At 45.9% G+C, this 72,089-nt stretch overlaps 2 protein-coding genes across 2 annotated transcripts; both read right to left on the minus strand.

Moving 5' to 3' along the window:
• Positions 1–9,682: 9,682 nt before the first annotated feature.
• On the minus strand, positions 9,683–19,588 carry LOC144124094 (uncharacterized). The gene is made up of 2 exons (XM_077656760.1): positions 19,265–19,588; positions 9,683–10,421 (listed from the first exon to the last, which is right to left on the minus strand). The coding sequence occupies exons 1-2, from the start codon at positions 19,558–19,560 to the stop codon at positions 9,683–9,685; spliced, it is 1,035 nt and encodes a 344-aa protein (XP_077512886.1). The 5' UTR covers positions 19,561–19,588.
• A 9,051-nt stretch (positions 19,589–28,639) lies between these two features.
• On the minus strand, positions 28,640–37,952 carry LOC144123281 (uncharacterized). Its single transcript, XM_077656136.1, has 2 exons — positions 37,685–37,952; positions 28,640–29,104 (listed from the first exon to the last, which is right to left on the minus strand). Exons 1-2 carry the CDS (start codon positions 37,937–37,939, stop codon positions 28,667–28,669), a joined length of 693 nt encoding a protein of 230 aa, XP_077512262.1. The 5' UTR covers positions 37,940–37,952; the 3' UTR covers positions 28,640–28,666.
• Between the last annotated feature and the right edge of the window lie 34,137 nt (positions 37,953–72,089).

A 72,089-nucleotide genomic window follows, 5' to 3' on the forward strand; every position in this document is an offset into this window, starting at 1 on the left:
ATATGTCGCTGTAGAAGTGCCCACTTCTCTAAAATCTCTCTCCATATATATTAGAACATCCACAAAAACAACGTAGCAAGTGACATATAGATTAAATGCAATGAAAACAATGAGCATGTATGTTCAATAACTATAGTTTACAGACGCATGAAAACAAAGAGAAGACCCGAGAAAAATAAAGAGAAAAAAAAACACCAATAGGCATACATGGCACCGGCAGACAACAGAGGCACATAAAAGGCAACCTGGCTATATATTAACAAAATACATTTTTAACTCGCTTGGTTTAACACTAGCCAAAACTTTGTACTTATTAAAAGTGGTCGGTAAATTGTGTTCAAGCGTTTTTAGTTTATAATTAATACGAAAATATGGAATATACCAGAGATCGGTGTTTCAGGTGTAGAGTCGATTCGAAGCGGTCCTTAAATGTGTAGCACGTATTAAAAAATCTCTATAAGCAGGAGAAGAATGGTAAAAGAACCTAAAACTGCGAAAAACATATATATGTTCAAAACGAATTATGTAATAATTTCTAAAAGGTGTTTGCGTTGGAGAGACAGATAAGGAAGGTTTGCAATGTGGCGGATCATTTTCTCCTGCAGAACCTGTATTTTTATCACACTTGTTTTTGTGGTGGTTGCCCAAACAGAGTTACGGTACCGAAAAGAGCATGATAAATTTGAATTTTCACGTGAGTGGAAAGGAGCCATCGACATCGTGTTAGAACACCTGCTACTGAAGATAGCTTTTTGCAAATATATTCTACATGCCGATCCCACCTGATATGCGACGAGAAAGTAACTTCAAGGATTTTGTGGCTGTCTACAATTTGAATTTCCTAATTGCGTATTTAGGAGCGCATTGTAGTTCGACTGGCTTGTTCTTTGCACGGAAAATTATTACCTTAGACTTTGTAGGGTTTATTTGGAAGCAATTAGAAGAGGACCAGTTCTCTAGTTTCGTAAGGATTAGGTTGCACTCTTCAATTATCTTGTTTATGTCGTGACCAGAGATTAGTATACAGCTATCATCGGCGTATATAATAAATTTCGCTTTGTCATAAATATGCACAATGCCATTTATATAGATGTTAAAAAGCATCGGGCCCAGAATGCTGCCTTGAATAATAATTAATAATTGGTTTTTGGGGAAAGGAAATGGCGCAGTATCTGTCTCATATATCGTCGGACACCTGAACCGCGCCGTTAGGGAAGGGACAAGGGAGGGAGTGAAAGAAGAAAGGAAGAAGGAAGTGCCGTAGTGGAGGGCTCCGTAATAATTTTGACCACCTGGGGATCTTTAACGTGCATTGACATCGCACAGCACACGGGCGCCTTAGCGTTTTTCCTCCATAAAAACGCAGCCGCCGCGGTCGGATTCGAACCCGGGAACTCCGGATCAGTAGTCGAGCGCCCTAACCACTGAGCCACCTCGGCGGGTTATGCTGCCTTGAGGCACGCCATTTCGTACCGCCAGAAAAGAAGACTGATGGCTGTGGATATAGACAGATTGTTTTCGATTTTGCAGGTATAATTTCATGAGGTCTAAAGGTGTTCCACGAACTCCATTTTGAGAAAGTTTATGAGTTAATATTTGGTGGTTTAGGGAATCGAAAGCCTTACTAAAATCAATGAAGAGTCCGACAGTGAGAATACCTGCTTCAATGTTTTGCAGGATACATTCCTTAAGTGGTAACAAAGCCGTTTCCGTCGACTTGCCCCCTCTGAAGCCAAGTTGAGCATCAGACAGGATTTGTTTTGCATTAAAAAAGCTCACTACACGGGAAAAGATTACTTTTTCCAAGCCCTTTGAAAACATTGGAATCACAGATATTGGTCTATAATTGGACACTACATTTTTATCTCCCCATTTAAACACAACTGTCACTCTTGCTTTCTTCATTTCTTCCGGGTAAACTCCCGTTTCAATTAACAAATTGAAGATGTATGCAAGCAGTTCTAATAAAAGATAGTACATATTTGACTGGTTTTATCTGAATATTGCCAACATCTAAGGCTTTGCTATTACTTAAATTCATAAAGGTTGTACATACTTCGGTCTCACTGGTGGGCTCAAGGAAAAGGCTTTCGAAAGGGCTACAAGATGAAGGAACTTCAGGTGGATGCATCATAGATAAATGGATAGTTAAAAATTGCTGTTGAAAGGGTCAGCAAGAGCCTGATCGGATAATTCAGAGCCCTTATAGATTATTCGTTGAGTTGGCGCATTTTTTGTATTGCGACGTAACAAGTTATTTACAACTTTCCAGACAGCGTCTGAATATTTCATTCTAACATCAGAGAACAGTTTTTGATGATATACAATCTTAGCACGCCTAAGCTCAGCATTTAGTTAATTTCTTGTTTTTTTAAAATAAGATTAGAGATTCTAGAGAGGGATTATTCAAAAAGGCATGGTACAACTTGTTTTTGCACTTTATCATTCTTTTGAGCTCTGGCGTGATCCATGGTTTTCTTATTCGTTTAGACTGCTTAATCTCCTTGAAGGGATAGTGCTTAGAGTATATTTCTACAAAAACCTTGATAAACTCTTGAACATGCATTATTTGAGTCTTTTATATCGAATAACTAGGAGTCCTGTCCAAAACCATTTCAGCTTGTTAGCTGGGTACCCCCAAACTTCCTTTATTTGCGTGTAACTCCATCCCTGCTTCACCTTTGCCATTGTAGCCGCTATTGTTTCTCAAGTACCATCTTGATATTAGCAGTTCCTAATTCAAGCCTTCTGCAGGGTTTGAAGGACCTATTTAATTGGAAATGAGGAGAACGCGTGCACAGGGTGGAAAGCGTGTGATCTGCCAGGAAACACTGAGGCGGCCCCGAGAAGGGCCTTTATTAAGGTTGACAGCCGTTTTGTGCCTCTTCACTTGGCAGCGACGACACAGCGTGTGCGGTCCCCTTGGTTTTGCCCCAGCTGTCGAAGCAATCCTCGGACACGAAAATTACCTTCGACATCTGATGTTTTTATTCAAAAAACACATGTACCAAAGTCGTGCTGTATGCAGTGCGATTGCCATGTGGTTCCATTGACGGCGAACAATCATCCACCTAGCCCGGCTCTTTGGACGGATTCAGGAAACGACTGAAAAGAACAGAAGTAACGAGCAAACAAAGGTGTGCTGCATACAAGTTAGAACGCAAAGAAACGAAGGCGCGCTGCGCTGGGCTAATGCTCTAGCGATGTCTAATATGTAAACTTTCACGGCTGGCGCCAATTTCTACAAAGCGCGAGTAGTCGGTACGGAAATAAACAAAGGCGCACTGGAGCTGGGTAAGTCTCTAGCTACAAGCACGAGTTTTTTGTCTCTACCGCCGATTTCCATACCGCGCGATCGTCATAACTTTTCTTGGACTTGCTGTTGAAGCTGACAGCGATATAAAATTAAGGGCGCCAACTGTAGTGCCAGAGGCTTGCCATTGAAAGGAACAAAGCCATGCACTTTGTCAACCCGGCAACGAGGCCTAGCGCGAGTTTTAGAGCCGACTTGGACAAAGCGCGACACGGCGCGCGCTTCTAACGCTTGCCAACGCAAAGAAACAAAGGCGCGCTACGCTGGGATAATGCTGTAGCGAGGTCTAATATGTAAATTTTCACGGCTGCCGTCGATTTCGACAAAACGCGAGAAGTCTCTAAGGAATTAAACAAAGCTGCACTGCACTGGCAGACGGCGGTTCAGCTGGCGGCGCCGGCGGTCCTCAAACCGCGCCTTATGTGGGTCGTCGTAATGGCGTGGCAAAACTTTGAACACCAGCACGACACTACCCACCTGCTCCTGCAGCAGTAAAACGAGGTCCTGAAATGCGCAAGGCATGTAGGTAAACGGTACACCACTAATAATAATAATAATAATAATTGGTTTTTGGTGGAAAGGAAATGGCGCAGTATCTGCCTCATATATCGTTGGACACCTGAACCGCGCCGTAAGGGAAGGGATAAAGGAGGGAGTGAAAGAAGAGAGAAACAAATAGGTCCGTAGTGGAGGGCTCCGGAATAATTTCGACCACCTGGGGATCTTTAACGTGCACTGACATCGCACAGCACACGGGCGCCTCAGCGTTTTTCCTCCATACACCACTACCTGAAGCGAAATTCGAGATAAAATGCGTACCTTTATGCGGGTCGTCGTAATGTCGTGCAAGCGAGAACTGTACAGAAATTTCAGCTGGCTGTCGCCGACGAGCGCACCACGCAAAAAGCGATACCTGGACAGCTCCCAAAACGCGCGCGCCGCCGCCTACGCTCACGAAGGGAATGCCCGCGGACACGCACGCACGGCGGACGGCCGGACCTAGCGATTCCCTAGGCACTCTAGGGACAGGCCGAGAGAGGCGCGGAGACCCCACATCCGGTTGAGAACGAGGGTGAAGCGAAAAAAACGTCACGCAGACACGCATCCCACCGACCAATCGGCGTTTCCAGCCTACCGACCCGCAAAAGCTTCTATCATAAGAGGGCTCTCACAGTGTCCGCCCTCGCCGTTAGATAACGTTCCACGTCACACTCGCGGTAATACAGGACGTGCTACGTTCGCCGCTATGAACGAGGGTGGCGCTGGTGAACACTCTCAAGGTTCGCTTACACCCACTAAATAAACAAATACCAACGAGAGCAGCAGATTGGACAGCCGTCTCCGTAGCTCAGTTGGTAGAGCACCGGATGCGATATTCGGAGATCGTGGGTTCGGATCCCACCGGAGGCATTGTTGTTTCTTCTGCTGCTTTGTAAGTAGTTTTCGTTAAATCAAAGATTAAGCGAAGTATTTTTCTCCCATTAATCCGCACTATCAATTAAAAAAGACATTCCCCTGTGCACCTTGGTTTCGATGACTGTTGGCTTCCTTCACGTATAGATAAATAAAATAAAATTTGTGCTTATATATATATATATATATATATATATATATATATATATATATATATATATATATATATATATATATATATATATATATATATATATATATATATATATATATATATATATATATATATATATATATATATATATATATATATATATATAAGGTAAGTTCACAGCAACTACAATTTTCTACCAGTGCTGTCGTAAGCGGTTCTCTATCAGCCAATTCGAGGCAATGTCGCACGTGGTATGTAGATTAAAAATAGAGGCAATCAACTGCATCGATGCGGAGGAAACGCAATACCATTCCTCCTTCACTTGCCATTCTATTTTTTATTCTTATCCTAATCCAATTTTAATTATAATCAATTTTGCGTTTATTGATTCTAACTCCGCAGTTCATTCCTTGTTATAATTCTAATGACTACGCAACTTTCGCAGAATGTATCAATAATAGACTGCGTTGAGTCCCCGCACCACTGCCAAGGGTGAAACGATGCACCACAGTCACTGATGGGGCTTGAGTGACTAAAGTTGCTCTTCCATAATTTTTATTTTGGAAGAGGGTGTTCAGCGTTACCAACGCTCACCGATACCCAATTACGCACAAGTCTCCTACTGCATCGTAAATGTCTATAGCAATGACACAGATAATATGAATGAGCTTCAAGTGTACGTAGTATTTTGAAAACTTAACGCAAGTGGTTTGTACATCGCTGCCAGCTTAACGTCTGTCATAACTTTCTCCGGACGAAGAGGAACAAATCTATTTGCGCCAGCAATAAGGCCCCCTGAAAAAAGCGCTTGCTCCGAAAAGGCCCGCCGATGATCTCCCGAGCCCGCGCAACGTCGAGCACTCCACAAAAGAGGGGGCGGTTAAGGGAACTAAGGAGAGATAATGGCAATGTCACATGAGTAGAATATGTGTTCTGTGTTTGCCTTGATCTTTCGACAGTTGGGACAATGAGTTGTGTTACACCATCCTGAGTTGTATAGCATTAGTGGGGTAAGGAGAATATTAGTTTGAACTTTGCGAAGGACGTGTAATTGTTCCGTGTTCAGTGACGGGTGAGGTTGTGATAAAATTGTGCGATTTTTCCTGGCCTTCCACACGAAGGCTGCCAGGTCACCTGAGGACAAAAATTCAGCAACAATTGCAGAACTTTCAGAACTTTCTCATGTAGAATAATTTCATGAGAACTTGTTGAAAATTTTCTGGAGGCCGTGAAGATGGTCTGGAACCCATTATATCTGCGGAAAACTTAGCGCATAAGACACGCTACAAAGTTCGGAATAGTTATGAGTTACAAATTGAACTTTGATTTAATAATAAACAAAAAACTTTCAGAGAATTGCTATCCTGTCATTTGACCGCAGGTCTCTCGACCATACGAGCCAGGAGCGGCCAGCCGACGACGTGTTCTTCCATTTCTGGCTTCAGCGCTGGAAAAAGAAAAAGATATTATTGCTTTGTGCCAGAACCCATCTCTTTTTCTGCGCGCTAGCTGCCAATGTTCACACATACGAGTGCGAGTACTACCGAAGAGAATTGGTTTGTGGATCGTACTAACTTTATGGGCTCTAGCCATACAGATATGGGGTTAGCTAAACCTAGAGTGGCAACTTCCAAGGCAAACTCTTTAATTCAAAAGCGGGAAATGTTACTACCTTAAAATTCAGCGGTATTGGATGGTTTTTTCCCGCATTTTCTGTAGTTTGTAAGCTTTTCCTTTAAGTGCAATGACACGTACGACGTCGCACAACACACGGCAACCGCCTTGGTCAATGCTCCGTAAGGAGCTTAATTGTAAGGTGTTCTAAATAAATAAACGTGTAATCAGAGTACTATCACGATTAACCTGTTTTCTGACGTCTGCCGCCGCTAGTAATAACTACGCCAGAAAACCATCTTTTTACATCAAGACGCCTAATTTTAATATTACTGCCGGGCTTTGCTGAAAGCACGAAGCGATTATTTGATGAGCAGGGCATCTTCCTATTCAGTTTGCCCTTTCCTTTCCTTTTATGTCCTAAAACAACAGATAGCCGCTCTGAAATTCCTGAGCGCCCAGCTGCAGCACTGAAATTTATCTCGACCTGAAGGCACGTAGCTCAACTCCGTAGTTATCAAGTGGCGTTCTACGCGCTCAATGCAATCAGATGATGGTGCGCATGAAAAAAAAAATGAGACCCTGTGTACTATCGGGGCAAAAGTTTGCGGGACGTGAGTTCTCTAAAAAACGTTAATAGTAGCTCCACTCCGCTACCAAGTCACCCGATATTGTACGGAGGTAGTAAAGGCTTAAATCCTCCTCCCTCTGGCAACATTATCAGGCGACTGGGTAGAGTGGTGGGCTACAAAGGACGGTTTTCCAAGAACTCGCGTCCCGCAAGCTTTTGTCCCCGATAGCACGCGAAGCTGGTAGGGCCACAAAATTCCCATTGTCAGGTTTCAGGCTTTACAAACTCCATTGAATAGACTATCACTGCTTGTTTATGCTTAATATAAAATTTATTATGTGCATCATGCTCATGAAGTTTGCGTAGATTTCGCGCGAACAAAAATAGGATAAAAATTGGGAGCTGTGTTCAGCCGTTAAGGAATGAAGTTTTTATTATCCTGCAGCCATCGTTAAAACCACCTAATTTGCGCCTTTTTGCACTGAGTTACTAACGTAGTTACCAAGTGTAGACATTTAAAGATCATTTCTTTAAAACTTCTTTATTCGGAACTGCTTAGGCTCTAGAAAACAAAGGTGTATGTTAAAAAGTAGTTACTTCATTTCTTACAAGGCACTGCTTCTTTCAAATTAATTTTTAAGGCGTTGACATTACAAACACCATTAGTGCGAAAAGGGTTTGGCGTTCAGGGCTGGGTGCTGAGCCCAGGAAGAGAAGAGGCAAAATGGAGAGGTGGAAATAGCGAGGAAGAGGGAAGGAGACAAGTTGGAGAGAGGGAAGAAAAAGTGGGGAGAGGGCGAATGGATGAGAGGAAACGGATGAAGAAATCTCACCGCGGTCACAGTCAGAGTCAAGGGGTGGGCAGGGGACGAAGTGGTGCGGAGTGCCATACTGTGAATCTGACGAGTGGGAGAGGGTACTGCATGTCGCTATGTGACGCATGGACTGGATCATGCCACCTGCCACTGTCACGTGGGGGGGGGGGGGGGGGAGCCCGTTATACCTAGTGGTGCGGGCTCGAACACATTTTGCCTCTTTCTTTTTTTAGACGCAATATAACCTCTGTCATGTGTGTGTGTGGGGGGGGGGGCGGGGTCTGTAAGGGGGAAACTACTGCTAACGCATACTCTGCCGCATGAATCGCATTCATGATCATATTTTTCGCAATTTTTACACTTTCCGTTTTCCTGATACTCAGCTTCTTGATTTTGTAGCGAGATTTAAAATAGTGGGACCCCATCAATTGGAGTGACAGGGGATTAGCGGGGCACCAGTGCGCATGCGTAAAACAATAACGCTCCAGGGTTATTGTCCTGCACATGCGCACGGGTGCCCTGTTCTCTTCTTCCTCTAGCCAATAGGGTCCCTCTGTTCTAAAACTCCAATACCTTTTCTCGCGTTTAGTCTTCTACATCAGGTAAAATTTAGAAAACCACTTTGCAGATGGCCCGCTTACGTGTGTGTTCTACTATCTTTTTCTTGCCACATCAATAAATTTTCGTTTGGATTTTATGTTTTATCTGCATTTATTTTCATGAATCATCCCCGCTAGCCTTGCACACGTTGCAGAAGACAGGTAACTGACTACAATTACAATGACTTCATGCGATGTGCAAGTGGTTTCTGATGACAATTACAGCCCACAAAAACTAACCGAATAAGAACAGAGACGTAATCGGTTATTATAAATATTTTTCATACATAGGACAGATATATACGGACGAGAATGAACTGGTGCGGCTTGCTTGAACTTTAGTCTACGGCAGCGAATAAGTTGATGGTTTCATCTAGATTTGTTTTTCAAAGATTTCTTTGGCAATTTTCCCATGGTTCCTTCTGAACACATTAGTACCAATACGGAACAGCATCTCGATGCACGCGCCGGGAGAAAGTGCGTTGCTTTTACATACGAAGAGCGTGCGCACCACCTTGAAGTGATACAAAGCGCCGAGCTTCGTCTTCGCTCTCTGAGGGGGCAAAGCCCAAGCTCAATAAACATGACCTTCCGTTGTGCTATCGTGGTCAAATGCATAATGCAAGCGCAGAACACAGGGCTAATCAAGCCGCGCCAGCTTGCATGTGAGGAGATTCTCTCGCACGGTATCTCTGCACCCCCACCATTGCAGCTCTCCCGCGAGAAAATCCAGTGCTACAGCAGTGTCTGCCACCGAATCGATGTTCTCGAAGCTATACGACTGGTTACTATTTGTTTTCGAAAAAAAAGACATTGATGAAAAGTAAGTGATTATCGGAATAGTAGTCGCATTACCCACAGCTTTGCAACTTAAAGTATCGGTGCATGACCAATTCGAAGAACGCTTAAGTTATTTAAATTAATCAATTGCCTGTAAGTCGTAATGTACAAGTTTCTCCCCCATCTCGTGACGTTTTAGACCTTCAGCGCATTCTTCAACACTAAAGCAATAATAATAATCGCCCACTTAAATCAGCTGCTCCGAACAGGACTCCTAAAGAGCTATATACCCGCGTGGCTCCTACGAGCCAGCTTAGAGCGCCGAGATCACCTTTTCATTTAAACCTGCGTGGCTCCTACGAGCCAGCTTAGAGCGCCGAGATCACCTTTTCATTTAAACCTGCGTGGCTCCTACGAGTCAGCTTAGAGCGCCGAGATCACCTTTTTATCTTCACCAGCTTCGTAACCTTCGCCGTCCTCGCTGTCTTCTCCACTTTCGTCATCTTCGCCATCGGAAGTGACGTTGTTAGCCAAGCCCTCCAGCTGTCGTGCTATGACAGTAGCAGGCTCGCTGGTCGAATCGGTGGAAGACGACGCCTCGGTCTGAGCGCTGATCGACGCCTCTTTCTCACTAGATGCTCCTGTCGGCGTGTTGCTCGACGACTGTGTCTCGCTCGACGCAGTATCCGGCCCGGCATCCGTCAAATTGTCTGCTGGTACGAGAGAGTACGTCTCTGGAGACGGTGGCCACGTGATGACCGGCTCCTTCGTTTCATTTGTCCGGGGCCTCATCGTGAGCGAAAAGAAGGGCGGCTCCCTGGGAGTCTGGTCCCCGCCCTCGCCGCGGGACGGGCGCCGAGAGAACTCGACCCTGAAGCCAGAGTCGTCGGATGGCATCGAGGCGTTGTCCAGCAGCAGCGACGGGTCAAGGACGTCGTCGCCTGCCTCCCTTGGTGCCATGCCGAAGGTTCCCCGCATCAGCAGGGTGATGGCGAGTGCGCTCGCGCTCACCAGGCTGAAGACAGTCAGCGCCATGAGCAAGTGCTCAGCCTCCAGGCGGTTCTTCCGCGCCCTCCTCGGAGAGTGCGACGTCGCTGTGTAGTCATCTGGTTCCACGTCGCTGCTGCTGCTTACGCCAAAAGAACTGGTTGCCGGGGGGCGCCTGCGGAGCGAATATATGTAGCATGCGTATGCGTGGGGTTAACATCATGCATGATGCACTACGAGAAACATCATGACGCGAGCAGGCTGTGCTAAAAAAGTTTGAACGAATGATATCCTGATGGATTAAGAAAATGAACATGGCAGGGCATCTAATTCACGAAGAGACAGCCTATGGTGTCTTGGGATAGCGCAGTGGATTCGAAAACGAAGGTCGACGCAGCATGAAAACGTCAGTTTGGCAGATGCAATCAGCAAGTTTAACTGAGTTGAGGTGGCTACCGGCGGCTCAGGAGCACGGTGTACAATATATAGATGGAGGCAGAGTGGCCGCCACCGTGGAATAAAGTACCCTTGTTCCTCTATTGCTCCACTAAGTGACGTTTTGCTTAGGGGCCTATTTTAGAGCGTTTTTGAGCCTCCTACATGGGTAAGAAGCGGCGCATTGATTACAGAGCAGTAACACAAGCCTGGCTTTTCTGGTTCTTTTGTTTGTTCGCCGCTGCTCCTTGAATACACGAAAACAAAACAAAAATACACAACAAGCAGAAAAAAAGCTCATCACACGCCCTTCTAAAAGGACTTTTGAACTTCAGTTTACATCTTGTTGAATTCGTGCTGAATCAAAAGGAGATCGACATGAACCCAACGTACGTCGAGTCTACTCAACAGATTCTGTAAAAAAATGTGTTACGCTTCACCCAAAATAGTTTATTTGCGGGAAATGTTAGTTTCCAGCTGTACTTTTCTCGGTCGTAAATAATGCAATTTTAGGCGCATCGGTGGATTAGTTGCAAAGTGGAAAAGTTCTCCATTGAGACATAATGGAAAAGGCAATCTCTCTGCTGCATTGCATATTTCATGATACTAGTCGCAAGATCCTCTGTACAGGGAGTTTAAGGGAAGCCCGTGACTAATTTTTAAAAGTAGGCTTTTTGAGGCGGAATTATTGCTTTTTCAAAAAAGAACCAGTCCTGGTGGACGTGATGGAACAGGTGAATCATATTTTCTAGTGAGCCGCTCAACTAAGCCTTAATAGCTAACTTTCAACTACTACAAGGGCACTTGGCTGTATTTACAAATAAGTATGTTATCATTAGTAATAGCCACGAATGCTTCTAGATTTTCGAAAATACGTTGTTCATAAAAAAATTTGAAGCGGTAAAAAAGGCGCAAATAGAGATCCCTATAGAATGCACAAACCACAGTTTCCAGTGCGAAGTTCAACCGCAGCAAATTCCTGTTTGTACGATTATTATTATAGCAGCTGGAACGGATTAACACTTTGCGACCAGACATTGTTTGTAGTTCTTGTCTGATTACTCGCGGAACAATATTATTGGCCAATTGTCTCGTAGAATGGAATTTAGTAGTCAAAGCATTCGACAGATGCCGCTTTACAGTATTGCGTAGTACTGCTAAGTTGTATGGGCTTTGAAAAAAAGGCATTTGCTAGCATTCACTATCATCAGTAGTAGCTCCGTACTATTGGCATGGGGTGTGTTTACGAGAGGTGAAAAAAAATGGTTTTCTGACTGCCGAACACGGATTGCGCCGAAGTACTGAATGAGCTCAGAGTGCAGCTAAATGCGGTACTTATGCTTGTAATGACATTCTGTCTTAAAACAGGTGGAATCTGTTCTGGCGCAGTTTCCTTGGTATAAAGGGGTGCTAGATTTTTACTCCTCAGCTGTGTTGAAATTAACAATGTGTGCTATGCCGCTATCGGGGTGGCCATTATAAGACGAAAAAAATGCTATTGTTGTTTTTAACGAGGAACAAGACTGGTGTAACCGATCTGCCATTATGAGCACATTAACTGTTCAGACAACCGGACAGCTACTGGCACAGCTTACTAGTAGTCAATCTCACATGAGCTGCCAATATAGTTATGCAATGCGCGCAGGAAAATTTGAAATGTTGACAGAGTTTGTTTTCTGATGTTGGCTGCTTTAGCAAGCGCAGGAAACAAAGGTAATTAACGTCAGCATATTGTCGAGTAGTCATGTCACCAATTCAAATTTTATTCAGCTCAGTTTAATAGTACTGGCTTGCCTTTGCCCGTAGAAATTCTTTAGCATGGTATCCTTCATTTCCAGAGGAACATAATTATAAAATCTCTTTATTTCTGGCATATTTAAAGACATTATCGTTAATCGAAAAGGCTCAACACTGTTCTTGGCCGAGATTTTGATATATATTCTCAGATTTCGACATCTGTTGATAAGGCAATAATATTTACGAAGGAGCTACCTTCAGTTCTTAATGACAATTTTGTTTCTCTAACAAAAAGCACTTGCAAGGCGAAGTGCGTCGTTAGTTTAAAATTATTTCCTCAAAGCGCATTTTTGACGCCTACAATGGTGCATGAAATCACTGCTACTATGATGTCTTTAAACAACTACAAAAACCATGACATTGATGATCTTCAAATACAGCCAATTAAGTACGTGTGCGTTTTATTTCTCCGACATTTAACATGTAATGAACATAAATTAAACTACATTTACCAGACGGCTCCAGGTGCCGACAGCTTGTTGTTTTTAAACGCGGAATATAACTCTGCAGAACCTCTTATCTCCGTTCTGTCTGTTTATTTTTTCAAAGTATATGCAATTCTTAGTTCAAAACCATATGACCAACCTTTCTAAAACGCACCAACTGATTACAACCTCCAAGGTTGGTTATGGAAAGATATGCTTATCCAGAAATATATTTAAAAAGTAAGAATATTGCTCAACTATGCTTTCTTTTGGGCAAAACATCAAGCTATTAATTTGATATTGTTACCTAGTGCGGGACACCACGACGCAATCACGCAAGGATAACTTTCATAAACTGCAAAAATGAGCGGTACACCTTATCGCCTTACTAAAGCGGGAGAGGGAAAAAAAGTGGGTGTGGGAGGCGACGGGTGGCGGGTGAGCAAGACCGAAGGGGGATACGGGAAGTAACTGTGATATCTGAATTGGATGTGAGAGTGCAGCGAGTGCAGGGCGTGTCACATGTTGATTGACGGACTGGATCCCGCCATCCGCTCGCACGGTCTGAACCGGTGAGAGGCAGAGGCTACGCTGTCCGAGGGGAACAGTACTGCTAACACATATTTGCCGCACCAGTCGCGCTGATCGTTTTTTTTTTGGGGGGGGGGGGGGGGCGCAGCCATGAATAAGCATATATTTAGTCATCCTAACAATTTGAGCATAAATTCAAGAAGAAAAGAATGAACCGCCTTTGAGAATGCTCGCTTTAGCGCGTACTGTTGGGCAAGTTGCTTTGACATTATGCAAAAAAGGCGCGAAATAAACGAAGGATAGAGAAGACATGACACACGCAAGTAGGCGCCTACACGTGTCTCTCGTGTATCCTTCTCTGTTCATCGTTTACATGGGCGCCCTTCTCGCAAAAGAGAATCCTCGACTGAAGTACGGTGGCCACTTTTCTGTTGAAATTCCAAGGTGCCTCCGCATTCCACCAACCTCAGCCCTTCGTGGTTCCAACAGCAATTCAAGATTCCATGTTGAATCCACTCTGAAGAACTCCGATGTAACCTTGACAAGAATATTTATAAGGGTGACGCGATTGCACTGACCGGAGCCCGGATGACCGGCTGACGAAACCCGAAAAAGATGCGCCGCGCGATATGAGGTGCTGTTTATGGGAATAAGATAGTTCAGTACATTTTCTCTGCCGTTTCGGCACTTGGAACATAGAAGATGTGATGAAAAGGACTCTTCTGCTGTACGAAAGTGTAGCTTTATGTGGTCGCAAGCTTTCAATGCGTTTGGTGTGATGTGTCCTCGGCTATATATCTTGCACCGCGCGCAGGACACATATAATTGTATTCCACTGGGAGATGTCTTCGTCTTGCGGATGACTTATTTAGGCTATTAAGCATACACTTTAATGCAGAAGAGCGGTGATGCACATGGAGGAGGCATGCAACGCCGTGGTCTAAATAGGTCCTATTACCTTGCTACGGTGTGACCTAGAATAATATTTTGGGACTGCTTGTAGAGCCAAGGCAAAGTTCCGTGATTCTTACGGTGCACATTTGAAGGGAGATGTGATTCAGGCACTTTGATTGAACAAAAACGTTTGACAAGGAAGTAGGGTTGGTGTTGTCACACTTCTAGTGCGACAACATTAGAGCCTCCGTATCGAGAAAAACTGTACGGCGTCCGATGTTCTCTTAAGCCTGCAAAACCAACCGGCCACGGTTCGCACGAGGCAGTGAGGGAAATCGTCGTCTCCACTCGTAGGGGAGAGGAGAGAGAGGCGGGAAAGCGGCTGCCACAGGAAGAACCCTTAGTGTGCGCACTATGGGTCCTGGGTCGTCCCGTGGCAACCGTCGATGGAAGCGCTTCTGACGTGGGCCAAGGAATGCGCAAACTGAGGATGTTTGCCACGGGAACAACCGGGCGGGTGGCTACCGTAGAAGGAGGAGAGTGAAGCGGAAAGTAAGCTGAAAAGGGGGAGCGGAGATACCACAGCGGCGGGCGAGCGCCGGATGCCGCTCTTCTTTCGAAGCGGTTAGGCGCGAGCCACGTTCAGAAGTGAGTGTCAGTGCATACTGGATATGAGGCATGAAACAGGAGGTCAAGTGTGCGAGGAAGTCGAGGGCCAAGAAGCACAAAGGAGACAAAGTGCACAATAAAGGTGGATGTAAAGAAAGGTGATGAAGAGTGAAAGGTAATGCGGCGCATTTTCGTCGGATTGGCCCAACGATCGCGTGTCAGTTTTCGTTTTCTGGAATGAAACGTCAATTATGGTGCGGGAGTCTACGAAGGCATTTTCTGCAATTTCTTTCACCACAAAAATTCTAGGCCAAGAAAACGACTCACGAATGAAAATTTCGCAGACAAACGAATGAAAAATTTCTTCTTCGGGGAATTTAGCTCTTGCATGGTTGGACATTAAAACAAGTTTCAGTCGTCCTTGTGACGAGATTAGCGCCATGCAATGGAAGAAACTAAAAGAAAATGATTTCAGGGTCTCAAGATCCCATGAGAGCTACTTGGCTATTACACCGGCACTACAAACGCTCCAGAGGAAAATGGTTTGCGGTGAAGGCGAAACACGTTGGAGACGCTCGAAGACATGTGCTATGATAGCAAAAAACTGCGCGCTTTCAGAAGCAACATGCACTGCCAGCCAACGCTAACTGAACACGCTGGGGCTTTCTTCCCTATTTGCCCGTAAACACATAAGAATCCGAAACAGTACCCACTGCAGGCTAATAGGGAAAGTTGGAGCAGTTGCTTACTCACTTTTCTCTCTTTTAGAAGCTTTTCATGTTCGCAATTTTCATTATTATAACTTGTTCGTGGCGATTCATAATTCCCAAAAAATCAAGCCAGACAATTGTTTGCTGTAGTAGATTCCTTTCATGGTAATATATCTTGTGATTTGAGTGTGGCTTCCCTGTTCACTACATCATCAAGAACGAACTATAGAACACAAACTAAAGCTTACGAGGTTGCAGCTCTTTGAAATGTACACTCATCTTTACAAACAACTACAGAAGACTGTAACAGTATTTTTCACTAAGAAATGGCATGGTTACTTTATTCTGCAGCATTTTTTCATGAATGTGAGAAATTCTTCATTTTGTGCTTATTTCACACCTGGCATTTATATTAGATTTTACGAATTTACGGTTTTCTGTGCGCATTTAAATGCTCTGCTTTCATGCGTGATGGTTTTGAAACGAGTTTTGTTTACCACTGAACAGTTTTGAATGTGTTCTGTTGTTTACGCAAAGGTGCCCAGATGTATGAACCGGGATGTAAGCCCCGCCAGGAAGCCTGTTTGCTAGCTACCGTTTGCCTCTCCTTGATGGTATATGTAAAATTATGGACAAATAAATTGTGTTACGATTTGCGCCTGCAACAGAGAAGCTTGCTGTTTTATTCTAAGCGCGCTATGCAGTTGTTCAGCCCGGAAATGATGATGTCGGAAACAGTGGATCGAGTGGGGAAGGGATTTCCGGAAATAGGGAGGCAAACGAAGAAGAAAATAAAATTGGGAGGTCAAACAGACGTCGAAAATGAATGAATGAATGAATGAATGAATGAATGAATGAATGAATGAATGAATGAATGAATGAAAGCTTTATTGTCTACCGAGGAGGAGCCCCAAATCCCCGGTCCCGGCACGCAGGGCTGGGACGCGGGTAGGAGATGCTCCGCATGCTAAGGATGTATCGTTTTTTCACAGCCTCAGCCGCCAGGCGGGTGCCTGGCTGCTGGATGGTGGGGTTCTCGCTCCGCAGCGGAACTTTTCAGGCGTCTATACTGTTGATGTTTAGGCCGGCGCCCGGGGAATCGGCGCATTCCCAAATTATGTGATGAAGAGTGCCTCTTTCACCGCAATTCTTACATGTTCAATCTTTTTCATCCTCGGTCTGTGTGAGATAGACCCAGACTGGACAGATGGAATTTCGAGCTTGTAACCGCCTCGAAATGCGCGCCTGATTATTGGAGAGAGACCTACCTGGGGGTGGAAATATCCTTCTATGTAACTTATAGTGTTCGGTAAGTTCGTGGTATGCAATGTTGCAATCTTTCATACCCTAGCTTCCGGGCTGTTTTACGGCCGCTCGCTAGTAGAGACGTCGAAGCGAGTGCCTGTGCAGGCTCGTTGCCGGGGGCAGATTCGTGCGCAGGTGTCCATATAATTGATACTTTTTGATCAATTGGGTTTGTCGGGGGGATGCGTCTGGCTTCCTCCGAATGCAACGATGAGGATTGTAGCATACCCAGAAATTTTGGACAAAAGCATGTTTGAGCGAGAAAACTTTCATGAACGCAGTTTAGTTCATATAATGTAAGATTTTACAATAACAATCAATATATCCCCCGTCACCAGATGGCGGCCTTGCATTTTTTTCCTATTAACGTTTTTGATGTTGTCCAAACCGTTCCCCATTGGTTTCCTATGCAAATCTTAACTGTTCGAGGCGATTCATGGAAACACTACAAAATGAAGTCTTTGCTGCATATCATAAGAAAATACCATTACCTTCAATATTAAAGAAACAGTATTTTACAATTGCTTCAGTATCAAAATTTATGACCGAGAATGTTGGACATGCTGAAGCAAGTTCATTCCGCCAATTTGAGATCCTCTTAACAAAATGTATATCATTAGGCAGCTGTGCACCCACTGAGTACTCCGTCATTATTTCGCATTATTCCATCTTGACTACTCCACAGTAGCCGCTGCCGAGAAAAAACACGCACGGCATACATGTTAGCTAGCACGCGAGGTTAAACACTTCTCAGCATTGTCTTTCGACAACTTGCTGTAATACCTCTGATAAGATGAGGCCCTCTGGACACACTCATGTTTACGACAGATATTCGCGCTTCTTACGTTTACTTCCTTTTCACATAATTTCTATTAGATAAAATCCTCTGCAAAAAGTCACAAGTAATTTACTTCAAAAGATAAGCACGATAAAATGAAGCCACCTGAACACACTCATTTTTGCGATAGATATTCGCGCTTAATTCTTACGTTTACTTCCTTTTCACATAATTTCTATTAGATAAAATCCCGTGAAAAAAGTCAAGTAATTTACTTCAAATGATTGCATGATAAAATGAAGCGATCTGGACATACTGATTTTTACGACAGATATTCGCGCTTCTTACGTTTACTTCCTTTTCACATAATTTCTATTAGGTACATTCCCGTGAAAAAAGTCACAAGTAATTTACATCAAAAGATAGCACGATAAAATGAAGCCAACTGGACACACTCATTTTTACGAAAGATATTCGCGCTTCTTACGTTTACTTCCTTTTCACATAATTTCTATTAGATAAAATCTCGTGAAAAAAATTCACAACAATTTACTTAATAGGATAGCGCGATAACATGAAGCCATCTGGAGACGCTCATTTTTACGACAGATATTCGCGCTTCTTACGTTTGCTTCCTTATCACATAACTTCTATTAGGAACTATCCCGTGAAAAAAGTCACAAGAAATTTACTTCCAAAGATTGCACGATAAAATGAAGCCATCTGAACACACTCACCTTTACGACAGATATTCGCGCTTCTTACGTTTACTTCCTTTTCACATAATTTATATTAGGTAAAATCCCGTGAAAAAAGTCACAAGCAATCTACTTCAAAAGATAGCACGATAATATGAAGCCATCTGGACACACTCATTTTTACGACAGATATTCGCTCTTCTTAAGTTTACTTCCTTATCACATATTTTCTTTTAGATAAAATCCCATGAAAAAAGTCACAAGTAATTTACTTCAAAAGATAGCGCGATAAAATGAAGCCATCTGGACAGACTGATTTATACGACAAATATTCGCGCTTCTTGCATTAAATTCATTTTGATATATTTTCTTTTAGATTATATCCGGTCCAAAAAGTCGCGAAGGTATTTACCTTACAAGTTCGCCCAAACAAAAATATTATGATTTCCTTCAGTTGTTAGGGCACTGGACTGCTGAGCCCGGGGACGAGGGTGCGATCCTGGCCGCGGCGGTCGCGTTTCGATGCAGGCGAAAAGTATCGCGCCTGTGTACTGTGCAATGTCAGTGCAGGCTAAATAACCCCGCGTATTCGAAGTTAATCCGGATCCCTCTCCTACAGCGTACCTCATAAACCACATCACTTTAAGACGTTAAACGCCAACTAATATACGCATACCACACCTACAGATTCTCTCATCCTCCTATTCTCTTCTGCCTATTGCACACAAGCAGTATGTCATTAGGGAGCATTCAGGTGTTATGACGAAGTTTTGCTTATTCAGAATGACTTAGACCGGTCTGCGTAATATAACGGAAAAAAAGGACACAATGCTTACTCTGCCGACTCATAAAGAGGTTCAACGTCCGTGATTCCGTTTGATAGTGATCCCGACGACGTCGGCGACCCGTGGACAGAGGCTGCCGAAGATCCCGGACCCGAAGTGGAAGGCGCCAAGGCCGCGTAAGCAGAAATGGATAAGGCCTGGCGCCCTGGGTACTGGGCACCCATGGAACCTGGGCCACCTTCACGCCTGGGTGACTGAAGGTCAGGAAAGCGGTCCTTTGCTGGGTGTTCTGATGTCACAGACGTCGGAGAAAGAAGAACAGGACGCTTCGAGAGCAGGGGCAGCATTATGATGGCGTCGTGGTTGAGGATGGACGACCCGAGAATGGCGAAGGCAGTACGAGCCGCTTTCTTCTTCTTCGCGTGAATTCTGGGTTCTTCTTCTTCCTCCTCCTGTTTACCCTATTTGTTTGATATCCCGGTATCCACTGAGTGCCACCCACTTGTTCCCGTGTTGAGCTTTATGCATGGAAAACGTCGTGTCCAGAAATTCTTTTTCCGCCTGTTCACCCAATGCTCTATTCATGGGTAATGCACATTCTCCAGCCTGCTCTTCGTCCATTCTTGTCACATGAATAGGCCAATGCGCCCTTTACAACACGAATGAATAAACTATTTATTTCTCGTTCTGTAAGCAGTATAGAATAATATCTATATCTAGGAATACTTGCAAGCAACAATATTCTTTTCAATGACTGCGAAGAATATGTCACATTTCTCTGTGTCCTGAAAATAATGTGCATGAGCTGATTCCTCCTGATTGTATGGTTTCTGTAATACAGTAGCAGTCGCCTTCGTGCTTTTCAGATACCAATTCCTCTACCGTTGTGGCATATATGATGAGAATGGGAGGCGTTTAGTTCATTGCCAGTAATGAATTAGTTTTACTTGTTAATGTTGTTCCATCGATTGGCTCCGTTAAAAGAGCGCATAGGTATCTTTCATTGTAGCTTTGAAATAGAAATGCAGAAAAAAAATAAGGTGCACCAATTTATGCAGCATGCGCCACACTTCCAAGCACCGTGTGCCTCAAAACTCGGCCTGATTTCACGCACTATGTTAGTCATTGGATGTTACTAACTGCAGCGGACACTAATCAGTCACATAGTATGCATTCATATACGAAACTCTCCAACGTTCGCATTAGAGATATGGAAACATCAGAATGAAAACATAATAATGCCTTTAACTCGGTTTTCGCAGGGCCTATGTTGATTATTTTAGTCTTCAATACGATGTGATTTGTGGAGAGCAAACTGAAGAAACCTGTCTACACACGTATTATAAGTTTGCAATATATGTCCTTTGCGAGGCCTTTTCGCGCAAGCTAATATCGTGTTTACAGGCAAGCTGCCGCATGGTGCTTAGGGGATTGTGAATTTATACAAATTGAAGTGCGATATTTTAAGAATACAATATGCCGTGATCACGGCTTAAGTCGCAGGTGGTCCAGGTACGATGAGGAACGTCAAAGCTGCACTTTCTGGCGGGGATACCTGTCACCCTACTGTATGGACCTGCTGTTGTTATTTATTAGTAGCTTGGCATAAACTTGAAGACGATGTTTCACTGGTTGATTATATATCTGTATTTCGCGAAGGTTTTCAACATGACGTCACATTAAACACTATCAAAAGCATAATTACTCCCACCGCAGGACAAGCGCTTCTCCCGTATCCCTGCAATTCCTCCTGATTGTCTTCCAGCTGCGGGCTACTTCAACCCCTATAACTTTGTAATTCATCTGCCTACCTGACATTCTGTGGCACCGCTTGCCTTCTCTCGGATTTCTTCCTGTCTCAACGCCATGCATATCATCTTTTTAGCCAAAGCTGGCTGCACTTTCTTCATTTTAAGCTCAACCCTCGCCTTTAATCTATAGCTGAGCATTCGCCTTGTACGCGAGAGGCGCGGGTACCGGCCCCGAGTCGCTAGATACCAAGTGGTGATACGATAGATACGATTTTCTCTGGCCTCGTGTCGGCCTCAAGTGGCCTCTGAGTTTGTTAGCAAGGAAATGTCATCAGAGCTTTTCATGTTCCTTAATTATTATCCATTGACTTTGCCCCTAAGCTATTCCCGTGCAGATGCCTGACTACCTACTGTAATTTTGGGGTGACGAGGATTGCAGAGATTGTGTCTTCAAGCCTAACACGGTTCTTAATGCGGATTTTATTAAATTTTCGTCGAGGGACTTTGATGGCTGTGCTCCTGCGATAGATATTTTCCAGTGCATTTGCATACGCCTTTTCTGTACATGGCTCCCGTAATGCCAATTTGACTGCGAACATTTCGAATCAATCAAATGGTCCCCCGCAATCTCTGGAGCCTATGTAGAGGGGTGGGCGTTATTTTGAACATTTCTCTATAACCTGCTAGTGTGAGTATGGTCTACTTCCGAGTGGCCTTTTCAAAATCCAGCCTGATAGTTCGGTTGGCTCATATCTAAGGTTGCTTTCATTAAATTAGCGAATACCTTAGTAAAAACTGCGTAGGAAACCGACAGTAGGCTGGCTGGTGCAATATTTCGAGTCCTTGATATCCCAATTCTTAGGGGTTGAGATAATCCTAGCGTGTTGCCAAGATACCGGTACGCTCGAGGTCATGAGACATTGCGTGTAGAGTGTGGGCAGTTTTTTTAGCAGAATCGCACCACGCTCTTTCAATAGATGTGTTCTTACGTGATTCCATCTGCCACTTTACCTCTTTGCATTGTTTGTAAATATATCTTTACTACCTTCTTCGTTACTGGCGGGATGTGAAATTTTCCTGTATTCCTGCCTCTGTTATTATTGATTTTCAACTTGATTTTTTGCGTATTATATTTCTTTTTGTTGGTTACCTTAAGCTTATTATCTCTGAAAGCTCTGTCAGGTTTATTCTATATTTAGAGTTAGAAGCTTTCATGCATTGCCGTTTCTTAACCACATCTTTCAACTCCTGAGAGAGCTTGCCAGTATCTTGCCTAAGCACTCTGCTCCTTGTTTCTACTGTGTTCTCCGAAACGATATTGTTCAGATTTTTCAGGTCATAAGGCAGTGCGTATAGAGTGTTGTTAGTTTTTCTAGCAGAATCTCACCACGCCGCTTTCAATAGACCTGCTCTTAAGTGATTCCAAAAGCCACTTTACCCGTTTTCAATGTTTGTAAATCTATCTTTGCCTCCTCCTTAATTACTGGCGGATGTAAAATTTCCCTGTACCCCTGTGTCCGTCATTATTGATTTTCAACTTCAATTTCTGCATATTATATTCCCTTTTGTTGGTTGCCTTACGCTTATTACCTTTGACAGCTCTGTTAATTTTATTCTATCTTTAGAATTAGAGGCCCCTTGTTTTTTTTGAGTACTCCACAACGATATTTTTCAGATTATCATTAATTGCTAGAAAACTAAGGGTGGTGTCCTTGGCTGAACTAGAGTACCTGCTCCGGAGCGAGATCATGAATTCCCCACTTAGCCTCGCACCGCGATCTGTTTGGTGAGCTCCTCCGTTTCCTCTTCGGGTATTTCGAGGTCTTACCATTCTGTGGTCACTGCATCTCAACTGGCCAACCACCTCCACGTTCTACACGATGACTGACTGCGCACGCAAATTGAAGACTGTTTAATTTTAGTCTCCTCAGTTGCGCTCTGCCAGGTTATAGTTTATATAATGATAATCACTTATTTTCATCCTCGTGTACAGGGCAGAATTCTGCGCCGCTTAAGCAAATCATGCTTGAGTGCGGCCCAGTTATCCCAGTTTGCTGAAGATGGCATTCAGTATCAGTAAATAATTTCATGCTGAGAATTTCTAGCAATTACTCCCCGCAGCTACTCTTGGAAACGCTGCCACAGTCATCTTCTGTCTGGTCTATACTTCCTGCATGTTGAGTACCTTCCCATTGAAGCCGCCCATAAGTTTTAGTACGTGCTTTTCCTGCTTTTCGAATAGTAACTCTTCTTTTGTACCAGAGCGCTTTTTTCTCTTGCACTATATTTTTACTTACCACGCTCAGTCTGTAGCAAAATAAGGTTTAGAAATAGACCGTTTCCCCGCCATTGAAGTCAAACTCGCCCCGTCAAGGATAAAAAGCACTGTACGAGAACCGTTTCGAAATCAACGGTGGTAAAATCTACAATCAGACATCCTCTCGAAAAACTCTACCTTGAAGGCATAGTAGTTTAAAATCGTATGCTGCAGGGAGTCGCGATACCTAAATTCAACTTTTTGACTTTTCTACCTTATGAGATCTACATTTCAAGCGAAAATAGTATCTACGTCATCAGAGCGCCGTGATCTATTCATACAAGAAGGTGTCAACTGGTTCCGAGCGCCTCTTCTAACTGCTCGGGATCATAAAGTTGAATGGCGTAAGGGAACGAACACAGAAAGACACAGAGACTGAAAGAGCGCCTACTACCAACTGAGCTTATTGCGGAAAACACTAGCTTTATACGCACTGATGGTGATATTGCACTGGCGTATAAAGATGGTGTTTTCCGCAATGAACGCAGTTGGTAGTAGGCGCTCTTTCTGTCTCTGTGTCTTCCTGTGTTCGTTCCCTTACGCCATTCAACTTTATGATGAGCCAACTGGCCGAACAGCAAGTACTTCTGTTCGGGATCGCTTTTTTTCGCTCAATAAGAAAAAATAATCACATGGTAGTGCGCTTGGCGAACCCAGTCTTAATAACGCACCTAATTTGCGTAGCGATGGTTAGAGGTTCTTGCATGACCTAAACGGTAACGATCACCTTACGCACATAAAAGGAATGATTACGAAATTGACACAGTTTGTTTAAAGGACAACACGTCATATCTTGGCCCGCTTACACGGCTAATAACGTAGCACTGGGCAGACAAGTCGCATTCCAGGAAGCATGCTCAAAAATTTGTCTCAAGCCACATTTTAGTCATTTAAGTACGAAACATAAAAGTGAACTCGCGTTCGCGACATTCATAATGAACCCCGGCCGCATATTGCCAAATAATACTCCGTTGGCGCACTCGAGAGGGTGACTCTGGGAACCGCGATCACGGAACAAGACGCCACTTCTGCCGACGCGTTGTTCGCGGGAAGAGGGTAGGGGTTGGCAAACAAAGATTTGCATGTGCGGTCACCTTTTGCCACACCCTTAAGAGCAACTGACTGCAGTGATCGATCAGTGCCCACTGAACTGTGAACCGATAAATTCAGCACTCCTTGATAACGAAAAATAGCAAAAAGTTTTTGTGACAATGGAGAAAAGTAGAGTTGAAAGTGACTGTCGGCAGTGGGATTTTGTGGAATAGCGTTATATTCTTGAATACTTGAGAAAGCATATAGAATCTGCTCTGTCGAAGGAAACATTTGTTGTACATTTATTTTTGAGGACAAGACATAAAAGAAATCATTTGTAACTATGCATGGGAATCTCCCTCTAAGCCTTCTGAGAGCCTTTTAAACCAAGGCTGCTGTTTAAACAGCTCGCTCGAAGTGAAATGATTCTCACCTTTTTTCTCTCTACTTGAATTTACCAGCGCACAAATGATTTACCATTTCTCCATGGGCGTGTGTTACCGTTTAGGCTTTATTATCAGATGCTTTAGACAAGTCACGCGATCGGACTTCTAGCCGTCATCTACTCGAGTATGGGATATGCTTTGGTAGTACGGACGGCAAAACGAATCACAGTAGCTGACCCGATTTAAACACACACGGACCACTCAGATTGAATTAAACGGATCATTTCGTTTCTACCACCGACTTGGCTTCGCAGTTAGAAAGAAAATTATACGCCTTAGTAATTTCTTTACTTTTCTCACAACCAACCGTTTGAATACGTCATTTTTTTGCGTTCATCACATACAGCAATAAGGGATAATCACTTAGGCAAATGTTGGCAAGCCTCTCTGTAAATGAAATATGCACCTAATAAACTTTTACCGAAGACTACAGCCTGATGAATAGCCTTTCGTTTTCTATCTTCTGCACTGAAGACATGCCATCTTTCAAGGCTGCCATCACCCAGCAAATCCTTAATCCTTAATCACAAACGAAGCTTCTTTGCTTGTAGTGTCTGTGAATAAACCAATTAAACCTTAGCCCTCAGTTACCAGTGACTGATCCGCAACTGATGAAGGCGGCGGTCATACCTATTACGTAGTGGAGAAGTGCTCGTGGAGGAGCCGCAATGATGAGACTAAAAAAATGAAATAGACATTATACTACTCACAAAGAAAGTGACGCGAAATACGGGGACAAAAGAGAAACAAACACGACAGGACCAGCGCCATTTTGATAAAGAACCCTGTGTAGTTCTTGGGGGCAAAGTCTCCAGGTGTTTTAGCACATCGCACGAACTGGGCACAAGGAAAGGGTCATCGCCCACCAAGGGTCCAAGGTGGATTTGAAGGTAGCGACTGATAGGACGTTGCCACGACGTTGCCACGACGTTGCCACGACGTCGTGTTCGTTTCTCTTTGTCCCCGTAGTTCGCGCTGTTTTCTTTGTGAATCATGAACCAACTAGACCAAACTAGATTTCTTCTTTTATGTAAATCGCTCACCCTGGCATCGTGCAAGATCTGGGGGCTGTCGGAAAGGTCAGTTGTAGCGATCGCCGGATGGTAAGGTCTCGAATCAGCCTACACATAAAAAGGTAACTTAACAAATTAGTGACGGGAAGCCCATTAACGAGTTAGCGGTAACAAGGAAAGTAGAGGAATTCAAGATATCGCTGCAGAACAGATATTTTGGGTTTATCTGAGCACGACGAGCGTAATATTCAAGCAAAGAACGATGATCTCACAACAGCGATGACAAAGTGTGTATAAGAAGCCGGTAAGATGGTTCCACCGGAAACGGCAGGCTCTCTCTCGAGACAAAATATCTGATTAAGAAATGTGAAAGCTTGATAGCATAAAACCCCACAGACAGGATAGAACTGGCAGAGCTTTCAAAGCTAATTAATAAGGAAAAGGTAACCGACACAAGGAGGTTTAATAGGAAGAGAGTAGTGCATGCTCAAGAAACGGAGCTAGCTTAAATGTTGTAAGAAGGAAGCTAGGTATAGGCAAAAATCAGAGGTTTTTGTTAAGAGACAAAGCGAGCATTGTCATTTGCAAAATGGAGAATACAATAATTGTGGCTGAAGAGTTCTATAGAAATATATACAGTAGCCACATAATTAGGCCGTAAATGAGAAAGACAGTAGCGGACAAGAATGGTACTTCCACTGTGTAACGAAAGAGGAAGTAAAGAAAGCATTAGGGAGCAATGCAAAGCGGTAAACCAGCTGCGGTGGTTAAGGTAACACGAGATCTGCTGAAGGAGGGTGGGGAAATTGTATACGCGAAGTCATACTCTCGAGCTTGGAAGAACGCAAACATTATTTTAATCCATAACAAAGTAGATGTCCAGGAATTTAAAAATAACAAAACGATCAGGTCACTACCTGTTGCCTATAATGTATTTACTATTGTTATCCTTAATATAGAGTCTGGACAGCCTCAGAATTCAAATAAACACATTTTACGCAGTCTTTCATAAAATATACTCAACAAAGTACCATAATCTCTTTATAAATCCGGAAATAGAGATATGCTTAGAATATATGCAACTATTACACATAGCCTTCATAGATTACGAGAAAGATTTTCCCTCAGTCAGAACTTCAGCAGTCATGCAAGCATTGCAGGATCATGGTATTAAGAACCTTACATAAAAATACTGTCAGATGTCTGTAACGGTTGCAAAGCCACCTTAGATCACCATAAAGTTCGCAATAAAATTCCAGTCAGAGACGGTGCCAGGCAGTGACACACGTTTTCGCCAATGCTAATCCCTGCCTGTTTACAAGAGGTATTGTTGTGATCGGAAGCCCCGACAGCGGGAACAGACGAGCCCGGCAGGTGCCATCGAATTATGTTTGACCAAAGGTGCTGTCGTCCTGAGAAGAGGATTAGGGACGGCTCCTGGTGACGGCGAGCTGTGACGAAAGGCCTCCAATCCCTTCGTCCGGAGTATGGAATGCGGCGTTTCTCACGAACTGCGCCCTCACGTGGACCGGCAGAAAAACCCGAACAAAGGCGCCGGACCCTCCTCGCTCGCTTGCACCTGCGCGGCCAGACAAAGCGGGGGCGGACACGGCTGATTCATCTTACCCTCTGGAATTCACCGGGACCGTCAGGACGCATCTTTCCACGGAGGAGATCACCGCCTACAAAGCCAACTACCTTATGCACCTGGTCAACCCGTCAGAAACCGCATTCCAGGACCTCAAGGCGCCAGGATTCCTCATCGCCTGTGCACGTGTTTGTGAGGGCGGAGCGGTCACGTGGTTAGGGCGGAGACTATGAAGAGTGTGTCTGCCCATTGGACGCTTGATCAGCCACCGGTTTTCCTAGCTAGGTGCCTAGGGAATATCCACTGTATTAAGCCGCAATTTGGCTGGTTTCACAGCACTTCATTTCTGACTTTTGGTCTCCCTGCTTCTGTGGTAAAAATGTAAATAAACCTTCAAGTTTACCAACCCTCCTGAAGGCTTCCCTCCGTCGTCTGCAGAGTTCATCATCATGCGGTGAAGACCTCGGTCCCGATATCCAAGCATATCAGTATTAAGATACCTGAATTGGGAACAGTTAAGAATAAGAGTTAATGAAGAATAGCTGAGTGATCTACGAATCGCTGTGGACGTTACCTTGCTAAGTTATTCAGGAAATGAACTGCAAAACGTAATCGACGACATAGAGAGGCTCAGGAGAACGGCGGGTCTAAAATTTAGTATGCAGAAAACCAAAGTAGTGTTCAACTGTCTTGAAAGAGAACAGCAGTTTAGAGTTGATAGCAAGGGGCTGGAAGATGCAGGTAATACTTCTACTTAGGGCTGATATTGGCCGCATATCCGGTTCATAGGAGGGGAAAAACTAGAATAAGAATGGGGAGGAGCTTATTTGGCAGGCTGTCTCTGATAATGAATGACAATTTACCAATACTCCTCAAGACAAAGCTTATAACCACTGTATGTTGCAGGTACTCATCTATAGAGCTTAAACGCGGGAACCAAATAAGGCAAGCGTAGTAGGGGGCGGCAGAAAGTTAGGTGGGTAGATGAGATTAAGAAGTCTGCGGAAATAAGGTGTCTGTGGCGAGGAGCAGGACCGGGTTAAGGGGGCGGATACTGGAGAGGGCTTTGCTTTGCGGTAGCTGTAGCGAAGGTGATGGTGTTGATAATTGTGACAAATCTTTTGTTTGCATTTGAATACTCAGCCACTCTATACCCGCGTACTGGACATGAGTGTAGTGTAAAAAACAGGTAAGCGTCAATCGAACCAAAATCTGTTATATTAAAATTTGCAAAGAAAGTTTTGCATTCGTAGTGTCTTAAAGTTATTACAGAGCACTGCTTCAAAAAAATGATGATTGCATTGGTTCATTCACTCATTGTCGATACCCGATTGGCGGAGATTTGTTCCGTGGACGCTAAGGCCGGCCAATAGCTTGTGGCTTCATCTGTCTTCACGTCACTCTCGCTCATGGCAGCATAGGGCACTTGCACCGTTGGCAAAGCGCGGCTTCTATTTGCGTCCTCGGTCTCCATGGCCACGTCGTCGGGCTGGCGAATGACGAGGGCTATGTAGACAATCAGCGCAGAAAGAATCATCACCATGGCGCAAAAATACAGCGCAATGAAAGGCAACCAGTTCTGGCGGCCACCGATGACACTGCCCGTTCCCTGAGTCTGTCTTTCCGGTGCATTCACTACAATCTGGGGGTTCTGTGCGCCAGCCCCTTGAGCCAGCGGGGGTCTTTGTACCTGGACTGCTGCTTCTTCAGGACGGGCCGAAGTTGGAAGGAGCGGGGGTGGAGGCTGCAAAAATTTGAACCACAGTGCAGTGTTAATCTCCAAAATATATTGATTAATAATTTTTTTATCCTTAAATGTCAATTTCGAAGCCTTGCGTATAGATGAAGCGGAGGCGGCAGCGCATACAGTGCTCTCATTTTAACACTCACGAAAACGCAACTTAATAAGAGAACACAAAGTAAGATAACCAAGAATTGTAAGTGGTAAAAAGTACGAATATAAAAGATATAAGATATTTAGTAAAAAGTTTTTATAGGTAAGTAAGGCAGTGATACAGGGTAAGTGGATCGAGGCACGTAATGCGTGAGAAAGGAGTGCGACTAAATATTGCTGTTAGTAGTTGAATTAATCAAATAGCCGCTGCCTGATTCTGAAAGGGTTTAACGAACTGACGACGCGTTCTTGAAGATAATTCAATTCTCACGACATATGAAGCTCAGTTGTGAAACGCTGTATGCTCATGTATTTGATTAAGAGCTGCCTCCTCCCATCATCATCGTCCCCCATCGTGACCTTTTATCTCCTCTTCCCGTCCCCCAGAGCAGAGTAGCCGGCCAGATATTTGTTTTTTCAGGCCAACCTCTCTGCCTTTCCTATCAATAAACCCTCTCTCTCTCTCTTGATTAAGAGGCGAGATTATTTTGAAGCAACGGGTAAAAGGTTGACTTTAAATGCTGGAAATCTAAATTGTAGTTTTTGTGCTATAAAAAGGGCATGAAAACTTACATACGAAGTACCCGATTCACCATTTTCAATAATTTACTCTAAGCCCCGCTATTCCCCAAGTCACTAAATGCTCGATAAAAGGGAATTTCTGAACGTTCCTCAAGCATCTGAAGGGCATTTTCAGGTGCTGAAAATTAACCCTGCTGGTCAAGGAAACGGCTCACTCCTGAAATACTGCAGAAGTGCCGAGAGCCAAATTTTAAGAGGGTACTCATTCATGCTAGCATATATTACTGCAGTAGCACTATTGGGCGTATTTTCCGATGCCTGAATGAAGTACATATGTACGCACGTTCCTGAAGCCTGCTTTGAGGCAGGCGACTCACCTGCCCAACGGGTTGTTGGTAACTTGCCAAGTGCGTACACATGGCAGAGCTTCACCTGTGTGAAAGCCAGAGTGAAGGCCTCCGAGGTAAATGCCTCCAGCGTAAAGGCCTTCAAGGTAAAGTCCTCCTCGGTAAATGCCTTTAGGTCAAGCGCCTTTGTGGTAAATGCCTTCCGGTCAAAGGCTTTTAGGATAAATACATATTAGTAAAGCATTAGAGTGAAGGCCTTAATGGTACATACCTTTCGTTTAAAGACGTTTAGGTGGTAGCTCTTTCGGCTGAAGGCCTTTGTGTCAAATGCCTCTATGGTATAGACCATAAGGTGAAACGGTTTTACCATGTAAGGACCTTAAGTACCCACCGTTACTTTTCTGTTGCATGATATTCCGGGCTTAACCATGCTAAACAGTCTGCTATTATATTTGAGCTCATTTTAGAGAAGATCCTTCATAACTAAAACAGCTGCTTTAGAATGTGCTTATCGGTTAGAAGATGCTGCCTGAGATTGGGAATCAGGCAAATCAAAATTTAATATAACGCTAGAAACAGGGGTGAACGAATGTTCGCATAGGTATTTAAAATTTAAGGGAACCACCCGTGTACATAAATGCTGTCAAAACAAGGGGTCTGCCAATCCATGCATTCCGTAGCGAATTTTTTTTTTGCCTGAGCATTTTTAATTTCGTCTTTCAGCACTTTTTTCGTAGCAATTCTTCGTGCTCTATTCATTTCTTTTCGAGTCGATATATTAGTAAAGTGGTTAAAATTTGTACACAACTGTTGCTTTCTACATCATTTTTACCAGTGAAATTATAAGGCAACGATGACGTTTCTTTACAAATTGCCTGGTCTCTAACTGAGAACGAGATTGATCCTTCCTTCGCTGCCTCCTCCTATTCTTGCATCAACCGAACTTCCCGTTCTATACTTGACGGGGAAATGTTTGGGCAATAAAGAAAAAGCTATACAGGCGGAGTGTCTCTAGCACTGCCGCTCCACCAATAGCTCGGACTCAGGACAGCTGACTTGCAAGTTGCTCTGTTGCTCGCGGTGCGGTTGATGCGCTCTGTCTGTGCTGTTTCTGATGCCACCAATGAAAGCTTCTTTCAAGCGCAAGTGCCTAAACGATTTCCTTTAATTAAAGAAACTTCTTTTTATGCGTATATACTGTTTAAAATGTACTGTCATATGAGACATATGCTTTTAAAACGAGTATTACTTAGCACAATTTTTTCCCGCCACTTGTAATCTAGTATATAAGATTAAATGTAAAGCAATATCTAAAACTGATGCACCATTCAGCTTCGTTGGGACAAATGAGAATTGGGCGCGCTAGCACTTCGGTGGTCATTCCAGGATATATTTTTCGATGTCAAAGATGCTTCGGAAAAAGATCGGCGAAATTGGGAAGTGGTGGCCTTATAGTTAGAGCGCACTAAAACTAGAGGGGACGAATAACCTCTGCCTTAATTAATGGTTTGACGTGGTAGATGCAGTTAGTTAATTCCCATATATGTAGACTTGGTCATTCTCCATTTTACATTCTAGATCTCTGGGAGCCCTCATGCCTCTCCTGGCGCAGTGGCGCAGCGATAAGGCGATGCACCAGTGTCCTTCGACGGCAGGGGCTGCCACTGATGGAGCTTGAGAGACCCAGGTTACTCTTTCCGATTTTGACGGGGGCTTAGTACGTGAGAAGGACACAGGGCGAGCGGTAACTCGCAAGTTAGCGCCCGCCCACCGTTTATTTCATATTTGGAATGAATGGCAGTAAAGTCTCGCGCGGACATCTTTTTCACGGCACCTCGGAAGCTGTCGAGCCCTTGTGTACTTTCAAGCCCAAGCCTTAAGAAACCGGCTTGCAGGAGCCAAGTTCGTTGAGTGCAATTTTTCTGTCTACGAAGTGCCTCTGAGCTGTGGTCGTGCCTGTATAGGGCAGTCCGGTCGCTGCCTCATTGAATGCTTAAGAGATCATGCTTCCTTTTTGCATCAGACACTTATAGCAACCTGCTTCAGCAGTACCGAAGTTCCCATTGTCATCCCGTTTTCGAAAAAACTGAAGTTTTTTTGCCGGCCTAAAGGACGCCTAGCAAAGGAGGCTCTTGAGACATCATTCATTCATAAGTTGGGAAGCAATAAGTGCGTCAGTGACTCGTCGGTTGTTTGGTACGAAAAGAATCTATGCAGCCAAATGCTTAATACTTTTTTTGTTTCTGTTTGAAGATGAGGAAGGTGTCTGCTGTTTCTTCCTCAAAACTTTGATAGATTTATAATCTCGATAATATATAAGCTCAGCTTATTTTGATACCGAGCCCGCCTCCTCAGATCAGTGGTTAGCTGGGCGTCCGCGTTTAATGCCTCCGGCATGTCCTTTCGCTTCCAATTTTTTAAGTTGCAAGTTAGCGTTCGTCCTGTGTCACTCTCATGTACTTGTTTCTTTCGCGCTTAGGACCCCTCCAAATCGTGCTTTACCAACTAGCTCTAAGTACCACTTTCCTAATTCTCTACCTGGGCAACCTGTCGCGACCATCATTAATTGACCTGCCACCGAACATGGTGGGCAGTTTGAACAAGTGAATAATTTGTGGTCACGTTGCACGGTCATGTGACCTACATGGCCCAACTTCCAATGCACCTGTTTAGCTGGGATGACGAAATCGGCGAGGGGGGATTTGAAGTATAATCTGCAACCGGAGACATTATTCCGCTACGCAGCAAGAGCGCGTCTTCCGGCTCTGTAATATAGACCGGCGCCTCTTGGTAGGAGTAGCAGTAGCATTAATTACTTGTAGTAGTAAAAGTACTTGCAGTAGTAATTAAGAGGAGTTTAGTAAAACGGTGGTAGTCGTTGGTAGTTGTATTAGAAGTAGAGCCGCCACGGTGGCTCAGTGGTTATGACGCTCGGCTATTGGGCCTAATGACGGGGGTTCGATCCCGGCCGTGGCGGAAGAATTTCTCTGGAGGCTAAATTCCAGAAGCCCGTGTACTGTGTGATGTCGGCGCACGTTAAAGAACCCTAGGTGTTCGAAATTCCCGGAGCTCGATCTTCACTACGGCGTCCCTCATAACCTGAGTTGCTTTCGGACGTTACACCCCCATGTACCATAAACCGGAGTAATAGAAGTAGCACGAATGAGAATAATTACCCCATTGTCAATGCCCAGTGAAATACAGCAGAAAGATAAAAAATAGTTAGCATTAGCAGCAATTAATCAAATCAAATCAATTTATTCAAACATCCTGGGATGCTTAGGGGCACGGACGAAAAGCCAAAGGTGGCTTGACGAGGTCCGTGCCCCTTACAAGGCATACAGTGGAATACGCGGAATGTTTAAAATACAGGAAGTGAAATCAGCAGAAAACAGAGAAAACGCAGAAAACGCAGCTGTCCACAAGGCAGCAAGGGGTACAAAATTAAAAAAAAAACGAAAAATGCAGATAACGAAAGGCAAACAGAAACTTGAGGTGTACGGATCATGAAAAATGTAGTGCACAAAAGTGGCTAAGAATAAAAAAAATGCATGGCACAAAAGTGAAGTGAAGAAAAAAACGAGAATCAAAATAACACACATCTCTGTAACTGGGCTTATTTCACAAAAAAAAACAAAGAAACTCAAAAAATTGCCAGGTACATTTCTTTGGTTAGAGAAACATGCTGCGCAGATCCCTGAACGACTTGTTGATGACATCTCGGTTATCTTTACCGGACAGTTCGTTCAGGATAGCTGGCAGACGATATTTCAACATTTGTTTCCCGTACTTTGTGCGGCATACATAAACTTTCCATTTTTCCGGATGTCGTGTACAATACACAGGATAACTGGTAGCAAGTGCGGCTTGCACTGCTAAAGAATTGTCGTGTTTAATTATTTCTGACATGTAGTGCCGGATTAGTCTGTAGGAATAAAAAGATTATATACCGATTATGTTAAATTTCTTAAATAATTCGGCTCTGTGTGAATAACGAGGGACTTTTGCAATAATGCGGATAGCACGTTTCTGTAAACGCAGCAGTTTATTAGTATTATCAAGCGTTGTGGTTCCCCAGACAAGCGCGCCATAATTCATTACCGAGGAAAAAAGGGAATTGTATAATAATACGTTAACTGATATAGGAAAAGATGAACCGTAGCGACGCAAATAGGCAGTCGTACGCGAGAGCTTCCCGGAGAGGTAGGCAATGTGGTCGTCCCACGACATATTTTCTGAAAAAATGACCCCTAGTGTTTTAAAATGGCGAACCACTTCAATTGTAGTGTTGTTTATTGCAAGGGATGGAATACAAATATCTTTTTGACGGGTATGAAAGATCACTGCTTTTGTCTTTGCAACGTTGATCTTTAAGTCATTCTCCGTTGCCCAAGTATTTATATGTCCCAGTGTCCTGTCTGCTCGATCGGCTAAATTGATGCTCGATTGTCCAGAAAAAAACACACTGGTGTCATCGGCGTATATAATATAGTGAGCAGATTTGTCGATATTAACAATATCATTGACATAAACTAAAAACAGGAAGGGCCCTAAAATACTCCCCTGAGGGACACCCGAAACTACTGGTTTAATAGCTGAGCGTTGTCTTTGAATATCGACAAATTGTGTGCGATGGTGTAAGAAGATATTAGAGAACTTTGCCGCGAAAACCGTAGTATTCCATCTTCTTAAGCAGGATGCGGTGATTGATGAGATCAAAGGCTTTCGTGAAATCTAAAAAGAGGCCTAACACGATATTTTTATTTTCAAAATTCTGTAATATCAGCTCCTTCTCCCGCCGCCGCGGTGGCTGAGCGGTTACGGCGCTCGGCTGCCGGCCCGAAAGACGCGGGTTCGATCCCGGCCGCGGCGGTCGAATTTCGATGGAGGCGAAATTCTAGAGGCCCGTGTACTGTGCGATGTCAGTGCACGTTAAAGAACCCCAGGTAGTCGAAATCTACGGAGCCCTTCACTACGGCGTCTCTCATAGCCTGAGTTGCTTTGGGACGTTAAACCCCTATAAACCAAACCAAACCAGCTCCTTCTGAGCAAGCAAAGCTAACTCGGTTGATTTATTTTTTCGGAAGCCGTACTGAGCCGGTGTTAAAATGTTATGTTTGTCAGAAAAAGCCATCAAGCGTTGTAGAATTAATTTTTCGAATCCTTTGGAAATGACAGGAAGAATAGAAATAGGACGATAATTTGATAATTCATCTCGGTTTCCTTTTTTATAGATCACGGTAACCCTTGCGGATTGCATGCCACGCGGGAACAGACCGAACGACAGGCAGGCGTTAAAAATGTGCATCAAATAGGGTGCTATTACATCAATAACATACTTAACCGGTGTGATTTGAAGACCAAGAGCATCTTCTGACTTACTATTCCTAAGCGATACAAACGCTGAAATAACTTTATCAATAGTGACGGGCTTCAAAAACATACTCTGGCCGGTACTTCGTTCCATGTAGCTGTAATTAGCAGTGGTGTTTCGTGCCTGTGCAAGAGAGAGGAAGTTCTCGTTCACGGCATTGGCTAGGTCAACCCCGGTTAATTCTACATTATCTAACGTTACTTTCGAGCCTGTTTCGGGTGACTCTCTGGTCAAAAGACTCAATATCCTCCAGATGTCCTCTGATCGGCCAGTCGAGGAGTTGAAAAGATTTTCGTGATAATTCCTTGTAGCTGCACGTAGTTCTTTGTTGACAAAATTTCGGTACTCTTTATAAAGTTTTAATGTGTCAAGGTTCCTGACTTGCAGAAACTTAGCATACAATCGATCTCGTTTTCTAATAAGCTTGAGCATGTCGGTGGTAACCCATGGCTTACGAGCTTTTTTAGGTCGTTTTAGCGTAACAAGTGGAAAGCAGTCGTAATAGGCATCAGTAATTTTTCCATTAATTTATCGTAAGCGTCTTCAGGGTTTCTCAACTCAAGTACATCGGCCCAATTAAAGCCGGTTAAGCGGGTGCGAAAGGATGACAGCTTTTCTGGGTTGATTACACGGTACTGGAAAGGTTGTCTTGAGTGTCAGTTGGTGTTAACAATATGCTCAATAGACATAAAGATTGGAAGATGATCGCTGAACGCGTAATTTCTGACTCCACCTTTCACACGAGATATATCAATATTTGTGATGAAGAGATCTAACACAGACTGTGAAGTTACTGTTATTCTTGTGGGTGACGCTATTACATTCTTGCATAGGTGAATGTTTAACAGGGTTTCGAAGGTTTCTTTTATACCCCTGTCACACGGGCACTTTCGATCCTCATTGAGCTCGATCTGCATTGAGATTTTCGAGCACGTTCGAAACATCCGGTGCTACACGGGCATTTTCAATGCTCATTGAGAAGTTTCCCTCATGTGTGTTAGGTGGCGCCAAATGTTCCGTCGACAGCCATAACATGGCTATGTCCGGCAACACTGTGCAGTCGGAAGCAGCAGCAGCCAAATCCGTAGCCAAATCGGTACATTGCGTATCTGCGCCAGGTTTTTGTGGCGCACCTCTGCTGCTGTGCGATGCAACTCGAGGGCCCGCAACGCCTCCGCGATTTCTGCATAGACTGCGGCGTTTCTCTTCTGGCGCCGCAAATTATTTAGGCGGTCCTGCCAGCAGTCGATGAGAGCGGCTGTCTCGCGCTCGCTCCACAGTTTCCGCGCCGACTAGCAGGAGGACTCCATCTTTGTTTACTTTGACGGCGAAGCTTGGAGCGTGGTGCAGAGATTATTTTCAAATGTTTACATATAAGCAGGCATAGTACCTGAAAAATGTTCTGTATTACATTTTAATCAATTACAACAACAACAATTGTGGTTTGGTTTTGTTAACTAGTGTTTATTTTTATAGGTTCATGAGAACGAGAGTGTTCTCGATTGTGCTTGGAACCTCAAGCACTCTTGAGGAATCGGCATCGAGTCAAGCAGGATCGAGCTCAATTGCGCTTGAAAGTGGCCGTGTGACAACCGTCGATCTGCATTGAGTTCGATGAGCATTGACTCAATGAGGATCGAAAGTGCCCGTGTGACAGGGGTATTACGCTGGTTTCACCAAGCCAGTTTATGTTAAGTTAGTAGTAGTATACCCACATATTAGTAGCAGTATATTACAAGGTGTTGTCGCAGCAACTGCAGTGGAAGCTTTTCGTAGATTGTAGTAATAGTAGAAGTAACAGCAGAAGCGATAGGAGTAGTAGTAGCAACAGTTGGGGCTGTTGTATAGGTAGTGGTGATGGTAGTACTGGAGTGGTAAGGAAGTTGTAGTATAAGTTGTATTTGTTGTAATTATAAGCACAATTAGTACTGGTAGTAGCACTAGCAGCAATACACAATAAAGGTAGCACCGCGAATAGTAGTAGCAGTACCAGGTATCGAAGTAGTTGTAGTAGTCGTATTAGCAGTTGTAATAGTGGTGTATGGTGTTTATGGCAAAGCGGCAACTATACGAAGGCCACAGGCATATAGATGACTGCAGAAGGTACAGGACTCAACTTATTTCATTTCTGCTGATTGAAATTATGCGTTAAATCGAGGCTGTGCATTAAACTAGCATGTAACTTACACGGGGCTGGATCTCCTGTGGGCCTCCCTTGATCGGAACCTGGGAGGGCGCGTACTGCTGTGGTGCCGCCGGAGGGACTTTGGAGGTCGGCGGTCCGCCGCTTGGAGTCACCCTGACAGCCGGAGGTAATACTAGAGGCGGTGCCGCGGTCGCAATGCCCGCTGGGATCGCGTTCAATTGAGAAGGTGGAGTTGAATAAACACTTTCAGGGGTCTTTATCCCTGCACGCAACACAGCCGCAGTTTTGCGTTTCATGGCGTCTGCAACCTCTTCTTCTTCACCTTCGAACTTCCGCCATTAAAAGCAAAAGCACAAGTAGGCCATCAGGGAATGGAGCCCTGAGTCCAGGGTCCCATATCCTGTCGCTACCCGGTTGACCCGGGGCGTTCAGGTTACGCTGGTCGTCGGCACTGCGCTAGACAAGGCGGCTTCCCTCTGTGAGGAGTAGAGAAGGGGGTAATAAAAGATGGGCGTACCGAGCAAGGATTGAGGTTTAAGCGAAGTGCATCGTGGAAGCATGTGCAAGATTAGAAGATGGGATGTACGCCACAATAAGAGCAAATTTAGGGGCAGGAGTTGATATAAGAAATATGGCTAGGCGCAAGATGCGAGACAGTGGAATTCCGGAGTTAGAGCGTCAATAGGACGCCTTATCTCACCAGACAATTTAGTCAGCGGGTCCACTTTAGCTGCATGATTAATACCTGCTTACGTTGGGGGTTTTAATAGGTGATGTGTGAGTGTGAAAAACTTTATTTCAGGGAGGAAGCTTGAGATAGCCGGAGCAACCTCTCGCAAACTCTAGGTGGGCTCCTCATTACAGGAGCCCATTGGCGACCGCCGCGACTCGGGCTCGGTGGACCAGGGCCTTCTGGCTTGCTAGGTCCGAGCAGCCGAGCAGGGCTGCCTCCCAGTCCTCCCGGGTGGGGTTGGGTTTGGGGGCGAGGTTCGGGGTTGACTGGCATGCCCACACCATGTGAAAGATGTCCGAAGACTTCTCCGCACAGTGTGGGCATTCTCCTGTGCAGGCAGGATCAAAGTGTTTTAAAACTGCCGGGCACAGCAGCGTTTTGATGTAAAGGCGGAGGAGTGTGCGTTCCTCCACCTTTGTGATGCCCTTACAAGGCTTGTGATAAATTGCATGGCCGAATTGGAATAATTCAGTAATTTCTCGAAAGGTGAGAGCCGGATTGGGTTCGGGATCCGTATCCAAAGGGTGTGAAGGCGTTTCCCGGAGAGTGAGCGCGCGGGCGGCGGCGTCTGCCGTTTCATTGCCTTCGAGGCCCATATGAGCTGGAGCCCATACAATCGTTCGAGACGCGGGGGCCCCGAGGTAGTTACTGTTTTGAAGGATGCGATGCGCAAAGAGAGGAATGTACCCCTGTTTAATATTTCTGCAGGCCCCTCTCGAGTCGGTGACGATCACTCGCGACTCCTGGTCTGCGGCGGCTAACGCGATGGCAACTTCTTCCGCATGTGTTATGTCTTGAGCTCGGAACGTTAGGCCATTTACCACGATTTTTTGGTGGACGACTGCGGCCGTGTACCACCCTCCATGGTGAGCGCCTGAGGCGTCCACGTAGAAGATGCCATGTTTGTTCCCATAGTGACGGGCCAGTGCCTCCGCCCGCGCAAGGCGCCTGCCACTGTGGTCGTCACGTGTCATGTTGGCCGGAAGAGGGCGTACGTGCAGGGCGTATCTCCAGATTTCAGGAATGCGTACGCGCTCTTCCGTAAGTGTTGGGTGGTGGATGTGTAGTCGGGCTAATAGGCGGCGACCCGACGGCGTTTTTGAAAGCCTTGTGTATTGATTTGTCAAGTGCGCCTCGTGGAGCTCAGCGAATGTGTTAACCATCCCCAGGCCCATGAGACGCTGGTTGGATGTGGTGATCGGGAGATCGAGGGCACGCTTGTACATCTTTCTGAGAATCACTTCGAGGGCGTTCTCATCAAACTTGCGCAGGTGGAGGTAAGGAGTCGAGTAGAGGACTCGATTGGTCACGAATGCATGCGCCAGCCGCAAAGCGTCTCTGCACCGTAACCCCCCGCGTTTGTTGGAAACCAGGCGGACCATCCGGCCCACCTGGTCCCCCACCTTGCGCAGTTTTGCTAGTGTGGTATCAGCCCGTCGATGTTTGTGGATAAGGAGACCAAGGACTCTAATCTCATCGTGTTCGGGTATCGGGCCGCTGGCCAGAGATAGTTCCATTTTGGTGGCGCACTGAAGCGACGGGCGAATGTGCACAAATTCGGAATTGGACGGTGAGCACTGAAGGCCGCAGCGGCGGGCGTAAACGTCCACGATCTCCGCCGCTTGCTGCAGGTTGGCCTCAATGTCTCCAACCGATCCGTGTTTGGCCCAGATGGTTATGTCGTCGGCGTACAGCGCGTGCTGGATGCCTTCGACCTTAGGCCAGCTGAGCCGGGAGTTTCATCATGGCCAGATTGAAAAGTAAAGGCGAGAGGACCGCACCCTGTGGGGTTCCTCTCGTTCCCTGTTTATATGGGCCGTGTTCTTCGTCTTGTATTCGGATGAAACTTCGTCGATCCGAGAGAAATTGCTTGATGTACTGAAACGTGTTATGTCCACAGTTCGTTTGGGAGAGAAGTTGCAGGATGATTTCGTGTGTGACATTGTCGAAAACCCCCTTCAAGTCAAGGGCGAGTACTGCCTTATCGTTGAAGGGATATTCGACAGGGTTGAGAATTTCTCGGTCGAGTTGAAGCAGAACATCTTGAGCGGACCTCTGCGGGCGGAAACAGAACATGGTGTCTGCGAATGTATGTTCATTTTCCAGAAACCCAGACAGCCTATCCCGCACCATGGTCTCCATCAGCTTTCCCGCGCAAGACGTGAGGGAGATGGGGCGGAGGTTGTCTGTGTTTATAACTTTGCCGGCTTTCGGAATGAAAGTTACCAGGGCGGTCTTCCATTCAATTGGTAGAGGTGCCTCACCAAGCCAGATCGAGTTGATGAAAACGAGGAGGGTTTCGTAGGCGGGATCGGGAAGATTAGCAAGCATTTTCACAGTTATCTTGTCCCTGCCCGGTGCCGTTCCTAGTTTCATTTTAGCTAGGGCCGCCTTGAGGTCATGCAACTGGAACGGTTGATCCAGATTCGCGTTCTCTGAACCTGCATACGAGAACGCGGGTCCTCCGGGGTCCTGCTTAGTGCAAAGATACTGGTCGCACAGTTTGCATGCTACTTTTGATGTATTTCCATCGAAGCTATGAATAGCTCGTTGGAGATGTTTTTGTGTCTCGGCACGGGTTTGAGTCGGGTCAATTAGGGCGCGGAAAAGGCGCCACGTGCTCCAGCTCGACATTTGTCTGGCCGCCGTGTTGCAGCGGTCTACCCAGTTCGAGTCGGCGAGTTGGGCCGCGTACTCTGCCGCTCGCTGGGTGAGCTCGGCGATACGAATTTTGAGCTTTCGGTTACGTTTTTGGCGGTGCCATCTGCGGAGGAGGCTGTGCCGCGCCTCCCAGAGGTGAAGAAGGTGGTTGTCCACCTCCGGAGTGGCCTCTGAGAGCTGAATTTGTGTTTCCACCGAACGAAGGTGTGTAACCAATCCTTGTGCCCACGCGTGGTAGCCTTGTTCGTGGATAGACGCCGAATTGATGTAGTTTTGCCGGAACTTATTCCAGTCTGGAAGCCGAGCTTGTGCGTGGGGTCTTGCCAATGGTTTAGTCCTTACGGTGGTATTGATAAGGCAGTGGTCACTACCGAGGGTTTCCTCGGTGTTGATCCATTCTGTGTGTACAATGTTTTTGGTAAAGGTGAGATGCGGACATGTATCCCGGGTCACGGAATTACCCAGCCGCGTTGGATATGCAGGGTCAGTGTGAAGAGTCAGGCCCAGCGTGGACGCGAGTTCCGCTAGCTTGCGTCCCCGCTTCTCTTCACGCACGTATCCCCATAGTGTACTGTGGGCGTTGAAATCGCCCACAATCACCAGGGGGTCCCTGCCCGCAGCCTTTAAAGCGCGGCTAAAGAGTGCTGCGAACGTTACATTTTTGAGTTTGGGGGAACAGTATATGTTGAGTACGTGGAGTGGTGCATCTTGTTTCTTGAGCGGGAGAAGTGTCACCATCGCATAGGAATATTCTGTGTAAAGTTCCAAGTCAACTAGATTAGCCGTATAATTTTTATGCACGCAGACGCAGGAAGAGGGGTCCTGCTGAAAGGGGATGTAATTTGTGAGGGTGACGCCACTCCCTGGCTCCTGGAGGGCAACCACCGCGGGAAGAGAATCGAAAGTTGAAAGGTAAAGTCGGAGATCCGCCCTCTTTGCGCGAGAACGGAAGCCCCGACAGTTCCACTGGACAATTTGGACGGGGGTGGCCGAATTGGTTCTTGGGGAGCGCCTGATCTTAGGGCTGCTCGCCATGGTCATTTAGATTGAGGAGGGGTTGTACTGACACTGCTCCGGAGCCAACACTCACAGGAAGGGGGGTATCCTCTATACCAGAGAGTGAGCAGTTGTCGTCGTCGGCTACCTCGGGGGTGCGTCTAGAAGTTTTGTGAGGGCGGCCGGGTAAGGGATCGCCGGGCATGCGCGAGGAGCGCAAGGAATTCGCAATTTGTTGGGCAATCATCGCGGGGATTGTCTCTTGCAATTTGGAGATGGCGCTTACCATCATTGAAATTTGATTTTCTATAGCGGCGAATCGGGCCTCTGTGGCCCCGAGGCGGGCCTCGAATGCGGCCTCCAAACTTGTTGCCGCCTTCGGTACCACGAGCTCACTCTCCATTACCTCAGCCGCGGGAGGCGAGGGGGGAGAAGAAGACTGGCTGATTTTAGATTCCAATTCGTTAATTTTTTTTAGCAGCATCTCATTTTGGGCCCTGAGTGCTGCTATTTGATCTTGCTCGGCGCTATGCGCCCTTGGAAAGGGAGTGGAAAGGGGGAGAGAGAAGCAGCCCCACCCGAACCGCTCACCTGGTGGCCATTTTTGACTGCGTTGACCCAGGCCCTGGTATCACCGCGCGTTTCTGTCGACTGTTTCGCCAGTCCGCCGTGTGGTGGCGACACCTTGGATGGTTGTTTTGCAGCACCTCCGGTAGGTGGGTTCTCGGTGTTGGAGATTTCCTGGCCATGCTGATCGCCGGGAGGCCCAAGATAGCGGCTTTTCTTCTTGGACGCCGTTTTTTTCTTTTTCGTCTTGGGTGTGCGGAATTTTGCTGCACAGTCACGAGAATTGGTGGCATGGGAGCCACCGCACAGAGAACACCGGGGAACACAGTTGTGAGGAGCCCGCACCCCCTCCACTAGCGGAGCTTGGAATCCGCAGAGTCCACAGGTGTTCGATCGCAGGTTTGGACACGCATCAGCGCGATGCCCGACGACCCCACACTGGCCGCACGCCGGGATAGTTTTGTAGCAGTTTCTCACAGAGACGACCATGTTGTCATAATGTACGTAACGGGGCTTCTCCTTACCCGCGAAAGTGATGCGTGCTTTGTTGGATGTCCCGAACTTCCGGATTTCCAGGATGGTGCCGGCGCGCGAGCACACTCGGTCTTTAAGAGTTTCCGTGGTGTCCGAGTTACGGACCATGATCACGCCGTGGCACATGTTGCCGCCGGCTTGTCTTAGGTAACCCCGAAGCGGGATCGACCCATTGTCGGAATTTACTGCGAAGTCCCCGATAAGCTGGTCGGCCGCCTCAATGTTCAGGGTATGCACAATGATGAGGTTTTGCTCTCGTGAGGGTAGAACGGAGATGGCGCGGGCCCGTTTCAACCCTAGGTACGCTGAAATGGCAGTGCCGTAGCCGGTTTCTGTGAACGCCTCGTGAAGAGAAACGCTTTCTCTGGGCTTTATAACTATGACGTAGTCTTCAGGTGTCGGTTTGGGCATTGGACGCGGCTTCCACTTCGAGAACGCCTTGTCCTTGCTTCCCGTGGCGCGCGTCGCGGGAGCGTTCACGTTTCCGACCGACGAACCGGCGGCCGGGGCGGCGCCGAACGCCGCCATCTGGGCTCTGTCTTGGGAGCGGCGGGCAGCCGCTTGAAGCAAAGCTTGACTCCGAATTTTGGGAGTATCCGTCGAATTTGAATCTCCGCTGGTGGGCACCGAGGTCCACAACATCGCCTCAGGGTCGTAGCCATCTTGTTCTCGGAGGGCCAATTGATGTTAGGCTTAACGACGGCGCCGACGTGGCCGGTCGAAAAACGGCCGTAAATTTAGAGAAAATCGGCCGACCTGGACGAATTCGGAGTCCAGGTGTTCCGCTTCGTTTTCCGGCTCGTTTGACGCCAGTTTTGCCGGGGTAGAATGATTTGGGACGTGGCCCCAGCCGAAAATCGGCGGAGCCGAAGAGACACACGTCTGCTCACGTCGCGCGCTCGCAGCGCCCCCTCTTAATAGGCGAGATAAATACATTTTTCCCCGCTAATTCGCGGCTGACACAGCTCAAAACCGTCAGACCCCACTCCATGATCGCGTACGCTGCCGAGCGCACGCCGACCACAGGGGACCTTGCTCTGAGGGAACAAAGGAACGCCGACATTGGCTGACACAAACAGGCATTTATTGCTGCAACAAAAACAATACCAGCTAGCAATAAAACACGCTAACGAATCGAAGTCGCCCGGCTCACCAGCAAGGTTACGAGCGAATGTTCGCCTACGCTAGGCCAAAGAATACTCCACTGCCGGACGGGACTGGATGCGGGAGAACGTTCCTCCCCACGAGGCCTCGCCCCGCTGGTGGAGATAGCGGAGCGCCGCGGGTGACATGTCCACTCGCGGCGACGTCCCAGCTCATGAGAGAGAGGCTCTCTCCCGCGCGCAGCAACCACGCCGGCTCTGGCGCTGTGACGCCCGAGCCCAGGGAAAGCCATGTGCAGCGCACCTCCTCGAGGCGATGCCGTAGGCGGGTGCACCGCGAGAAAGCAAACCAAATCGTGAGGGAAAGTCCCCAGAACGTTGATTGTCTTACACCCTTCTACGATGTCTTCGGGTGCAGCAGGATTCTGTAATAACTCAAATAAATAAATAGATAAATCTTAGCGGCCTTTTTAATCATTCCTTAACAAAGGAAATGCTATAGCATCTAGGATGTGGGTTTCGCAGTCTAAGTTGTAATTCCGATGTATTTCCTGCGATCACATTCGGTGCCCTTCTCCATCACTATTTTATGTAGGCAAGAGCAAATATAACAATTTAAGAGAGACACCGGCAAGCAGCCTCTCCATCCGTGAGATTTCTCATAAAGGGCAGTAATCTATGGAAGGAAAACGGAAGGCGCAAGGACCATGCCATCGGGGCTTGCTTAGACTTAAGGAAAAAAGGCAGATTGTGTTACAGTAAGCATGTGCCAACTTTTTTAGAGGGCTAGGATTACTTGGGCCCAGTTCAGAACACTAGGATGCAATTTAAAACATGAGCACTTCAGCACCACCTGTATAAAAGATTTCATGGCATGCTTTTGAAAGCAATTAAGGTGAAAGTGCATGTCGGGCAGATTGTCAAGTTGGCTATAACAGGAATGCTTTAAAAAATGGTGCCGGTTGGGAACTAACAGTTTAATGGGCTAGAAAAATCTAGCAGCGTGAGAGTACATAATATGTTTCACGATTAGGAACACATGGTAAGAATAGACATGAGGGTATAGCTGCTGTGTGATGACTGATAAGACACATTTAGGGCAGCTGGGGAAAAATATTTACATCGTTACATCGATGGATACACACTGCTTCCTGTACCTTTTCCTGGTGTTGCCCAGCGCTTCAACCGAATGTACTCTAGGGCTATTTGGTTCCATAGCAGCATGGTGAAACTGCACAAAGGGATGAGGACTACACAATTTTAATCGCGCCTTGTGTAGTGGTATTGTCTATTCTTTGCTGTCGTCCTTGTTTCGTAGCGCAGTTTTGCTAGCTCCAGAGCGTTCATTATGCGATCTTCTGTTTAAAAGATATTGTTTCAGGCCCACTGTTATTTCTCATCCACCAGACGCCTGTGCCTACAACACATTGTTCTAATCGGTCTGCAAAGTTTAAACCTCAAAATTTACTTCATTACATCAGGTGTCAGTTAGTTAAAAACAGTGATTTGGCGCTTGTGACATTGTGAGAACAAAAAAATACACGTAATTTTATGTATACAGCCGTATTTCGTTACAATACGCCGGATAATATGGACGGCGCAAATTATGAACTGTTCATCAGGGGTCGAAGCTTTTTCAATGCATTTACGCCTTCTTAACGTAATGCTTGGCCAATGGATACGGCGAAAATGGTCGAAAAAGACTGGGACCCGCATATTTTTGTCGCGTTAATATGGACAGAATTGCAAACAACTCTTCAAGGGGGCAACCAGATATTATTATGAAGCACTAGCAGTGTTAGAAGTGTATAGACAAGACTAGAAAAATCAAAAACAGGCTGAATCACATGCCTTGTTGCACCATAAAATTGACATCATGCCACTCCCGGCACTGGGCACATAGTTTTTTGCTAAACCTTGAACTGTGAGGCACACTTATAATTTCCGCTCAAACTTTCTGAAAGCCAAAGCACTTCTTTCCGGTGGCAGAGTCACTGGCAGCGGGCGACCACCATGAGGCTCTGCAACTCACCTTTTGGCGCACATTGTTCACTGCACAAAATTATATAAGTCGCCTGCTTACAGTATGACCATGCTATTATAACCTCACCGATGTCTTCCTGCAACACTAAGCGAACGTTTCTTTTAACAGAGAACACGGCAAGAAGATAAAAAGCTCCTCAAGTTCAGAGTACAAGGGGCAGCTGGAACGGAGCTTAGGGAGATGCAAAGAACAAAATTTGCGAGTACAGTCCGAGCATTAAGCCAATGGGCTCAAATAATTGTATTTTTTGCCTCGACCGGTGAACGGTTGCAGCAACACTGCAGGCCTTTTAGCAATGGCTCAGCGTCAGCATTTCGCAGCCAACCCCCGTAATATAGCGCCGAGCACATTTTGAAAAATCTAAATACACATTGTTAATGTGGTTGGAAATATGGGCGAGAATGGTTTGCCGCAGCCCCACCACAAATGTGAACAGATAATAGCGCCAAGAAACCTTTAAGTCATTATTGTGAGAGAAAAATAAGCCCCTACGTTCGAGCAAACAAAATAATCAGGCGGTAAATGAAAGGAGGACTAAAGGAATATAGGAAGCAATCTAGTGCACTGCCGACAAATACAATGTTCTCATATGACCTCCATCGGTGCCACCAAACAAGCAAATAATCAGGTTTATTGCTGGCGCTCTCAGGTAAGTAGTAGTAGCAGATGCCATGTGCAGGTGCATTGATGACATATGCATCCGAAGGGTTCAAAAGTGTTTGAAACAATCTGCTGCAGCTAATCCAGGAAGTGTTGCTTAACAACAGCGATGAAGCCGAGTTGTCGACCACCTTGGTAGCCACAGCGATGTGAAAGCAACAACGTATATGGGAGATACCATTTCGAATAGTAGAGCTCCGTAAATAACCTTTAGACCAGCGCAAGGCTTTTATCACTTCAAGATCACTGAATTTTGCCGATGGCTATGCAACCATTCCCAAGCGCTTGTCTTATATCGACTGCGTTCAACGCTGCTAAGCAAACAATTAATTTTAATCACAACAGTTTACTGAAAATGTTTTCCTTTGTTTTTAGTCATGATTTGCTAGTGTTAAAAACTCGGCCTATGCATAATTTGATCGGAAACTAGAGCGCCCTTAATGACTAGGCATAACTATATATGGGTTGCTAGCGTTTAAAACAGTAAGCTCCTGCTGCACCTTTTTTTTGCCGCCACATGAAGTGAAATGGTCATGAAAAAGAGATGCACGAGTTGGCACATATCAGATATATGGACTATGATTAGGTTTAAACAATTAATATTTTTCGTACAAAGAGTTCCTGATCTTGAGATAACATGTCACAAGCAAAAACGAACGATACTACATTTGCTCAGCCTACGATCACAAGCAGGGGAAGTTGAGTTCGTCCACTTCGTGTCAGAAATATTAATTGCCGATACTAACCCGCATATAGCAAGCAGGAAATAGAAAGATGACGCTCCAGAAGTGACAGCTGCCATGCACACCAAAGTTTTCATACCGGTTACAGAGTGCCGCTGGCACACCACCGTTATTGGACCACCCATACTCGCAAAACGCACTTTATGAAGCAGAAAGCCGGAGAATGGTGGCGACTCTTCTATAGATGCCGGAGAGAACAGCTCGACGGCCCTGCAGCCGAGCTCGTTTCGTGTACGCAAAACACTGTTCTCAGAAAAGTCACGTGGCACTCCCGGCAGTAATCGAAGACGCGAACCACGGTCTATATCGATGATATATAACGTGAAAGGAACAAAGTCTCGCGCTCACGATCACTGCAGGTATTGTGAAAAATGCGAATAGCTAGGTGCAAAGCTCCAAGATCCGATAGGAAGATCGCCGTAGATAGTTGCTTCGCGCTGCTGTTCATACAATCATTGCGGGAAATAACTCTTGCAACAACCGCAAACGGCTCCAAACGAACACTCCATGACACCGCCACCGCGCACGTCTTTTTTAGGTTTGAAAGCAACATCGTCAACTCAGTGCAGGCGACAATACAACCCAACTTGGGGAAACTTTCGCTGGCTGCTTTTGCACGCGGCAAAATTCTCAGTTGCTCTGAGCGTTTGTGATACCAATATGCGGCCAGTATTGTATGTCCCGTGGCATAGCCACTAACATCTAGGCCCGGTCTTTCACTTAACTTCGTGAGTAGCCCTCTTTGCGCAGGAAAGCAAATAACTACAATGCAGCATGTCTGCCGCATCCGCTCATGCGCCCGAAAGCTGGAGTTGGCCAACTTTGTCCATCCTCCGTGTGCAAGCAACCCTCCGTTCCATTGTTCGGCCCGTGCGCAGAGTCGCAAGGATGCACCTGCATCCGCCCCATACACGATCTTACGGTGGCATTAAGGGAGAGGAAGCGTCGGCACCACGGAACCCGAAACCGCCGGAGCAGCGGCGCAGCGGGAGTGCTCTACCAGCGGAATGCCAAATCCAAGCGCCATGTAATAGATTCCCACCCTAAGCGCTTTCCGATGAATCAAAACTGAGCCCCTATATCCAGCCCTGTTATCTCATTCCTTAGTGTAATGTAGGATGCGATGCTCGATAGGGAAGATGCGTTCGGGCGCCTAATTGCGAGATGTTAACGAGCCAGTGAGGACAATGATGGAATGATCAGGAGGCCAAGAAGGCGGTCGAGGTTAGGGGATGAGGTAGGACCGCAGTGATCGAGAACGGTAAAGGGTGATGAAATTCTCTTGACGGCTGGTAGTTCCTGCAGACAAGACTTCGCCTCAGACGCAGCGGACCGTTGCTGGCAGCTCGGTATACGACGGGGTGTTTTGGGTGCGACAAAGTGTACTCGGTTAGGAGTTTCCGACTCCCTTAGTTGTAAGACTACCATTCCGTGAGTGCACTGGAGGAACCTTAAGCCAGTTTACTTTGTTACGTTGCGCTAGTGGCGTCTTATGCTTAGGCGTCTTATGCGGAATATCTTAACCATGTTACACCATTCAACTATCTAGCGTGTCGTCTAGGTCTTTTTTGTTTTGTTTTTGTATTTTGCATCCTCTCAGAATAAATTGACCTGGTTGTAGTATCGCCTGTGGTCTCGCTCTCGCCACAGTCATTGGAGACCCACCCCGATAGCTGGACAACGAAAACAAAACAAATGTTTTGATTTCCTTTGCGTTTCTTAGCGCTCAGCTGGATGCATTTATTGTAGTCAGCAGCTTTTCCACTCGAAACTTTTCTACGAGCGTATGCTATGGTAAAAACGATTAATCCAATAGGTCGCTGCTCGATCCGCAATAATGCATTGCAATTCAGCTTTTTGTAAGACGATAACTCTGATTAGAAGCAATGCCACAGCGCCCAGGGAATGAGTGAAAGCCAACTTCTGTAATGTGTGGTGCAATAAATATTGAAGGGAATTGGAAAGATATAAGAGAGGCTTTTGTCCTGCAGTGGTTGCAGTCAGGTTGATGATGCTAAACCCACAATACAAATACGCTAAAAAAAAACTGAAGTGCAAAACATGCTGCTTTCCTTTGATAAGGCCAGCGATTTAAAAACTGATAACGGCTATTCTAGTGTGAATAACAAAAAACAAGACCAGAGCGCTGGTCCTTTTTCCTGAGGAAGACGGAAGACCGGACGAAGAAACAAGGAGTTGGTAGCTGCTGGCTACCAACAAGATAATATTATTTGGCCAATTGCGCTAACTTCGATTTAGTCAAATTAATAGAAGGAATAGTGCACAGTCGCCTCACAAAACATGTTGATGACGTCAACGGTCTCAGCTCAGCCAAGACTGGCTTCGTCGCGGATGCTCTATATGGCCCGCGCATGTGGATCTAAAGAGCAGAATTCGGCTTTCGCTACGCAAAAGGGAAGTTTCAGCTTTGGTGACTCTTGATGTAGCAAAGGCCTTACAGTGTAGAACATACTATACTACTTAACAGACTTGCTCAGTTACATCCTCCAACTTACATTTATGCGTGGATATCTGAATTTCTGAAGGACAGATACTTTCGCTGCACAGAGGGAACCCTATGTTTTAACACATATATTATTTAATCAAGAGATGGGCCGCAGGGATCGGTGCTATCCCCGCTGCTTTTTAATATTTTGGCTAGTGACATCCCTATTCGTCCTGATATTACAGTTTTTGTGTATGCAGATGACATATCTTTCTTCGCGTCAGCCAGGGATATTCATTCCCTTTACCAGATTCTGCAGGGATATTTGGATGCTTTTGGAGTATGTTTGAAAGGTATTAAGTTATCCCTGAATGTAGACAAAAGCGGCGTTTTGGTATTTCCTCCAGGCACGCCTTTGCACGTTTATTTATTTATTTATTACAACCTCAAAGGCCCCATTAAAGGGGTATTACACGTTTCATTAGTCCATCACTCTAACCAGAATCCACAAGTGGAATCCGTAAAATATCTAGGTGTTACTTATTACTCAGCATCAGACTGGAGCCTTCATATAAAGAAGAATGTGTCTAAAGGTGAACGCGCTTTAGGCCGGCTGACAAGAATCGCCAATAAAAAGTTTGGGATGCGCCGCGACACATTATTGTTACTATACAAAGCCTACATAAGACCTATATATGAATTTGCTTGCATTCTGTTCTCAGGTAGTGCCAACTACAAGATTCAACCCTTAATCTTACTAGAAAGGCGCGCTCTAGGTCTTTGCCTTGGTCTCCTAAAATTAGTTTCAAACGTCCTGCTTTATCTAGAAGCCCGTATCCCTGATCTATGTTCCCGCTTTCAAATACTCATGGTGCGAACTCTCCTCAGGTCGTTGGACCCGGTGACTTATGTAAGTACTCCTATTTTTGTGTCTCAGCCGGCCTTATTCTTTTCTCATCATTGGCCACGGTATCAAATGCCGCAAATTATGTTAATGCAGAACCTCTTAACACCAATTGGTGTTGATCTCAGTTCTTTGCAGTGGGTTGTTGACACGCCGGCAACAGTGTAATTCCATTTTGACCATATCTTTTCATCTCATGCGAAACACATGCCGGCAAACATTTTAAACGGCCTTCTCTCTGATCGCATAGAGGAATACCCCTATCATACGGTGCTTTCTACCGATACCTCCGGCAGCTGCCAAAAAGCTGCAGTTGGCATCTTTTCGCAGGATTTGGCCTGGGGCTATTCGGTCCGCATCTCTGTTTATATTCCTATATTCTTTGCAGAATTTCTGGCTTTTGGATTGGCCTTGCACAGAATTCTATGTCATGTGTTTCACGTTATTATTCTCGCTGATTGTTTGTCAGTTTTAGTCTGCCTGGAAACATTACAAAAAGATTCTCTGAGCCGTTTTTTGCGATTTTTTGTCCCATTCACATTGAAGGAGGTCTGCTTTTTCTGGATCCCTGGCCGTGCATGTATTCATTAAAATGAGATGGCTGATTACATTGCAAGGTCGGCTCTTGACGGGTGAGTGATACATCCTGCCCCGAATTTCAGCCTCCTGGCGATTTCCAGATTTCAGCGGTTCCATCACATATCAGCCATGTTCCGTGATCCCTTACTAAATACCACTGATTATCAGCACTTAGCATATAACTGAACGTCCGTTCGTGTAAAACCAGGCTGCGTGAGGTATCAATGACGTGGTTTCGGTGCAGGATTCCCAGTTTGAATTTGTATCTACGCAGGCGTGGGTTGACACCGACAAACCTATGTGACGCAGCGGGGAAGTTGAATCTGCAGGCCGTTTTCACCTCTACTGTCCACAGTTCGCACTCCAGAGGAAGAGTCACCTGTAGGTTCCTCTCTCTAGGTTAGGGCTCCCGTTATCTCTGCCAGTGTTATTATCGTTCGGTGCAAGCGCTAAATGACTTGCATTGTTTTGAATTTGTGGGATTCTCCATGATTACATAATTGCATCTGGTAGGTTGATTTGCTAATTCTTTTAAAATTCTTCGTGCTCTTCTTTTCTCACCAAAATGATGTCTGCTGTTTTACTTTAAATATTCTTCTGTCGTTTTATTGATACTTTTTTTTTCAAAATTCATGCTTGGTGCTAAAATTTTGTCGTAATCTGCTATGGAAATTTCCTTGTATATGCACTACACCTTGGCCAATCCCCCATGTGGGTATGTGCCATGCCTTAAGAGGACGAAGAAGAAGAAGAAAAAGAAGAAGTAGCTGCTGGCGTGTATTCGGCTTAGTCCTGCTGTGTTTTCCTTTGTTCACCTCAAGAGGCACACGGAATACCGAAAACCATCTCCCACCTGCGTGCACAGGCACCGCGATGCAGCGCCCATCCGGATGGCTCCGGCGGATCATTACGAAGGCCGGTCGTCTCTTCGACGCTACCAAGCGGGTGAGTACGAGTGCGTGCGCGGCCTGCAGTTCCTGAGTGCCCGGGTTGATAGATCATTGAGGAGCACTTATGTAACGAGAAAATCTAAACTGTGCCATCTTGAGGACTGATGTGCGCACATCGTAAAGGGAAGTGCAGACAACTATCCATTTCCTGGTTGCGTGCTTAGACTAATGCAGGGTAACATTTTGGTGGCTTCTGTGTTCTGTTGCTTTCAGTGACCACCTGTACATTTTGCTCAACGTGCAATGGAAGTGTGCAGCGCTGGCTTGAGCGCCCAAAAGCCACTTGTGTTAAAGCCATTGTGCATTTGGCTGCTCCTGTTATACAAGTGGAAAGCTGTTATAGGAGAGGATTTCATGGTTGAGTTACTGAGAGCGCAAATTTTCATGAAGTAAGAGGAACCCCGGCATTTTATAAGAAATATTTCTGTGAAATCGTCGCACTCTCCCTAATTTTCATGCCATGGGGTGCCTGAATTTGAAGTACAAATCAACCGTGGTTATAAAATGTCAGCCAACTCGTCGCAGTTTGCACGACAACTTCCATGCACGCTCTCAATTTTTTAGAAAGATGCTTGAAAGGAGTCGCTCCTTTAAGTAAAACCATATTCGCGTCGATCCCTGTGGAGAACGCCCTCTCATTGTGTTCATATTGGCTGGCGTACCACGTTGGGTCCACAGCAAGAAAGCTCTTCAAGGAAGTCTTTTACTCCATGATTACTCCCCTGCTGAGCGAAGGGATGTGCACATGGAAGCAGTAACAGAAAAATTACGAAGTTGTTACTCGGCCACCGGTAATAATTATACAGCACAGGATGAGAACAAAAGGCTTAGCATAAAAATAAAAATATTCCGCACGAAAAGAAATCTCCGCCGAGTTTTGGCCCAAATTTCGGTTAAACAAAGCGCCAGCTGAGCCTCTTCCACACATCCAGAAAGAGCGTGAACTAAGAGACATATGCGCATAAAGCCCATCCTAATGACGTCACCGCACACGGCGAAGTCTCAGAAGCGCTCTCCACATAGATAACTTAATGATTTTGAATGCAGTCATATTTGATTATCTGATTATGATGGCTAACGATGATTATCTGTGGCTGTTGGATCACATTAACCCACATTGGCTTATATAGACGGGGTAGTCCGTCAACGAGGAAGTTAATGGTATCGATGGTGGGGAGTTTCCAGAGGGGTCGGATTCGGTGGCCAGTGACGGAAGTTGTCCCACATAATGCTTTTATTCTTGAGCTGCACCATTTACGGCTACTATAAATTTGGATCACTAAGATTGTCTTCTCTTCGGAGCATAAGATCCTGGGTACGCAATACCGCTGAAATAATGACATGAATATTGAACCTTAAGATCAAAATGCCGTGAAGTCGTCGTCATCATGAGTCTAGCAGCGTCCATTAGAGGAGAAAGCGATCTCCGAAATCCTTCCTACTAACCATGTCCTTTGCCACCTGCGGCCAACTGAATAATAATAATAATAATAATAATAATAATAATAATAATAATAATAATAATAATAATAATAATAATAATAATAATAATAATAATAATACTAAAAATAATAATAATAATAATAATAATAATAATAATAATAATAATAATAATAATAATAAAAATAATAATTGGTTTTGGGGAACGGAAATGGCGCAGTATCTGTCTCATATATCGTTGGACACCTGAACCGCGCCGTAAGGGAAGGGATAAAGGAGGGAGTGAACGAAGAAAGAAAGAAAGAGGTGCCGTATTGGAGGACTCAGGAATAATTTCGACCACCTGATGATCTTTAACGTGCACTGACATCGCACGGCACACGGGGGCGTTAGCGTTTTTCCTGAAAAATTCTTTTTCCCACCCGTCCACCTAGCTGCCTGCCACTCCTTGTTGTGCTGGATTTTTCTTTTGGAATGCTTTCTTTTAGTATATAGGGCCATCGCTTACTTCGCTTTTTTGAATGTCAATTTCTTGTTCTTGATTTTGACTACGATATTATTAACTACCCATCCTGTTCTCTTCTGGTCACTTAACGTTCCATCTATCGTTATCCTCTAGACTCCGCGTTTCAGCCGCTTAAGTGAGTACTTGTAACATACAGCTTCCTTCAGTTTTTCTCTTCGAGGCTGCTGTTAAACTGCTGTTCATGGCCGGAAAGTAGTTGTCAAATGTACTGCACATCGATTTAATTCACACAGTTAATTCACTGTCGTCGACCTGATCCCGATCATTACGTACCCTAAGTAGATGTTCTCTTCTGCCACTTCAATATTCCGGTGACCTCTGTAAACTGTTTTTTCTCATCAAATACTGTTGACAGCGGCTGTAGATTTCTTCGAATTATCTTTAAAATAACGGTTCGGCTTTCTGTGTCTAGACCCTGGATAACGCTCTGAAAATCGTCCCGTGAGGTAGTTACCTAAATGAAATCATCAGAGCAACGAAGAAAACTTAGGGGTTTCACCCCCCCCCCCCCCCCCCAAGCTCTTCCCGGTCTGCTTCTCTAAATATTTCCCATAAACATGCGGCGAATAATAGTGGAGTAATCGCGCCTCCCTGCATGCCACCCTCGTGACCAGTAATTTATTGCTTTAAGCATGAAGGATGTTCGTGGCTGCTCGACCGCTATGGATAGATATCTACTAGTTCCTTTACATATGCCCTGCAACTATAGATGGAAACAAAGGAGTGGCTTGGAAGCAGAGGGTAATAGGTCATCGTAGCCCTTTTATGCGAGGCATAACAACAGGAAAAACTGGGAAATATGGTGACAACTAGCACTCCACTAACCCCAGCTATTCATGGGCTCCTCCACATTTTTTCCCAATAATAATAATAATAATTGGTTTTTGGTGGAATGGAAATGGCGCAGTATCTGTCTCATATATATGGTTGGACACCTGAACCGCGCCGTAAGGGAAGGGATAAAGGAGGGAGTGAAAGAAGATAGGAACGAATAGGTCCGTAGTGGAGGGCTCCGGAATAATTTCGACCACCTGGGGATCTTTAACGTGCACTGACATCGCACAGCACACGGGCGCCTTAGCGTTTTTCCTCCATAAAAACGCAGCCGCCGCGGTCGGGTTCGAACCCGGGAACTCCGGATCAGTAGTTTTTCCCAAGCCGCAGTGCATGAATTTTGGCCAAATGCTCTAAATGCACTGCTTCCGCAATTTCATCGCAGGGCTCCCGGCACCGATTTCGACGGGGAATTTTCTTGCTGCTCGTGATGGCCCCTACTAGAACAATTCTGTTCTGCCGGCCAGGCTTTGCGGCCCAAGGCAAACATCCAGGCGTCTCAGATGCAAGCCATGGTGCTGTCAACGACGTTGGCCGTGCTCGTACTCCAGTAATGCCCACATCGCAAGGCAATTGTCCTCCCATTTGCTGTTTGAATCTCCGCGAGCCATTTTACGCTTGGGGCGAAGCGCCTCTGTCTTTCTCTGTAGTACTGCACGAACAGCGCTGCCTCAGCGCTCAGTAATTACACCTGATTTGATTACAACTAATAGTTGTCAAGATCGAATCAGAAGCCTTGAAAAATCTATTTAAAGACTGAAAGGCATGACTATCAATGGCTTCGTGTAGAAATCATGACGGTCTAATTTAAATGAAGCCGGAAACCGCAGCTGTGCATTTAGAGCTTTAGAAGTTCTGGTGTTTTTTGTACACCTCTTTATCTGTAGTTTTTTTTTTTTTTGCAGCGGTGCGTGTGTTAGCAACAGTCTTCCTGGTAACGGGCTCTGCTGCTTCCGACGACAAAATAGCTCACAACGAAAACATTATCTGAAACCTATCTCATCATTTGATTTCCGAAACTCGAATGTTCCACACGGCCACTTCGAAAAGGTTCACACACAATGGTCGAGCCTCTCAGCTGGAAAGCTAGCTATGGGTGATGCCTTACAACTTTTCTTTCTCCAGTATTTGCGGGTTCCAAGCAGTGCTCCGCATTTCATTTGAAGGTCGAAGGTCGAGTAAAAATCTAAATTTTGACCCACAAAGCCAGATTTCGATACGCGGGTTCTATGGGAAGTTTCGTTACTGGGACAAGATAAGGGATCATGCTTTTTCATTAACTTATTCGAGGATATTGTTCTGGAGGGGCTGAAAGTGGGCGCTACTATGGGTAGCGGGAGAGGAAGAAAGGAGAGCTGATAGCTACAGAATTTTCGCACTAGATGTGGTGAGCCTTCCGGTCGATTTCTATTTTCGCTGGCCTGGACAAATAGCCAAAAACATCGCAGCCCAGTGGCAACCAGCGGTACCAGATGGGTCACCTGGTTCTGGTTACTGACAGACGCCGATCTTGATTTCTGCTCGCAGAAACCCTCCTGATGCTGCGTTTTTAAGAGACTGCCAGAATTGCAAGCCGTGGTGTATTTTAGCCATTGCCTTCAGTTCTTTAACACACTGCGCGTTCAGCTTCGAATGACCAGGTAGCGGATTTAGGGTCTGCCCCCGCCCCTCACACTCCCCCAGTCATTTGAACATTCCCTCGGTTGTGTGCTGAAAAATCGCTGAAGCACTTCTCGCCTTCCTTAAGTGCCATGAAAGTGAGAATAAAGTTAATCACCTCGTTAAACTTTTTATGTGTTGTTGATTAAAGATTCTTACACAATGCAGTAGGTGTTAAATAGCAACCGGTTGCGTTTCGGAATCGGTACATTGCGCCTGATAGATTTAGTAACATTCAGTAAGAGTTATGGAAGTGGCATGGCGCTCCCCGAAGAAACAACAAAAATGGCCTGTAAATATATACTCATCGAGGTGTGCTGCCAAAGTTACATCTCTGCTGTTGGGCCCGATGGTTGGCTACAGCTGTTTTTTTTCGCTGGCTTGCAACGTCCTGTAAGGCTTCGCACATTCACTAGCACGAAATCTCTCACGAATACGTGGATATTCGTTGGGATCAGATTCCACTCTTTCGATCTGTAGCACACTGGTGTCAGCTTTCTACAGACAAGTGAGCCATGTTTGCAGCACCGCATGCGTGGGCGATATGTATAGTGGAACGCAAACTGACTAGTCATCAGGTACATGACAATTCTACTTCGGCGTACTGACGTGAAACTCATCCATCCAGACAGAGTAGTGAAATCTCGGCTTAATGATTTAAACTTTGCTTTCTTTAGCCCTCAGAGAAACACCGTTGTATACGGGCTTGCAGGGATACGAAAACAAAACTTATGACTGCAGCCGTCAAAAAAATAAAATCCGAATTCGTGGTAACCAGCGCAAGAACTGCGACAAGAAAACGGTCTGCCGTACGCCACACTCTTTTCCTTTTTGCATGTTCCATTCCACAGACACATATGAAAACGACTGGTCACAGACTGAATGTGTTGATAAATGATTCTGGAAAGACTGAATTAATTAGTTTTTATAATGGGAGTGATGTCCTTGTTCCCTTGTGTGAGTAAAAAGGCCGTTCTAATTAGCTCAGGCGTCAGGAGCACATTCCGCGGCACAGGATGGAGATTTCATTACATTTGAGCGATTAACTGCGCAAGAAGCCCGTGTGCGCTGGTTGCTTGCAAAATGTTCTTTGACAGTATTTTTATTATCTATATCAACGCCTACAATTCAAGAAAAGGAACAAAAACTTCATGTAGCATGTTCATGCAGCAAATTTTGAATATTAGCTAGACTACACGCTTTCAAATACGTTAAATGCTCCTTAAAATATGTTGTCGATTCTAACGGCACAAACCTACATCATAGCGCTGTAAACAGTGAATAACATTGTTCTGTTTGACAGCCTACGGAGTGCAGGCGCCCAAGGAAGCACACGGACATCGTCCGAGGGCCGAGGTGGTGAGCTGCGCTCTGCAAAGAGAGTCTGAGTCTCGGCGCTGCTCCCTTGAACGGCCGTTTGGTGTGGCGCGCTGAGTCGCCACAGCCCTCGCGCAGTCACGAAGTGCCACCGATACGGAACCATGATGCCCTGTGGGACTTCCCCGATCTGTACATAGATTATTGGGCAAACTGGACGGCCTGTCCGACAATAACCGCGCTCGTAACGTCGACACCCGAGCGCAGAGTGCAGAGGGACACCATTCGGGCTACCTGGGGCCGCCTCGACCAGTACTCCAACTGCAGCCTGCGCGTAGTCATTTTCATGGCCCTCAAACATGAACCAACGCTGAGCCGCCTTCTTAAGGTAAGCCTTCTGCAGCGGCGCCGCACAGGAGCATTCACCGTTACTGTGAAAACGTGAGCGCGTGTTTCCCGGTACTCTTGTATTATCAGATTGCGAGATTTGTGAGCCTGTATAAGGTAAGCGTATGTGGCACATGACGCAGTAGCACGATGTGGGAGAGTGTCCAAGTCATTTTGAACATGAAAGAATGCGGTCCTTCATTCGCGGCAACCGCGATCGCAAATGTACGTATGCTGCCTCAGAACCTTCTGTTTTTGCAAGGTGTATACCTCAGAACTCTGCTCAGACTACTGGTGTTTCTTAGAGACTGATACAGTTCTTCGGTGATAGGCCAAAGAAACGTGCGTTTGTGCCTCGTTTTCCTCAACTTCGCGCCTTTGGGCTGGGCTCTCACTATTGCTTTTTATGTTCACACTCTTTTAAACCGTCTGTAACAACACGTGGTACGTGCAAGACACTATCAATGTTCCATCTTTTTTTTTGCCCCACTAACATTTGCAGGTCAGTAATAATAGCGGCATATTATCTGCATTTGATCAGTCACTGGTCATATTTAACCGATGGCTACTGCAAAATTTTGAGACATAATTTGTTGCCATTCACTGTTTCACTCACACTCGTGACCGGTCCGCTTGCTGAATTAGCCGGTAAGCTGAAATCGTGGCCGCTTTATGTAAAAGTGAAGTTCTGCACCGCTAACAAGTCAGCCACACATGCCTGGGAGGCAATAGTCCGCGTTCGCAGCTATTGTTGCGTACGCAGCCCGAGGCATACTCTTTAAAGGAGAAATATGTGGTTCTTTTTTACTCTGGTCGGCTATATTTGATTGGTCTGCTGTCTCTTTCCGTCACGAAACACAATTCCGTGTCACCTTTCATGTGCCGCACAGATGTGGTATAGTTTACGCCGATTGCTAGCATGTTTTATTGTAGCGTTGCGTCGTCGTTTCGGCGCATGACAAGAACCAGTGGGAGAAGGAATGGGCAGAGAGAGAGAGACAAACGTGTGGCGCACCGCACTGATGCGTCAGGATGCTTCCACCGTTAGTGACGTCACAGGTAGAGAGGTAACAAGTGCAATGCACTAAGCCATACCCAGAAATTAGCCAGCACACAAGCAGCGAATTTTCAGTGAAAAATTGCTTATGAACGTAATTTTGTTCACATATTATAACAGTGTGCTATAAAAATCAATACATCTGCAGATCTTCTCTCTCCAAGCTTGAAGTTTTGGCTATTCACGTATTTGCTGTCTTTGAAAACGTTCCCCATCGGTTTTCTATGGCAGCTTCAAATACTCGTTGTGGGGGATTGATAAAATTTTAAAGAAAGCTTTAGACCATTACTATCAGTCATTCTATAACACCATTCTGCAACTTTCAACACTGGCATCATAACTAAAATTGTTGCGCAAGAATCCTTGACTTTCACCGTGTAAGACCATTACAACGCGCCACAGCCCCACTGTGTTGTACCAGGTCCGGCATCTATCTTATATGTATCAATCAACGGTGATTCGCGACACAAGTTCTCACACTAACTGAAGCTGCGCGTGACACAACCTTGCCATACACCCTTACCGGACACCCTATATATACCCTTCTTCAGGATATTAACGTGGGGTTAACACACAAAAAGGAGTCAGCGTTTCGCTGCACACTATCCACAGTTTCATTTCGCATTTCCTCGAGGGTAAGCATAAGGTGTTTCTTTTCCACGTGATTGAATTGCCAAAAAGGTGTTCTCCTGCTACCGTTGATCATACGCAGGCGAAAAAGAAGCAGTTCCACGACATCGTGGTCCAGCGGGACACCTCGGACATCCGCCAGCCCGCCTCGTCGACCGCCGCCCTGCTTGTCGAGTGGGTTCCGGCGAAGATGGCAGGCTCGCAGTTCGCCTTGCGCGTCACCGACGACACGCACGTGCACGTGCGCGCACTGCTGTCCACGCTGAGCCGGTTGGGCGGGGCGTCAGCGGCTGGGTTCATATTCGGGCGAGCCTCGCAAAACAAGCAACACTTGGAGGGCTGCGCCTACATGGTCAAGTCCAAGGCGTTCCTTCACCTGCAGCCGACGTTTGCCGACGAAAACCTCGACGAGAAGAGGGTCCATTGGTCACTGGTCGATTGGCGCGCAAGGCGGGGCTCGTCGCTGTGCACCTGGAAGGCTTCGGGCCCTGCGACCGTCGGGTAGCGGCTGCTCAGCTGGATGAGCTTCTGACCACCGGCAATGATTCTGCGGCGCATCTAACAATACGCGGACTGACGCCCGAGAAGATGGTGTTGCTTCACCGTAGGATATCCACTACGCCCAGCCTCACCGCCTTATTCCGCGTCGCGAGATTAAGGACAGGATCACACCTTGATTCCATGATATCATGATACAATTGCATGACTGATATATTCTTTGCGTGCGGTTGCAGACAGACATGGGAAGAAATACTTCCGACCGCTACGAATGCTTACCGAACCTATTTAAGCTATTTATGCGGAAATAACTGTATCTTCACAAAGCGTTATGGTAAGTCTTTGCCGTCATTAGCATAAACCAGTTCGTATATTCCTTTCCTTTTGGTGTGCTTTGTTGCTTTTTCGTTCACATTTATGAAGAATTCATTAGACGTGTTCGAAAAGATGCTGCAGATGCACTTCGCTGGCTCCATCGCAGAGTATTTTGCTGGAAACGGCCTTGCTAAAATACTGATAATCAATAGCCGGGTCGCCGACTCCTACTGCCGTTTTAAAGCGATAGCGTTAAGTATCCCGGGGCGCAGAAAAGCCGGTGTCGTCACTGGCATGCGCTGTCAGCGTTGTTTAACCTGGACGAAAATCCAAGAATAATCCCCAGAGAACCATCCTAATTGGGCCACCAAAGTGGCCCATGGAAATCGCAGATGCGTACCTAGGTCACGTGACTTTGTGGCGTCATCTCAACCTTCCCACCGGATTGTGAGCAAACTGCCTACTGTGGCAGGTAATGGTTAACGCATTGTAGCGAGTCGTTTCTCGGGCAGAGCAACCTGGGTCACACAAGCCCCATTGAAGCAGCGCCTGCCATCGCGGGTGCACTGGCGCATCGCTTAACCATTGCGCCAGGAATGGTATGACGGCTCCCAGGGATCTACTAGACTACAAGGACTCTATTATTGTAAAACCCATCAACGCTATCGCGTCCCTTAAGGAAGAGCTTGTGCTCCCCCCTCCCAATTTTTATGTTTAAACACATTTTGTGTGGTCCGCTACCTCTCACTGAAAGGAAAAGAGCATAAAATTACTGTCAAACAGTAAAACTACGAAAGAGGCCTCGCAACCTACCGTCCGTTGACAACAGAAGTGCGACAGAAGAGTCGTTGGAGAGGGTCTACATTTCACCAACGTAAAGTGTTGAGAAACAAAAAGTAAAACACACACACACACACAAACACACACACACACACACACACACACACACACACACACACACACACACACACACACACACACACACACACACACACACACACACACACACACACACACGCACGCACGCACGCACGCACGCACGCACACACACACACACACACACACACACACACACACACACACACACACATATATATATATATATATATATATATATATATATATATATATATATATATATATATATATATATATATATATATAAAGTCACAGTATGGCTACGTCTCTCGCGCGTTTTCTCCAGCGTTTTCTCCAAAGATCCCGGAGACTGAAGGAGCTGTAAACGACGTTGAAGTTTCTCCATATCAATGTCACATCTGCTTTTGTCAGCTGGGTCAGTGTATCGCGAGCGCGGGAAGTACTTGACAAAACCATCAGAATAAGCGCGAAGTCCCAGAAATCTGCGGACGGCTCTCTTGTCGTCAGGCTGCAGGAACTGGGCAATACCGGCGGTCTTCTGTGGCTCAGGGCGTAGGCCGTCCTTGCTGACGATGTGGTCTAGTAACTGCACTTCTCTGATTTCAGGTTAAGTCAAGAAAACTTGATTGCGTCAGGTACTGCCTTCAGCCGCTACAGGTGTTCCTCATAGCTCGTAGCTAAGAATACACCATCGTCAAGATAGGTTTGGCACTTGAGTCCTGAATTCACTGCGTACATAACTGAAAATAAATGGCAAAAAACACGCCAGAAGACTAGAGGACAAACACGGCGCTGTCTCGCAACTGAAATATTTAATACGTGACAGTCGCAAACTTACACACTCAAGGCGGGCGTAAACAGTAGTCTGCACCGCTGGTCGGAAACAATCGGGAGCTGCGTAAAAAAATCGTATCATGGTAATTTTTGGTTGTAGTGATTGAGGACTGATCGTTGTATGATAGGGAATGACGAGTTAATGAAATCATTGTAACTGTTATATTAATTGAAGAAATGAAAAAAAAATTGGGAAAATTGGGTCCAAAGGTGTCAAAATGTTCACAATTTAAAGCCAATGCTTGATAATGGTACCTAATAAAATTTCGAGCTTGTAACTGAGCAATTAAATAAATGAAACTACAGAAAAAATTAAGAATACGTTCAAAGGCTTGCCTGCCACGGTAGCTCAGTGGTTATGGCGGTCGTCTACTCAGCCGGAGTGGTCGGGTTCAAACCCAACTGTGGCGGCTGCCTTTCGATGGAGGCGAAACACAAAAGGCGCCCGTGTGCTCTGCGATGTCAGTGCACGTTAAAGATCCCCAGGTGGTCAAAGTTATCACAAGAGACCTCCACTACGGCATCTCTTTCTTCCTTTCTTCTCTCACTCCCTCCTATATCCCTTCCCTTACGGTGCGGTTCGGGAGTCAGCCGAGATGTGAGACAATTTCTGCTTCATTTCGTTTCCTCAAAACCCAATTTGTAGTTTCATTTTAATTTTCAAAGACATTTTCCAACGGGAAAGGCGTAGCGCCTAACGTGCTGTGGCATTCCGTGCCTTCCCTGGGAGCGCTGCAACACGCTGGGTCTAGGAGCTCTCACCAATGTGGCGAGGGCTCCTTGTTGTTGTTGTTGCTTCAAAAACGATGGCACATACCCAACCACCGGGGGCATCTGCCTCTAAACTGTCGTCTTCGGTTCAGATGATGCAGTTTGAACTCTCTTACTGTCTGCACGTGGCAGCTATTGTGGCTCAGCTTGAGCCAGTGGGCACGCCCGTGCACTTTCCTTCCCATTCTTCCTCCAGTCGCAACAACAACAACAACAACTCTCTGTCGCGTTCCACTCATAAAGGCGAAGCTTAAGCGTCCTCAATTTTTTTTTTCTCAAAAGGATGCGATGACGTGGAAATTTCTGCATTCTTCGGCTCCTTAATTTTCAAACCAATGCGCGCCGAGCACCGTGGCTTTACCATGTGAAGAACAAACACTACTAATTATTGAATGAAAATGAGCGGAAGAAAAAAGAGCCAACCGCAGAGATTTTGTAAGCGCGAGCTGCTCCGCTTTGGAAGGAGAAGAAAAGGTTAAAGAGAAGGCAGCGCCTGCTGAAGCTTGTTGTTTACCTATAGTCACGGCTTCACCAACGCATTTTCAAAAGGGGTCGCACACAAAAGGTGGTGGAAGCAGAGCCAACCGCGGTCAGCCGTCGGGCAGCGTACCGTCCATGGCAGAAGTGATGCAGCCGAATACTGCGAAGGCGGGAGCGGCACCCACCGACACCAGTGAAGCAGGCTCGACGAATCATGACCCCAAAGCAAAGTTAGAGGCATCCATAGGTGAGCAATTTTTCTATGTGTATCCGCTGCGTAACTGAAGCATTATCGGCGCATTCATTGTTGAAGAACGTTCGTTGGGTGGGCACATTTGCCATCACCGTTAACATGAAGGATGCTTCAAGAGAAATATAGCAAAAACAGAAAGTCTGTGAGGGCTGATGGCAATCGGTTTGGTAACGGTGGTTCATACATCCGGTCTATTCGCACCGGCAAATACGCGATACTGGCCAGTTCCCCAATTTAGACCGCACTATACAAATCAACTAAACCTCTGGTATTTAAACCCGTTGCAGTGCCCTTTCACTGGTCAATACGTGGCCTCCAATTTCTTGCCTACAAAGGGTTTCCCAGTATTAACGATTGGCTCTCAGTGCGCAAAAATTGGCGCTATTTTCTAGCAGTGCCAAAGACTTAACATCTCTGCGTCTCGATTTAAAGCCACGTATTATGTACCCCCGCTTTCAGCAGCTTCTCAGTTGAGACGCTGGTGGTAATGCCTAGTGCTTTTTATAAGCCCTCCTAACCAGAGTGTCTAGTTTCTGTTCCTCGCTCTGGCTGAGATCCAGGAACGGTGTTGCATACGCGATCCGGCTAATAATAAACACGTGTGTTAGGCGCAAGAGGCAGTGCTCCTACAAACCCTAATCTTTGAGTGAGATTCTACGGAAGATCTTAGTTACCTGAGTCAAATAATGGGGTAACTTGTTTATGACAATTTTGGTTTTTACATTCTCTTGGAGAAGGAAGCGACACAGAATTTTGATTACTGGCACCCTAGGTACCCTGCTACCCCCACTAGCACCTCCACCGGCGGGTAGAGTCTTGGAAGGCGTCTTTCTTTCCCTTTCTGTTCCTTCGATGAGACAAGGAAACTTTCAGACTTATGCGGAGAGCAGGACAGTCCTCTGGCAAGAACGTGTTCTTCTACCCTCTCCGCCGCTATCTGATGTCTATGCGGGATATCGGCATTGGAGTCCCCACATGTCCGAATACTGCTATCGTCAGCGTATATGGTATGTTGGATCCCCTGTATTTGCCTTAACGTTAGGGAGGCGCAACTTTGGAGACTCGATTCCACGCGGGCAGGAAGAAAGATCCTGGCCAGCTTATGGGAGAACCAAAAGGAGTTTTCATACGTGGCAGCGGAACTGGCTCTTCAGGTTCAAAAGAGACTGAAGATCGCTCCAATTTCGAAGAATATGCACCCGACACACAACAAGGAGCGCAGGGCACATAGAGTCAAAGTTATAAGAGAAAGACTAATAGGGGTAGACTCTAGTCAAATTACCTACTGCGACGCGGCCTGTTGCCTACAAGGGGCGGCGGTAATGGCAATAATCGAGGGCGACTACGAAACGGTGCTCTCCGGATCCCTCAACACTAGAGACTCGCTCATAGCGGAAGAGGCCGCATTGGCGTTAGCCCGCAGGAGCCCCAAAGCAAAATTCATACTTTGTGACAGCAAGATAGCAGTAAGAAACTTTAATAAGGGGATCAGTTCGAAAGAAGCGGTTAAGAAACTTAGACAATAGGTATTGGATAGAGAGATCTCAATCATATGCGTCAAGGCTTACGTGGGGATTCCAGGCAATGAGGCTGCTAACAGTCTCACCCGAGATATCTACACTCGGGCGGCCGTGGAATCTCCCTTACCCGGATCGAAAGACCCGCTCATCGCGTACACAGGAATAATGGCTTAATACAGGGATGACAGACTAGACCTCCCACCTCTAGATCGGTCTCTCACACGTAAGGAGTGCAGAGACTGGAGAAAATTACAAACCAACCGATTCTTTCCCCCTTATCTATAAGGGGAGGGAGGGGAACCTCCGAACTTCTGCACCAAATCCGGAATGACAGCTAATCAGGATCATCTCATTTGAAAATGCCCCGAATTTTCTGGGAATATTGATGGAATCACAAAGAAAGTAACCTTGTATGCTCTCCTCCGGAAGCTCGAGCAATCCGTCTGGCACGGGAAGCTTTGCGAAAGACGTCCCCCTGCGGGGCTCCCTCTCCATTGGAGGACCCCCAGGGGCTGAGTGAGCGAGCGAAGGGGCCTCTACATCGACTCCAATAAAGTTATCTTGATCTTGCGTCTCGTGAGTGCCTTGGAACATGGAGGATGGAAGGCCCCGACATTACCCTTTTCAAAGCGGAAGTGAAGTCTCATCACTTTGAGTGCCGCAAATCATGAAGCCAATATTGATTAGCGTGTACGTTAATAGCTCAGCGACCGAGCATCCGCGAGCAGTTCTGATTGTCTGCTACCGCGGAAAGCCTCTTCCATTCTGCCAATAACTTGGTTGAACTGGTTGCAGGCGTCGTTGACATAGCTTTTGTCCAATGAGAAACCAAGAGCGGCAATGCACTGATCTATGTACAATTTCTTGAGGAAGATTATGGCACGGCAAATAATACGCCTCCATGTTGAACGAGTTTCCAGGTTGCACAGTTCAAAAAATATACAACTCAGTTATCGTTGCTTACGAAACTTGGATGCACTAAACAGTTTCTAATAAAAATGTGCGCGGAACATGGCAGACAACCGCGCAACTATGGCTGTCGTGAAGAGCATATACTGTTATTCGCGTGAAGCGTGAAATTCACATGCCGGGCTATTCTACTTTTTAATTATTTTGGTTGACACAAAATACATGCCATTATTAAGGATTCCATAAAGCGCATTGATCGATACACACCGGTATACGCCGCTTTTTCATATCACGCTGCACACGGTGATTCTTCTGTGTACGGAAAATGAATGTGCTAGCTGCAAGTAGTCAAATACACTGCGCTTCTTGATGTGGACAAAAATAGAATTACTTGAAATTGATATTCGATTCCATGCTCACGAAAGCTGAGATGCATCGATTATTTTTTTTTTCACGTATAAAATCAATTGTGGTAGGCGTACCCTTAGTACGCATACCATACATCGCCTGTCTACAACGTCGACACGTAGTTTCTAGGTTACTACAAACAGCCGGCAAATTTTTTACCACGCCTTTGAATGCACACTGCGGGTCTCAATAGTCCACATCGCCACCTGTCGCACGTGCCGCAAGGTAACGTGCACTGGTGGGTGGCCTTTGCGCGCATAGGAGGCGCTGGTTTTTAATCCCGTTTTCTAGATTTTAATACCTGATGAGCCAACACTGGTCGCTAGCTATAAATCTCTCATTTCAATCAGGAGCGTATCTGTATTGTTTGAAGAGCCAATTTTTCTAATTGAACTAACCAGATTACTGCTTAGCAAGGTTCACCCGATATCTTATGACCGCCAACGCATGCATCCCTATGCCCGAAAAGCCATCTTGTTACCTTATAAAGCATGCTTGTAAAAAGCGTCGGACCTCCTTCAACAACCACCGTAGTTATTTGCGGCACTGCATTGTTCCAGCCTTTATTTTTAAATGTACTTGTTCTTACCAGTAATGCGAATACCTTAACATGAAGTCATCACATGACGACGTTGCTTATTTATATATGCGCTCAACTTTGTTTCTGTCTACGATGGGTTCCATCTTGCAAAGCATGCAGGACAATGTATTGTCTTTGGACAGGACATTTTACAAGACACGACATTATTTATTCAGCTCATTCCAGCTGAATACGTCTGAGCCACAGGAACTCCTCAACAATGTTTCCTCTCTTCGTTTGGACATTGCCTACGTACCACACGCCACAGAGTGCTGAACGGAACTCATACAACGTGCATACTTTCCTTTTGAAAGTTGAATATTTGCGGAAGAATAAAAAATAGCATCCTAACACTGAGTGGGGGAAGGAATGTACGCAGCTTGACTGCGAACTTGTGGAATCGCTACCGGCATAGAATGCTGAATTGATTAAAAGAAAATAACACGAAGCAGGCTGTCAGTTTGCCAGCCAGTTCGGGGGAACCTATTAATGAGAAGACAGAGAGTAAATAAGGTGGACCAATACAATTTTGTTCCCGCCTCTAACACATCCCCTCTGTGCTCACCCTCCCTGGAGTGCAAGCCCTCCCTAAGAGAGGGTGACAACACCGCTGTTCAGTAGTGTGCCACTACATTTGCAGCCACGAACCCACAAGGCCAGCAAGCGGCAATGGCGGAAAAATTGTACGCCAAAAATGGCAGCGCGCATATAATCTCAAGAAGGTCAACCATTTAGAGCCATATCGCAAAATTTCACTATCAGTTCACGAGCCCACCCGCCGCGGTGGCTCAGTGGTTAGGGCGCTCGACTACTGATCCGGAGTTCCCGGGTTCGAACCCGACCGCGGCGGCTGCGTTTTTATGGAGGAAAAACGCTAAGGCGCCCGTGTGCTGTGCGATGTCAGTGCACGTTAAAGATCCCTAGATGGTCGAAATTAATCCGGAGCCCTCCACTACGGCACCTTCTTCTTCCTTTCCTCTTTCACTCCCTCCCTTATCCCTTCCCTTACGGCGCGGTTCAGGTGTCCAACGATATATGAGACAGATACTGCGCCATTTCCTTTCCCCAAAAAACCAATTATTATTCACGAGCTTTGGAATGAATATGACCTCACTCCGCTCGTTTCTCTGCGCAGGCAACAACACAAGCGGTCATACCCCCGAAAGCCCTGCCTCCGTGCCCTCAGTTTCTTCTCCACCAGCGTCGTCGACTTCGTCAGGTGCACAAAGCAGCCCAATCTGTTTCTTGGCGAAAACCGAGATTCGGCCTGGTGATGCCACGCTTGGAAGCGATGCCGAGCCACCCAAAAGTGGCACCGATGACGCCAGTGAACGCTGGAGCACCGCTACTTCGCTCTCCTTGCATGTGAGACAGCCTACTTTCCGGATGCATCCTGATATTGAGGCGCATGTAGTCTGAGAGAATACATGATATTGCACGCCAGTGCACACCAGTGCTCCGCTCTCAACTCAGGGGCTTTCATCAATCCGCCTGCTAGTGGTTTACTTCCTATTAAGGGCTCATCAGACTCAAGAAAATAACACAATATTAAAATAGCTCAGCGACAGGGCAACAGTGATAGATCTAGAAGAATCTAACAAAGTATCCCCAACAAAGCAGTCTAGCTCTAAATAATCCAAAATTTAAGCAAAAACCCTCTTGTGTTGCGTCACGAGGAAAGCTACGCTCCTTGGAAATGCTTAAAAAACTAGATTTTATGTATCATTTAAATCAATCAGAAGAAGAATTTCAGAGGTTTGTTGTGAGGAATAAAATTCTTAATTTCCTCTTAGAATGAAAACAAAATATTTGAAACGAATTCTTGAAATTAGTACCCTAGACTACATCAGTGCTGCTCACTCTGAGCGCGTGAGGAAATAGGAGTAGAGAAATCTTGCATTATTCTGCAAAAATAAAGCACTTACACCCCGCCCTTACAATTCTACTGCGCAACACTATTAATTTCTAAACGTCTTGCGAGGTCGCACGCCTATGCTGCAGCATCATGATTCTAACAAAAGCAAGTGCCCGCGCTCTTTGCGGTTCAACGGGTGAGACAGGAACGCCTCTATTCTTTTCTGTTTTATGCAATTATATTCTCTTAGTAGGATCGAAAGGGGGCTTTTTTGAGGAGACTAATATTTCCAAGGGAAAGCATGTGCTCACTTCACAAGTTTTAAATCTCATGGGCTTTAGTTTCAGCCACCATACAATAAACCATGCCTGAACTGTCACAACAAGACAGAGCGGCATATTAGTGCAGTAGCCGTGGCATGCTAGGAACTACTCCGAATGTGTACGTGGTTTTTAATGCGAAAGCATCTCTTGGCTCATGAGTGACGTCACTGGAAGCTGGGGAAAGGCGCTGTGGACGGAAGTAGTGGATAGAAGCTGTGGACATAGCGTGCCCGAAAGAACTCAAGAAAAAACGGCGGGGTGGGGGGGGGGGGGGGGGGTGAGGTGTAGGTGAGAATCGAACCCGGGCATCGGACGTGCGAGACGGAAACTCTTCCACTCCGCAACTACGGTTTTGCTTTTCTCACCATTTGCAGTTGAATAACGGCAAGTCTAGTGAATGCAGAGATGTCTCTTAAAGACATCCTCGAGATATGGGTTTATGTGGTTTAACGTTCCGAAGCAACTCAGGCTATGAGGAACGCCTTAGTTAAGGGCTCTAGAAATTTCGACCACCTGGGGGTTCTTTAACGTTTACTGACATCGCACAGTACACTGGCCCCTAGAATTTCGCCTCCATCTAAATTCAACCGCCGAGACCGGAGTCGAACTCACGTCCTTCGGATCTGCAACCGAGCACTGTAACCACACAGCCACCGCGGCGGCTGGTCCCGGGAATAGTTTTTGTGACGCGGTTGGTATGTCGACGGAGAGTGGGAGAGTTTTGGCCTAATGTTCCTCAATCTTCCCACTTGGCGCCTCCCCCTTTGTCAACCCGTAGATTGTGTCACACAAAACGCTAAATCACCCTTACAAGGTATCCTTATTTCATCCCCAGGTCCGGCGGGAATAAATTCCTCCACTTGGGGATATCTGACGTGCACTGACATGACCAGAACACGGACGGCTTAGCGCTTTGTGTGACACAATTCACGAGTTGAGAAAGGTCGAGGCGTTAAGTGCGAAGACTGAGGAAGATTAGTTATCAGCAAAAGGAAAAGGGCCGGAACTCTCCCACTCTCCGTCTACATACGAACCGCGCCACCATTACAGCGAAGGGAAGAGAGAAATTAGACGTGGTATTGGAAATGCATCAATCGCCTTAAAAGAAGGGGGAGGTCTTTGTGGCGTGAGGCGGTCTGGTGGCCAGGAGATCTTTGGCGCTCACGACTTCGATGGCTCGCTCCATGGCCTGGCCTGAGCCAACCTCGTCACGACCAGGTCTGACCTAAGCAGCGCAGCCTCCCAGTGCTCGAGATTAGTAAGCTCTAGTTCCTTAAGAGGGATCTGCTGCGCAGTCCCACAAAATAAGTGGTACGTTGGTTCGGGCGCCACACCGCTTGCATAGGGGAGAGTGTGCAGCCCTCTACACGCCTACGTACTGGGCGGCGTTAGGGACAGAATGCGTCTGGAGCTCCCTCTATATAATGGTGGGTGATATATTTGTGTCCGGGAAGGAACACCGTTCTGACCAGGCGATTGTATTGGGTGATTTCATTGTAGAGCGATTTCACTGTAGGCGGCTCACGTAGGTCACGGGACCTTGTGGCGTCATCACAATCTGCCCATTGAATTGGGAGGACACTGACCACCGTGGCCGGTGGTCGTTAATTTAATGATTCGTCGCACGAGGTTGCTTGGGAAGAGCATCCTGGGTAGCACAAACTTTACCGGTGGCAGCATCTGCCATGGCAGGGCAGTGGCGCATCGCTTAACGGCTGCACCACTGCGCCAGGAGTGGTATTAGAACTCCCAGAGATCTATGAATCCAAATGAGACAATTACGAATTCCGCATTATTGACCGTGACCTACTAATGCTCTAAGTTCATTCTCTTAAATAGAGATTAAATGTCGCCTCCAATTTTTTTATGAGCATACCGAGCATCCGAATAGCGGGGACCTCCGGGATGCTCTGAAAAGATGCATAAATTTTTATAGGGGGTTAGCCCCTCCTTGCGGGCAGCGCATCGAATGACGAGTTCGAACTTCCGAGGGGCACGTTCTAGCACCCTGCCCCAGTGATATACTATCGCGACCAAAAGTTTACGGGACG

This window comes from Amblyomma americanum, chromosome 3, assembly GCF_052857255.1.
Source record: "Amblyomma americanum isolate KBUSLIRL-KWMA chromosome 3, ASM5285725v1, whole genome shotgun sequence".
Lineage (NCBI taxonomy): Eukaryota > Metazoa > Arthropoda > Arachnida > Ixodida > Ixodidae > Amblyomma > Amblyomma americanum.

What these genes read in the sequence shown, in the direction of transcription:
- LOC144124094 (XM_077656760.1), bottom strand. Translation starts at nt 19,560, where the DNA reads ATGCTGCCCCTGCTCTCGAAGCGTCCTGTTCTTCTTTCTCCGACGTCT. An exon ending in CCTCTTTATGAGTCGGCAGA is followed by an intron (nt 10,422 to 19,264) that starts GTAAGCATTGTG and finishes TTCGCTCCGCAG; the next exon opens with GCGCCCCCCGGCAACCAGTT.
- LOC144123281 (XM_077656136.1), bottom strand. Translation starts at nt 37,939, where the DNA reads ATGAAACGCAAAACTGCGGCTGTGTTGCGTGCAGGGATAAAGACCCCT. An exon ending in CACAGGAGATCCAGCCCCGT is followed by an intron (nt 29,105 to 37,684) that starts GTAAGTTACATG and finishes AAATTTTTGCAG; the next exon opens with CCTCCACCCCCGCTCCTTCC.